Source organism: Camelus dromedarius, chromosome 5 (assembly GCF_036321535.1).
Source record: "Camelus dromedarius isolate mCamDro1 chromosome 5, mCamDro1.pat, whole genome shotgun sequence".
NCBI classification, from domain to species: Eukaryota; Metazoa; Chordata; class Mammalia; order Artiodactyla; family Camelidae; genus Camelus; species Camelus dromedarius.
The window spans coordinates 29328546-29400634 of NC_087440.1; the positions used below are offsets into that span (position 1 = coordinate 29328546).

At 35.3% G+C, this 72089-nt stretch overlaps 8 protein-coding genes across 8 annotated transcripts; 3 read left to right on the forward strand and 5 right to left on the reverse strand.

The window, feature by feature from the left end:
* Positions 1-664: 664 nt before the first annotated feature.
* On the forward strand, positions 665-1603 carry LOC105090005 (olfactory receptor 4K13). The gene has a single exon (XM_010981198.3). The coding sequence runs from the start codon at positions 665-667 to the stop codon at positions 1601-1603; it is 939 nt and encodes a 312-aa protein (XP_010979500.3).
* A 10744-nt stretch (positions 1604-12347) lies between these two features.
* LOC105090004 (olfactory receptor 4K14) lies at positions 12348-13280 on the forward strand. The gene has a single exon (XM_010981196.1). The coding sequence runs from the start codon at positions 12348-12350 to the stop codon at positions 13278-13280; it is 933 nt and encodes a 310-aa protein (XP_010979498.1).
* Positions 13281-19652: 6372 nt separating this feature from the next.
* LOC105089957 (olfactory receptor 4Q2) lies at positions 19653-20654 on the reverse strand. Its single transcript, XM_010981140.2, has one exon. The coding sequence runs from the start codon at positions 20652-20654 to the stop codon at positions 19713-19715; it is 942 nt and encodes a 313-aa protein (XP_010979442.1). The 3' UTR covers positions 19653-19712.
* Positions 20655-26924: 6270 nt separating this feature from the next.
* LOC105090003 (olfactory receptor 11H6-like) lies at positions 26925-29006 on the forward strand. The gene is made up of 2 exons (XM_010981195.1): positions 26925-26973; positions 28030-29006. The coding sequence occupies exons 1-2, from the start codon at positions 26925-26927 to the stop codon at positions 29004-29006; spliced, it is 1026 nt and encodes a 341-aa protein (XP_010979497.1).
* A 1139-nt stretch (positions 29007-30145) lies between these two features.
* Positions 30146-31134, reverse strand: LOC105090002 (olfactory receptor 4K15-like). The gene is given in 2 exon segments (XM_010981194.2): positions 30146-30189; positions 30192-31134. Coding segments are annotated over 2 exon segments (972 nt in total). The 5' UTR covers positions 31120-31134.
* Positions 31135-40666: 9532 nt separating this feature from the next.
* LOC105090000 (olfactory receptor 4K1-like) lies at positions 40667-42346 on the reverse strand. The gene is given in 3 exon segments (XM_031452773.2): positions 40667-41077; positions 41080-41643; positions 42337-42346. Coding segments are annotated over 3 exon segments (972 nt in total). The 3' UTR covers positions 40667-40679.
* An 8478-nt stretch (positions 42347-50824) lies between these two features.
* Positions 50825-51761, reverse strand: LOC105089956 (olfactory receptor 4K1). Its single transcript, XM_010981139.3, has one exon. It carries the CDS (start codon positions 51758-51760, stop codon positions 50825-50827), a length of 936 nt encoding a protein of 311 aa, XP_010979441.2. The 5' UTR covers position 51761.
* A 10691-nt stretch (positions 51762-62452) lies between these two features.
* On the reverse strand, positions 62453-63423 carry LOC105089955 (olfactory receptor 4K5-like). Its single transcript, XM_010981138.3, is given in 2 exon segments — positions 62453-63054; positions 63057-63423. Coding segments are annotated over 2 exon segments (969 nt in total).
* Positions 63424-72089: the final 8666 nt, after the last annotated feature.

Sequence of the window (72089 nt, forward strand, 5' to 3'; positions counted from 1 at the left end):
GCTTGAGGGATTGCTGCAAGAATGAATCAGGGAAGAGTGAGGGTACATTTCTCAGGACCTAAATCCTTACGTTTAATTAACTAATGTTTTCATTCATAGTTCTTTACTAGAATCTATTTCAAAATACGATTCTTGAGGATCCTAGATGTATTTTCTACATTTACAATTCCCAGATTAAAAGCAATATTATTCAGTGAATATAGAACCCACCATGATCACTATCTTATTCATGGAGATCTTTATAGCACAAAGATGTATTTGATATCATGTGATCCAACTTTTTAATTTTACTGAGGAGGAAATTTAATCCTCAAAAGGAGAGTTATTTGTCTTGGGGTGCACAATGACTAGCTCAGCTAGATGTTGTATTGAAGCCTTCTGATTCTAAGTTCACAATCTATACAGTTGTGGTTTCATGTACTGTTTTTATTTTTGTTTTTCAGAAGTACATATTCTAAATTCTACTGACTATTTGGTATACTTCTCTGGGCCATTTAGGAAATCACTGACCAATAAAAATCTCCCTGAAGTAGATGTCTGTAAGTTCAAGTACTTGGTCTGAGTAGCAAAACTGGACATCAATGTGAACCATCCTTTCTGTAAACACAATTTTCCTACTTCTTATTCTCACTCATTTTGATTATTATGGAATTAAGCTGACAGCATGGAAAAGGCAAACCATTCAATGGTATCTGAGTTCATTTTGCTGGGACTTTCCAAATCTCAGAATCTTCAGATTTTATTCTTCCTGGGATTCTCTGTGGTCTATGCAGGGATTGTTCTAGGAAACCTCCTCATCTTGGTCACTGTGACCTTTGACTCATGCCTTCACACACCAATGTATTTTCTGCTTATCAATCTTTCCTGTATTGATACAATCCTGGCTTCTTTTGCTACCCCTAAGATGATTGTAGATTTCCTCCGAGAACGGAAGACCATCTCCTGGTGGGGATGTTATTCTCAGATGTTCTTCATGCACCTCCTAGGTGGGAGTGAGATGATGCTGCTTGTAGCCATGGCAATAGACAGATACGTTGCCATATGCAAACCCCTCCATTACATGACCATCATGAGCCCTCGAGTGCTCATTGGGCTACTGTTATCCTCCTACGCAGTGGGATTTGTGCACTCATCTAGTCAAATGGCTTTCATGTTGAATTTGCCCTTCTGTGGTCCCAATGTAGTGGACAGCTTTTTCTGTGACCTTCCCCTTGTGATCAAACTTGCCTGCAAGGACACCTATATGCTGCAACTCCTGGTCATTGCTGACAGTGGCCTCTTGTCCCTGGTCTGCTTCCTCCTCTTGCTTGTCTCCTACACAGTAATCATATGCTCTGTTCAGCACTGCACTGCTAGTGGCTCCTCTAAGGCCTTCTCCATTCTCTCAGTGCACATCACAGTTGTGACTCTGTTCTTTGCCCCTTGTGTCTTTATCTATGTATGGCCCTTCAGCCGATACTCTGTAGATAAAATTCTTTCTGTGTTTTATACAATTTTCACACCTCTCTTAAATCCCATTATTTATACACTAAGGAATCAAGAGGTAAAAGCAGCCATTAAGAAGATAAGGACTCGACATATAAATTCAAAACATACTTTGTAGATGACACTTCTGAAGAGAGAATCTCTCATTTGGACATTGTTAACTTTAAATGTATTTCAACTTCTGTATAAGGAAACAGTAGGTATAACTGTTAAAAAGCAAACCCTTTTTTTGTCACCTATAATGATTAAAAGCATGGTGTCTACAGTCTGGCAGGCGTGCATTTAAATCTCACCTTCACCACTTCCTCTCATGCAAATTTGAACAAAATGAATGTTTAATCCTTACAAAATACATTATTATTGTTGCTATTATAGCTGTTGTTAGTAGTATTGATATTCTGCATTTACATGGTGTACACAGATGACATGTCACATAGTTGTTTAGCCAAGTGTCTGGCGAACCACTGTTCAGAGCTAGAGAACAGTATTTTGTAGGTAATCCCTACAAGTGTGTATTATTTTTTGTTTACTTGCTTGTCACAGTGATTCTAATCATTCTTCACATATTTTGTGAGCCTACGAAGTGCCAGAAGATATATTCAAGGCTTCATGAAACTTACAGTCTATGGATGGGGAGAGTGAACTAAATTTGCAATTGTGTTGTGGCATGAACAGCGCTACATTACATGGATGCACTAGGTGCTGGAGGAGTGCAGAGGAGTGGCATCTAAATCAGGGCAGGGGCAGGAAAGTATTCCAGGAGAGGGAAGCATTTAGGGTAAGCACTGGCAAGACAGAGAAGAAAGACATTCCAGACAAAGGGGGCAGTACAGGAGAATGCCTGGAAGCAGGAAGCATGACATATTGGAGGAAGGCATGTAAGTTTATTGAGCTGGGACAAGGGGGTTGATGGCAAGAGGTAGGGAAAATGCAGTCTGATCACACATTATTTTATTTTAATTTTGATGAGGTCATTTTCAATGTATTTTCTTGTTATTTCTGAAATGAAGAAAATCTACTCATATATACACATATATTTATGTATTTACTTGAAATTAGCTGCTAAACTAAACTCTAAATAACTCAGAATTTTAGTCAGTTTTGGGGGGATTTAGTGTATAACGTTTCATCTGTGTTAAGTCTATGTTTTCTTACTATTTTTCAGTATCTTATTTCATATTTTAGATCATGACATGTCTGGGACTTAATACAATTTCTGAATTCTTTTCCTAAAAGCTGAAGAACAAAATTAATATATGCCGTAAAATTTCTGAGATACCTCAACTCCAGCAAGGATAGTTGCTGATTTTAATATGTTTATACAATATGGTCAATAATTATACATTTTTATGCAAACGACATAGTATTTGGGATGATAAAAAGTACAGTTTGCATTTGGCTTATTTGATGTAGGTAAATTGACTAATTTCATTAGAGCTATTGTCAACATTTCCAATAGATAGAGGTTAAACTTTTAGATAGTATAAGAAATCTAAGAAAATGAATCTAGTTACAACTCATAGCAAAAACAGAAACAAGTTTACAAGGAGCTTATGCGCCACCTGGTGACTGCAGTCTCCTGTGTTCCTCTTTCTAGCTTTAAACAAGAAAGCAGAAATTAGGAAGAATTTACAAGGATTGGGTGAAGTTTTTCCAATCCCCTCAATAGACAGGCTATATGCAGTCCTAAGTCCTGGACCTTCCGAAGAGGCAGTCAGGCTGACTGCCCTCCCACTGTTACCAAAATAGCCACTTCCACAGACACATTTTAATATTATTTTGCGTTTCCCTTCCCCTAGTACCCATCAGCTAAACCCAGAATTCCAGTGGACATCACAACCCATTAAGTCATCAGTAGGAACTAGACTCTTCTGAAAAAGGCAAGGCAGACTAGTGACAAGAAATGATCTGGATGTCAAAATCATGGGTTATGATTTTTTAAAATTTATTACCTATGATAGATTTATAAAGCTAAGTCTTTAACTGCCCTAAGAGTATGGATAAGCCTTCCAAATTTCAGGAGGAAACTAAAATATATATAATACTTATTATCACCTTAGTTTGCAAGATTGTAACCCTTTGTTCAGAGTTATTCTCCCAAATGATTTTATTTTGAACATAATCAGTCAGATAGGTTGATTTGTCTCAAGAAAAATAGGAATTGTTTGTGGCTACTAAAAAAAGAGTAGTCAAAAGCAATTCTTTAGTCTGTATTCAAGACAGATTTTTTAAAAAATTAATAGAGTTGGATAAGAAATTATGTAAATAACTAGGCTATCTAGTGAAGTCTTTGAGTATCTCAATGTTATTAACTAGTTGCTGTTTTTATCCTCATTTTTATGTATGAGGAAATTGTGGCAGAAGTACTTTACAGTTTATGTAAGTTTCCACATCTAGCAAGTAGAAAAACTGAGATTCAAACTCGTCTGTTTTTAGAAACCATGCACCTCTGCACAATTCTTACGTTGCCTCTGAAGTAGTACCCAAATTTTGGAAACCAGATGTGTAAATAACCTCCTTTTCAAAATCCAGAAAGAGTTTAAAACATACCAGAGGGCTGGGAAGCTGAGTCCATGGACAAATAAAGCAAAGGCTAATTATTTTCTCCTATATACTCCAGAAAAAGAAGTGATATAGAACTTCAACTGTTAAGACTCACCTGCTCACAAGTATTGGGGTTTTGAAAAGGACCATATAATATAAATATGGTGAAATTTACAAATAGTGTTGATTGTAAAAAGCTAAACACTAAACAGTAAATAATTTATAAATTTACCCATAGAAAGTCTAAAGAGAGGAGTGGGTAAGGTAGTGTCCCTCAAAGATTCATGTCCCCCTGGAACCTCAGAATGTGACCTTAGAAATAGCGTATTTGTGAATACAATTAAGGTAAGAATCTAAATGAGATCATGCTGGACTAGGGAGCTCCCTAAGTTGAATGAGAGTGCCCAGAGGAGACAGAAAAGCACACACAGTTACACAGACAAAAGGCGTATGAAGACGCAGTTAGGCAGAGATTGGAGCTACGCTGCCGCAAGACAAGGAACACCTGCTAGATGTTTGGAGGAAGCCAGAAAGGATGCTTCCCCAGACCCTTCGGAGGGAGCATGGCCCTGCTGACATGTGTATTTCAGACTTCTGACTACACCGTGTGGGAGATAAAATTTCTGTTTTAAGTCCCGATGCTTGTGGCAGTTTGTTATGGTGGTCCTAGGAAACTAATTCAACCAACAAAAGTAGCTTCTTGTACGAGAAAAAAATTAAAGCTAAAAACAAAGTTGCAGTATCAAATTAACATAAAAATCGAATATTGAATGATGTGAATTGATGGCAAGAATCTAGAAATAGAGGACTCATGCAGTGTGAGGGAATTTTTGCACTATTTAATGAAATTAAATATATGCATACACTATTGCCAAGCAATCCCTCTCCCCCACACACAGGTGCTCAGTAAGTGGCAGCTGTCCCTATAAAGACTGATGATGGGAAATGAGACTGCTTGGACAGACCCACCACTGACCTCAACACTTCTCCCTTCCTCTGTGCCACAGTGGCCCTGCCCAGGTGCCAATGCCATCAGCCACCAGCCAGCCCCTGGGAGATTTTAATATGCCCCCTTGGAGACTGGTGAGGGGGTGCCCGTTCCAGAGCACTTCTTCCCAGGAAGGCTCATGGCTCAGCCTATAGGAGAGAGGCCAGTGTGGCATGTGGAGGAGACCCAGGACAGAGGGGAACAGAGAGGCTGGAACTCTGCTCCCATTCCTACCTCTACTTCCCCGGGAGGTTGTCCCTCATCATTCATAGTGACCCTTGGAAGCTGCCCTGTCCTCTGAGAGCTCAGTCTCTGCTCTTCTTCCCTGTACTCAGCTCCATTGTGCTCTCAACTCTGCCAGAGAGTTCCCCCAAGCAGTTACAACACTGATCATTGTCTGGGTGGGGACCCCATCTATGTCCCCAGCACCTAGACCAGCATCGGGCACACCGAAGATTAGAACCAGAGAGGCTAAGCAGCTTCCAAAGATCAACCAGAGCTGGTCTAGGACTCCCACTTTTGATCACAAAGCTGGATTCCCTGTTCTCAGAGCCTTCAAGTAGGGATCAGTGGGAAGACTGTGCTGCCATTGGAGGCAGCATCTGGGAGCAGCATTCCAGCCTTGAGATCCTAGGAGGAAGGATCCCTCCACTGCAACAGGAGCTCAGCACCCAACAAGGCAGCCCATTTCCCATCTCATTGTGGGACTTTGGGGTCCCTTTTAATTATTAAAAAAATGACTCTACTGAATATTTGTCCTCAAAGAAAACCTGGTACAGATATACAAAGTAGTAGAGCAAAAATGTCTTTAGAAATTACTCCAAACTAAAACATTACTCAATCATAATGCCTAGAAAAATCTGTTATACAGTAGGAATTAAATATTTGCTGAATAAACAAATTAATAAATAAAATAAAATTTCTCATTATGTGACAAATAGATGTGAATGTTACGTTTGCTCTTAGCAAAACCCATAAAAAGGATATTGAAACCGTATTGTGTCAAAAAGAGAACATTTATTAAATACTAATATTTGAGTGAATTTGTTAACATCACACTAGAGAAAGTTTCTCTAAAGTCTTATTCCTCCATTAATCTCACACTAACATAGTCTGTAGTTAATGTTAAATACTCAATACATAGTAGTTTAAAAAAAAGTTGAGCAAGTGATTCTATGCCCTCCATGATGTTTTTTTACCTAAACCGGACCTCTTGGGTTAGAAATAACACCTTCCTTTTTGTGTACCGATTGTCCATGTTACATGGCATCTACCATAAAAATTTAACTTTCATTGCATTTTTTTTTTTTGTCAAGTGCCACTAATCAAGTCATCCCTTGAGGCTCATTTTTCTTATTCCCACTAGATTATTGCACAATCTCTGACATTTAATACGTTCTCAAGGCAAACTCATTTTAATCAATTAATGATTTAATTATATGAGGAAGATTTAAAGATTTAAGGGGTATCAATTATGTCTTAACCATCTTCAGTTTTGATGTGGCAGTGAAATGGTCAATATATTTAAGAGGACAGTAGTGGCATGGGATTAGGAGGGAGAAAACAGTAGAAGAAAGTTGCTTATAGTAAAAATTATACTTTGGAAATCAGGATAATTGCAGGTTACTTATAGAAATCCCAATTTATATATTGATATCAGATGACCTTTTTTTTATTTGTTGGTCCCTGTACAATATAAGTTATTCTAAACATGCGTGGTTATCAAAGCTACTTCTTCTGTACATATCAAAATTGTTCCTTATTTGTAGTAATTTTAGTATTATTTTCTCTTACTGCCAGTAGCAGAGATTCCATTGAAATAAACGTCATTTCAAGGAACATGTAGTGCCTAGGTTATATTAGTCATTACGTTAGGTGATGGAGTAGGACGGATAAAATATAATCCCTGATTTTGAAAACATTAATGTTTAGGCATTTCTAGAGAAACACATGTTAATACTATAATTTAAAAGACATCATTAGAGATTTTCTTTTCTTTTAATCTGTGGAAATATGGGATCATATTTCTGATATGAGCAGCTGTGGCCGGCAGCAGTCAGATAACCCGAGTGTGCGTGGAATCCTAGGAATCGTATGCAAAGCAGCAGAGGTAGAAGAGGCCAAATGAGCATTAAGGAAAGCAGCCGTCGTTGCTGTATGAATAGATGCTAGTGCTCCTTAATAACCGAGAGCAGTGGCAGATTTAGCTAAAGAATTTATTTTACAGGCTGGAGTGGAGGATTTTTGAAGTCATGGAAACTCTAAAACAGTTTTGAGAAAAAAGTTCATAACAAGAGAAGCAGTAAAAGTGATCAAAGAGCATTATTAAGAATGTTTCATCGGGACGGTTGGCATAAAAAGAGTAGAAGGAAGCGTGGAAATATGCAGCCTATGGGAGTCAATGCGAGGCAACCTTATGGGGCTCCAGAAGGACTGTGGGCGAGTGTTTTAGTCTGATGTGCGTCAGACCCCTTCCCCAAGTAGTCTGGGCTATATAAACATTTTTATTCTACTTTTGATTTTGTGGGTTAATGTATGTGAAGAAATTCGCTACAGCTTCTACCAAACAGGCAGGGAACTACTAAAGCCCCCTTCAGGGTCAAAGGTGACATTGTTTGTGTCCCTCTGAGACTGCCTATGGTCTGTGCCTGTCCCAGCCCCAGCCGCCGTGCCACGGCAGCTTTGGGTGCAGGACTCCCCAAGGACTGCCCCCAACCCAGCCTGCTCCAGCTTCAGAAGAGGCTCACCCACGCTGTGGCTTGAAATCTGCTTTACTCAAAGTTCACCAGTTTAAATGTCAATCTCGTTCAAAAACACTCTCCATGTTGACACATAAAATTAATCATTATGTTTAATAAATCCTTCCCTACCTCCAAATCAAGTATTAAATTCCGTTGGTTGTCTCATGCTTCTCTGTAGCTCTTGGCTTTACATAATATATCTGCACCCACATAATGACTGCATTTCAGAGACAAATGACAGTGATGTATGTAGCCTACTTCTACAATCTTTCTTTAGCAATTACGATCTCTGTGTTTTAAACAAAGAAACAGAAACTTAGAAAAGTTTTGTTATTTCTTTTAGTGAACCACAATTAGCTAATGCCATTGTAGAACTTGAATCTTTTTACTGCACTCAGATGCTGTCTTGGCAGAAAAATTCCTTATAAATTTGATAGTGCTTTTATACCTAATATGAAATTCAGTGTCATATGGATAGTTGCAAATGTGATTATCATTTGTCAGAACATTCTAGGATATTGTAACTGGCATACAACCATTAGCAGAATAAGTTTGAATTAACTTCAAATGACTTGGAGAAGTAAATGGGATAATAATTATAAATGATCTGCAAAATAACCAGGTCATTATACATGACCATATGAATCTGATTTTGAGAAAGCAAATATTTTGATATATATAAATCTGATGCTCCTGGTAGGAGTAATAAGCCTTATCCAAAGTATTATGCTAGATCAAAGTTACATAAAAAATAATGTGCAAGCTTGGCACATTTTCAACATATTTTTAGAATGTAACCTGTTAATTTGATTATTTAAAAGAAAAGCACACTTTATACTCTACTAACTGAATAATAATACATTATGATTCTGCTTGAATTATTAAAATAATTGCAATTATGTTAATATAATTTGACAGATCTTTAAAATGTTTCTTCCATTGTCAGTAGGGCAAATGAACATGATTCATTACCAAAACTTTCCACTGGAAGATAGTTCATTCCCCAGCCTCTATTATAGTAATTGGCCAAGAATGACCCATCTTTAAGGGATTCTTAATTTGACGGCAGAGAAGATATAAATATTTATATCTTAAACCTGAGGGAGACTCAAATCTGCAGTTCTCTAGCTTCTTACGGTGATACTTTTCCTGAATTATTTTTTAAGAGGCAGGAAAAAGAGATGGTTAGATCCTCTCTGGAATAAAAATATGTATGTTTTCCAAAGTTTCATTCAAGTATAGTAGATATGAAATACAAATTGAGGGATTTGCAATGTCAGCGCTGAGCATTTTAACTTCAGGTTAGTAAAATTTCTTCGGTATGTTTAGTGAATATGTGTCTGAAAATACCAGTTGAATAGAGACTAATTTATTCTACTATCTTGCACATTAAATCATTGGAGTAAATTATATTAACTTGTCAGCTAAAAATAAATTTTTTCATTATTGTATTTGTTTTTAAATAACATTTGTAGGTATACAAAGTCAACCTTATTTTTTTCCTGAGTACAAATATAACGTTCATTTAATGATCTTTAAAAAGCCTTTGCAAATCATAAAAGTTTCTCTGAAATTAGAAACATATTTAAGTTTATTTTATTCTACTTCTTTTAGCATCCATTTTTAAAAGAGCTTATTGAGATATAATTTGCATACCACTTGCAAACCATTGAGTTAAGCATTCACTTTAAGTGTTCAATTCAGTGGTTTTTAGAATATGTACAGAGTTGTGCAGCCACCGCCAATATCTAATTTTGGAACATCTTTGATTCACTGACAAAAAAAAAGTTTATTTATTTTTGTTTCCTGAGTTTTCCATTTGATTGTTTCAGTTTTCCACCCTCTTAATCTTTATAAGACACTAAATTAAACAGTTACATTTTAGGTTTACGTGTGAAATTTTTAATGGCCATAAAAAGAAAGAATATCGATAAAAGTACAGTCATTAATATGTACACTAGGATGGATGTCTAGGTACTCTTGTGAAGAGTTCCTGAATTGTGATTTATACCTAGTCCGTCCACAAAGGCATTTAACTTCAGATTTATAATTCTAGTGTATTACCAGAAGTGTTGCAATTAAATCTTTTAGTACTCTGCATTTACAAAAGTTCAGGAGGAACAAAAAGAATTTTGAGTCCTTATTATCCTGACAAAAGTCTGTCGAGATGAGTGCTATTTGAATGGGTTAACACATACGTAATAACCATTAATTCCTCTAGATTTTAAAATTCTATTATTATATCCTATTCACATCATTAGAATATTTCAGATGTGAAATGTGTTAGTTTAGTTCTTTGTAAAAACCTTGCAAAACTATCATTTCACATTATATTCTTCACTTTTATAAAAGGTCAACACAATAAAAGCTTATACAAAGGACAGTTCTACATCTTTTGTAAAATTTTTCATGAAGAATTCTGTTCATTGCCTTTATAAAAAGGTTTATACAATGATTTTCTCTTAGTGAGGCGTGTAAGACACTAGCTTATTTCTCATTATACATTAATAATGGGCTCTGTACATCTCACCCTACTTCTCCTGGAGGCTCAGAGCTACACTTTTAAAGTCAAATGCTGAATACATCAGTCATTCATATATAATTGTGAAAACACTCCTCCTCCCCCCAATTATTCCAAAGGTTTTATTCTCTGGTCCTTGTTGAGAGGTCCTGAAAAATCTGTCACTGAAGGCTGTTCTAAAATCCTCTTGAAAGTAGTCAGCTTGTAACAATAAACTTGCAAGTGAATTAGATCTATGGCTTTTTAATCCCAAACCAAACTGATGGGAAAAAATGGCAAAAGCAGTAATAAATATTGTGGAATCAGGGGAATTATATAAATGCTAGGTTAATTGATTTATTTTCCTTTATATCAGTTGGTTTCTATACTGAATTAAGTGAGGATGGGAAATTGTGTTGGTGTTATATAAATATGGTCTGAATTATTGAGTGTGTAAATGAGCAAATGACTAAGGAAAGTAAGTTTACTAAAAATCAATGAGTTTTACACTTAAAATGGGTGAATTTTATGGCAGGTATATTATATCTTAAAAAAGATTATATCTTAATAATTATATCATAATAAAAAATTATTTCTTAATTTAAAAAAGGGCTAAAGAAAGATTCCAAGCAGGCTTAACCTGGGAGAAACCCCAACTCTATTGTTCTTTAGGAAGCAATATCTTGAGCTGAAATTAATTGGAGAGTAAGGTATGATTATTCTGAACCAGATCTTCCTTATCATTCAGTTAATCATAAGCATTCTAACAAATTATACTATAAGGATTTTTTTTCATTTTTTGAGAAAAAAAGTTTTTTCTTACTTTAAAATTATAAAAGTAAAAGTATATCCTCATTATAATTATAATACATAAAAAGCACAATTATAAAGAAGTACATTAATAATACACTACTCTCTGTCCCTGCTAACATGGTATCAGTCTACACTCTTTTCCCTCTCTTCTCCATATAAAGAATTTGTTGATTATATCCGTACATCCAGCCTTTTGAAATATTTTATAAGTGAACTCTGTCAGAGTTCTATTATCTCTAGATTTGATAATTATTCTTATCCATGATATGGATGAAGAGCAAGTTTGAGGAAAGGGTCCTGTGGCCTCAACTAGAGGCTGTTCTTGATGACACAGATTAATGCTTTACATTAACATTTTATGTAATTGTGTAATGATTTTGATCAAATTTTTCTCAAAGACATTGCCTGAAAATATGACAAATGTCATTCTATAACTCACATATAGCACAATAATATCACTCCCCCCAAATTACTAAACAATACATACAACTTGGGTTCACGATCTTGCAGCTGTCCTATATTTATACATCATCCCAGATAGGTTTTACACCCAGATCATGCTTTTTAGCCTAGAGGAATCTTTTCCCTTTTAACTTTGCCATCTAGGGATGAAATTTACTTCTTCTCTTGGCTTCAAGAGTGAGACATGTTGCTTCGTGTTTACATACATAGATATAGTCAACCGCAAAATACTTTTGCCAGATTTTGTTTTGTGTTTGTATGGGCAAATGGAAAGGGAGAAGAGAGACTTGATAATGTATATGCAGTTATCTTTATTTTACATGATGGAATTATTTTTACATTAGGATTTGATTTATTTGATTAGTTTTGATGCTTAAAACCAGTTACCCATTGGGCAAAAATATTGGCAGGTAGAGAGAAAATAATACCACTAAGAAAATCTTTATATTTTCAATTGTACTAAGGATTTTTGGTTCACATTCTGTACTTGACTAGTTCTATGTTTTTCCATGGGCAAAGTCTAGATAAGGCAGAAAAAAATGTTCCTACAACTGTCATCTATTCTGAAGTCCCCTAGAATATCTAACTGCCCTTAAGGAAATACAAAAGTCTGAAAAAGGGAAATACGCATGTTGGTATGGACTTGGTTTCAGCCTTACATGTGTTATGTTTTAGATTGTCTCTTACAACTTAAACATTATATTAAGATCACACTTAGCTGATCACTTTCATGTGCCTGGTAGATGACAGCCACTTTCACTTACATCTCTTTCCCTTCTATATAGATTCAGAACAAAATATGAAACCTGAGATAATGTACCTGCAGAATTATTCCTTGGTGTCAGAATTTGTGTTGCATGGACTCTGCACTTCAAAACATCTCCAAATTTTTTTCTTTATATTCTTCTCTGGGATCTTTGTGGCCACTGTGCTGGGTAATCTCATCATTGTGGTCACTGTAATTTCTGATCCCCACTTGCTCTCCTCCCCTATGTACTTCCTGCTGGGGAATCTCTCTTTCCTGGACATATGGTTTGCCTCATTTGCCACCCCCAAGATGATCAGGGACTTCCTTAGTGATCGAAAGCTCATCTCATTTGGAGGCTGTATGGCTCAGATCTTCTTCTTGCACTTTATTGGTGGTGCTGAGATGGTACTTCTGGTTTCCATGGCCTATGACAGATATGTGGCCATATGCAAACCTTTGCATTACATGACTATGATGAACCGGCAGACTTGCATCGGGCTGGTGTTGGTTTCCTGGGTAATTGGATTTGTACACTCCATCAGTCAAGTAGCCTTTACTGTAAATTTACCTTACTGCAGCCCCAATGAGGTGGACAGCTTCTTCTGTGACCTTCCTCTCGTGATCAAGCTTGCCTGCATGGACACCTACGTCTTGGGTATACTTATGATCTCAGACAGTGGGTTGCTTTCCATGAGCTGTTTTCTGCTCCTCCTGATCTCCTACACTGCTATCCTCATCACTGTCCGACAGCACGCTCCTGGTGGGGCGTCCAAAGCACTCTCAACTTGCTCTGCACACATCATGGTAGTCACACTCTTCTTTGGGCCCTGCATTTTCATTTATGTGTGGCCTTTTAGTCGGTTCTCTGTGGACAAGCTCCTCTCTGTGTTTTACACGATTTTTACTCCACTCCTGAACCCCCTTATCTACACATTGAGAAATAAGGAGATGAAAATATCTATGAAGAAACTGAGGAACCAACGTGTGACTTTTCACTGAATTCCAGCTTTCCTGAGAGCTATATGTTCTTAGTCATTCAGTCATATCATTTCTTTAATAGATTCTACTCAAAAACTTCATTCAGACATTGTATTGATAGAATTTGTATTGTATTACAGAGAAACAGTTATCGATTTCAACAAAACTTATACGTAATTTTATGTATAATGCTTATATATAATACATACACATATTTTAAAGTACAGTTACTCACACCTCATACTATGTATATTTACTCAACCCCACATGTACACACATAACACTTTGGAATGAACTCTACAATTTTTTTTCTTTTTTTAAAGCCAGATTTCTCTTAAGTTTATTTTGTCTAAACACTGATTTAAAATGAAATTTTATTTCCTAATCATAGTCCAACACAGCAAGGGCTGTCAGTTCATAAGTATTGAAGACATGAGACATTTGGCACAGGGAAGCTATCTTGAAGGTAAATAAAGCCCTGTGAGTCTTTGTCCTGGTTTTGAAATCCTGAGATTTAAAAAACAAACAAACAAAAAACCCAAAAAAGCACTGTGATTTCAAGATCCTATTGATTTAAAAAGTCTTGTGACTGTGTATTATATTTAAACTTTTTATTTAAAAAAATGAATGCTTATCAGTGATATTCAATTACAGAAGTTAATTTTAACATGGGAAAATCAGTATTTTATAGCTACATATTTTATGGTATGCACATAAGCTATGGAGTTACCATTGAATATGCATTGGATTATTAAATTAATAACTTTTCACTTGCAGTAGATTTTTAAATAAACACTGCATCTTACTGAGTTGATTCTGTCCCCTGAGGAGTCATCTATTAGGAGGTGTTTGTTGGGATACCATAGAGTCAGATCTCATGCCAAGTTTTGAAATTGATCCTAAAAGACAATCATAAGCAAGAGTTAAATTTGATATTAACTAAATTAATGGTTAGAGAATTCAAGCAATTTTCTTGTAAGTTGATTCTGAGATATCAAACCAAAGGAGAAGATTGGGTAATAACTGAGTTACTTGAGTAACTGAATAAAATTTCCAGTAATTTTGGATATTGTCTTCAATCAGGAGAAGCATGCTCCTGGGTACTTCTGACTTCTCTTATGACTACAATCCTATAGATGTGCATAAACACAGAGAGAACATAGAAGGAAAACAACTTCTGCTTTGAATAATTTTCCCTACAGTCACCTTGCTTGCTGTTGTGATAATACTGTGTTTTGATTTTTATAGATTTTGGACATAGTTTTTATGATTATACTCATATATATGAACATTAAAAGTGCTTAAAAATCAGTACCTGTCAGGATTAATTACCTTAGTTTTTATTGATGTAATGCTGATTTTTTTACTTTATGGATTTTGGACATAGCTATTTTTAATCATCAAATATATAACTAATACTATTTATGTATTTTTTCTATTAATAAATATTTGTCAAGTACCTTTTATATTTCAGATTCCATGCACTGAGCTAGGAGTGAAGATACAGTGTTTAAAGACACACATTCTCAGTTTAGTGGAATAAAGTCAATTATACAATTAAAATATACAGTGAAATGAGTGCCGTGCTAGGAAAAAACATGATATACTGAGAGCACATGAGAAGGAAACCCAATCCAGTTTTGATGTTTAGTAAAGACTTCCCTTATTATTTCAATTTTTCTCTTATTTCCTAAGATTCTGGTTTCTATTCTTTTACTAAATACACATACACACACATACACATGGTGCATTTATTTTAGCATACAGCCTGTCATACAGTAAGTGCCCAAATATATGCTAGATCCCATAAGATGTTTCTGACTTTTTAGAACTCTCCAATGACTCATGTCCCATCCACAGTCTCTGCTCAGCATTCCATGTTGCTCTGGCCAGATCCATGAAGATGAATATGGACCACTGTATTATCAGTCTAAGTGCAGACATCCCTGGGTTTAGATGTCTGAACGTAAGCATGGCTGCTTGATGTGTTAGTGAAACTAGAGTGAAAGGAATCACCAAGTCTGTCTTCTATGGGCTTTTGCAGGAAACTTGCCATTGTCAGTTCATAGGAAGTCATAGATTCCAAATAGAGGAACTTCCTGGAATTTTGAGGAAGAATTTATAAAACTCATTTTCCTACTTTGAAATAAGATTAACTACATAATACAGTGTTTCTAAAAGTGTTATTTGAAGGCTACCTCTGATAAAATCACCTGGGATGATTTTAAAAGTGCATATAATATGATTAAATCATGGCCTTACTGAATTTGAATTGTAGCTACCAATCCTAGAAATACGCTTTTTTACTATAAGCTACCTCAAGTAATTTTAGTTCACAATCACGAATGAGAACCACTGAATAATTCTTGACATTATCAATCCTCAGGAGTAGTTGCTATTAAGGAATGGTTGGAAGGATTTTCTTATGAGAGAAGTCTCAACTAATGGACTAGGAAATGTTCTCAGAAATATATCACTAGGATATATTAATCAAGAATTTATGACCTCAAAAAATGCATTGTTTTGATCAGAAGACCAAGTCACTGAGAACTTTCTGTGAAGTTGAAGACATCTTAAATATTCCTTCTTGTCTATAACTGCAATCATTAATATCCACTGCTTCCTCTTCTGACACTCTATATCAATTTTAGTATGAATATTAAAATAACATTTAAATCAAATTATTCTAAGTAATCTTATAATGTAAATCATTTCTAAATGTTAAATTCTCAAAGGAGACTCCCACATTCAAGGATTTCCATTTTAAGTAAAATTCCATTTCTATATATGGGGAAATTATTTTTTTCATTTCTATCTCTTCCTCCTTGATCTAAGATACACTTTGATAAAGAGAGGGTTATGGAGATTTCGGTAGAAAGAAAGATATCCCCAACCATTGGCTTTCCTGGCGTTGGCTTCTTCCATCAGGAGGGACTTGAGGATCTTGCCCAAGGAAGTGTCTCATGTCTGCTGCTCTAAGGGTCTATTCAACGAACACTTTACCCCTGGTTTCCAATATCTAGAATCTGACTTTCTGGGAATAAAATTCTTGTGTTATATAATATTGATATTACATCTGCTTTCAATGAAACATTAAATATGAAGGGTTCTCACTTCTCCCTGTATTAAGTCCAGACCATTTCCATTTATTGAAATCATGTCTATACTCTTCCTATCAAGGTATTTTGAAAATGAATTTGGAGATTGTAAAAGAATTATTTCTCTATGCATCTCTCTTTTCTTTGATACTCTGTCTTGTAAAGTTAGCTGCCTTGGTCTCACCAGATTCCCAACCTCACCTCCTCAACTGAGGATGTTTATCCAGCTCTCCCTGGATTTCCCTTCTTTGTGCTGCAGCCTGGAAACTCCCTCACAGCAAAAAGCTGGGAAGTTGTAGGACTCAGTTTTTTTTCCTGTCTCTCAGGGACCATCATTGTTCTTCACTGACTGATTTCCAGAGGTCTGAGAATTGTTATTTCATGTATTTTATATTTTTAAATTATTTCAGATAGAAAAGTAAATTCAGTTCTTGTTATTCCATCTTAAGCAGAAGCAGAAGGCACGGTCTGTGTAATTGATATAAAATTTCTTTTCCTAAAAATAAGACTTGACAGGAGATAAAATGAGTTTAAGATTATAGAAATGCTGATGACTGTGCTGGGTAAAAATGAGAGTTTCATTGTGACAAGTTTGAAAGGAGAGCAAGAAAACTCGAAGGTGAATTTACAATTTTGCTCAATTATAAACTGAAAGCATTGACTCTTAAATAGTAGAGAGTAGTTCTAATGCCAAATTCTGAGACATATCAGCAAAATAATTTCTATTCTGTCAAATGATATTTTGCAGGCATTAGGATAATAATATATTTTCTTCATTAATTTAGTAATATAATATTACACTGAAAAATTTTGTAAATTTGAACTATCTTTGGATTAGAAAGGCTAAGATAAATTCCACTTGATTAAAGAACACTTAAATAGAATATTGGCTCGAGCTTTTAAAAGTGTTACCTTTTTTTGTATAAGTTACAGTTAGTGAGATTGGTTTATAACTATACCATTCTTTTTTCCATTTGGCATTAAATTTATAGTAGCCCTATAAAATAAGTTTGGGAAGTTTCTTTTCTGAAACACTTCTACATAGGGAGAGAAATATATTTTCTAGAAAATTTAGCAAGATCACCCATAAAGCTTTAACAGCCTGGTACATTGTAGGAGGGATAGTATTGCTACCAAAATTCTATTTCTTTTGGCTAATTTTTATTTTAATTTGTCCAGAAGCTTATTTTAATACTATTCAAATAAATAATGTTTCATTTGTCATTTCTACAATTTACAGATAAACATTTTTATTGAAGAATTACATACATTCAAAGGACTGTACAAATAATAATTGCATAGCTCAACAAAATTTCACAAAATGGACACACCTGTATAACAGGCACCCAGACTGAGAAACATTGCCTGTACATCAGAAGCTCCCTCACTCCCCCTTACATTCTCTACCCACTAAGGGTAACTACAATCAGGGCTTTTAATGCATACATTATTTTTTTTCTTTCTTGAACTTATAGAAATGAGATTATACAGTATGTACTTGTGCCACAATGACATCTCTAAATGACAGTTTGTGTCATCTGTAAGTGACAATTTTGTCTCTTTGTTTCTAATTTTTATGGCTTTTAATTTTTTTCCTTGTCTGAGTGCAGAGATAGGACCTCTAGCAAAATATTATATATAAATGGTAATATTGGGAATTCTTGACTCATTTCCTATCTCATGGGAAAAGCTTTCAAAAATTCACATAAAGTATGATGTTTTCAGTAGATCTTTATTGATATCCTCTTTAAGATTAAGGAATTCCTGCTAGTCTTAGTTTTCTACGGAGTTTTATCTTGAGTAGGTGATGAATTTTATCCAATAAACTTTCTACAATTGTGAATTGAATAACAACTATTTTTATTTTTATTTAATCTTTTGTTTTTGATGCTATTCCATGCATCATAGTTTTAATAATTTCCTTTTAATGGCATTTTTAATTTTTGCATTGCCAGTGTATAGAAATACAATGGACTTTAAAAAATGTCTCATTTCTCATGTTCATTTATCTGAGGTAAATGTCCAGGAATGCTATTTCTAGGACACATGGTAATTATGTCTTTAGTTTTTTTTAAAAAAACTGTCAAATTATTTTGCAGAGTTGTTGTACCATTTTACATTTCCATCATAAGCTGTGAGAGATACAGTTTCTCTGCCTCCTCACCAGCATTTAGTACAATATAGTATTTGTCTTTCTCTGTCTAATTTCACTTAGCATAATGCCCTCAAGGTCCATCCATGTTATTACAAATAGCAAGATTTTTTATTTCTCATGAAAAGTAATATTCCATTGCATGTGTGTTTATATATATATATTTATATACATGCAATATATATATGTGTGTATATATGTATATATATCTTCTTTATCCTGTCATCTGTTGACAGACCTTTAGGCTGTTTCCATATAATTCAGACTGTTTATTTTCTGCTCTTGAGTTGTATAAATTCCTTATACAGTTTGGATACTAACCCCTTATCAGATTCATGATTTCCAAATATTCCCTCCCATTCTGTGGGTTTCCTTTTCATTTTGTTCTTTCTCTGGCTGTACAGAAGCTTTTTAGTTCGATGTAGTCCCACTTGTTAATTTTTGCTTTTGTTGCTTGTGCATTTGTTGACATATCCAAAAACTGATGCTAACATCAATGTCAAGGAACTTTTTCCTTATGTTTTCTTCTAGGATTCTTATGGATTCAGGTATTACATTTAAGTCTTTAATTCACTTTGAATTAATTTGTGTGAGTGGGTAAGACAGAGATCCAATATTATTCTTCTGCATGTGGTTGTCCAGTTTTCCCAACACCATTTATTGAAGAGACTCTATTTTTCCCCACTGAGTATTCTTGACATCCTTCTCAAGTATTACTTGACTCTAATTCATCTAATTGATATCCCTTTAAATATATTGTGAGAGTAAGAAACACATATAAATTCCTTACTCAAATTATTACAGACATCTAGATAGAATAAACCAAAGTTGAGAAGAAAATAAAACCTTTGGCAAAGTGGAGAAAAAAATTGGTGCAGATTTGGAAAGGGTAGTTTATACCACTAGGTGGTAGCAAATTACATTGACAAAATGGATAGACTAAAATTTGATCAAGTAAGTGGATAGAATGGAAGAACACAATTGATAGAAAACACATTTGCTTAAGAGGAGAAAAGGAAGCAGAAGACAGAACAATTTAGTGTGAACGGAGTTTTTCTGAGTTTAATGTAAAGCCATAAGTAGAGTATTATGGTTATGTTTGAAACAAAACCAAGCGGCTGAGCTACCATCTTCTAACCCATTCATGAAAAAGTAATTATTTTAACCTCAGATTCTCTGCGTGCAAAAACTCACTTCAACTTCTTACGTCTCCTGCTTTTTCCAAGTAAGTCCACTCTTATCCCACAGCTTTCTCATGGCTGACTTGACCTCCTTGTTCCGAAGTGTGTAGATAAGTGGATTCAGCATGGGGGTAATAACATTGTAGAGTACAGACACCATCTTGTCCACAGAAAAAGTGGAGAAGGGACGAGCATAGATGAAAATACAGGGTCCAAAAAAGAGGGTTACCACCATGAGGTGAGAGCCACAGGTGGAGAGTGCCTTTAGCCTTCCCTCCTTGGATCGAATCTTGACCAGGATTGTGGTGTAGGAAGAAACCAACACTACAAAGGAGCTGGTGGAGATCAACCCGCTGTTAGATACCATTAGCAATTCAATGACAAATGTGTCTGCACAGGCAAGTTTGATAACAGGAGGAACATCACAAAAGAAATTGTCCACCTGGTTTGGCCCACAAAAGGGCAGACGGATAGTGAGAATCGTCTGGACAGTAGAGTGCACAAATCCGCCCATCCAGGAAGCAGCTACCAACACACAGCATAATCCTCGACTCATGATGGTGGTATAGTGCAGGGGGCGACAAATTGCAACATAACGATCGTAGGCCATCACTGTGAGCAGGAACATCTCAGCTGCTCCTACAAAATGCAGGAAGAAGAGCTGCACAATGCATAGGTCATAGGGAATGAGCTTTTCGTTATCAAGAAAGTCAGCCAGAAGCTTAGGGGTAGTTACTGTTGAATAACATAGGTCCAAGAAAGAGAGGTTGCCAAGAAGGAAATACATGGGTGATGAATTCAGATAGTTGTCAGAGGCCACTGTGACCATGATAAGGACATTGCCTACCCAAGTGGACACATAGAAGAGAAGAAATAGTACAAATAGCCCTGCTTCAATAGATGGTGTCTGTGAGAAGCCTGCCAGGACAAATTCTCTCACTACTTCTGTTTGGTTTTCATCCATTTGATGAGACTCCACCTAAGTGAAGGAAATTAAACAAAAGGCATTAGTAACATTAAAAATAAATGAGATATTTCACTCAGAATGTAAGAATATTCTTACTTCAAAAGGGATCTTTTTCTCTAGGATACATCTTGATTGATTAGCCAAAAGAAATTATTTTCTCCTTAGATGATATGAATATATATTCTCCAACAACTCTAGTTTTGAGACAATGAAGTAACCAAGAGTTTCTGAATAATAAAATCACTCACTACTGAACCTTTAACTTCAACTTGATGCATCTCTCTTCCATCAGTCAGTATTTTCCTCCCCCTTTTTTACATTTAATCTCAAGACATACATTAAATTTCCCTGAGATACTATTTTTTTAATATAAAATCTTTAGGAAAAAATAACATTGAAGTTAGAATTTAAGATTCCAGTGAACAGGCATTACAGTCTGTAGAGGTTTTATTTGGGATAGGAAATCATCACACTGCATAGATGGTTAGGCTGCTGTAATAACCGTATGCCCTTCTCTATCAAGATAACTCTTCAGGCTCTACCCTGTGAAAATGGCCAGAGAAAGGATTACATTCCACTTTGGGCTTGTTGCTAGTTCATTACCTAAGTAATGATTCTTACCTAAGTTTGCTGAATGCTGTCCAGCTTATTATTGTTATAATACATTTCTGTCCAGCCTATTATGTCTATAATACGTTTCTCATCTTAAGTAACAGCTGTGGACATATGGGCACAGATTATGGTTTTACTGATCTAAATAGAACCATAATGGTTATTCAGACATTAGGCTGACTCTCTCTTTTGACTCCTGTCAAATTGGGTAAAGAGACATTATTTCTCTAAGATAACAGAATTAGCAATCCAGGGAGTGTGTTTGTATGTATGTGTGTATTTTATCCATTCATATGAGCAGTGGCTAAAAGATGCTACTGCATGCGATGAAATGAGTGAGAGTCCACTGAGGCCTGTGGGTGCTCATGACTGCTGCTACTGACACAAATTCTACAGTCTTAACCACACACACAGCAATATTTTGAAGATTTAAGGCATGATAATTTCAAGTTTAGATATTGGTGGATTTTCCTTACCTTATCATAGTTTGTACCCCTTTTAAATCTGTGAACTGAATATCTTCATTTAGGCTTATAACAAGAATAAAAATTTTGAAAAAGATAATTTTAAACCAAATAAAATTTAGTTTAAATAAGACAATAAAAATTTACATACCTCTGAATGAAGGAAATTATATAAATAGAAATATATTAATTATATTCTAACAATGGAAAATATCAAGGAATAATATGAAGAAAACCTTCAGATTTAAATATTATTCTGTTAAAATGATGTTTGTTAAAAGATACATTAACATGAGAAAATAGTAACAAGAGCATGAAGAAATGCTTTCAGTGTAATAGACTAAGTCTTCTGTCTATAAAGTGTAGATTCTCAGGTCTTGCAGTCACAGATATCTGGCACATCAACACTACAGAACCATCCTAGACACTATGAAAGCAAGAAGATAAATAAATTAGATGGAACCCCCTGGTTACACTAACCATCATTAGGAAATTTTGATGTTTAGGGATTTAGGGATTCAGATACTCACAGTCAAATTGCAAAGGGGATCATTAAAAATTTTTAATCATAACCTTTTGTGAAATTATGGAATACAAAAACGTGTGTTGGGGTAACAGTGGATGGGTTATACTGAGAGGTGAGTGTTCCCAGGACTGAGGTTGATGGGAAGAAATACGAAACATTATGGAAACTTTGGCTGCACGTGTCTTGCCAAAAACAGTACATGGTTGCATTGTTTTCTCCCTATAGAATGCCTTCTCTAGTCAGAATTTTCCACTTTAGATTTTATATTATTTTATTTTTCCAAATTATAGAAATATGTAAGGAAAGAATAAAAATCTTACCCTTTCTTTCATTGCCACCTCTACACCACTAGGGGAGGGGAGAAGAGAGAGAGGGGAATAGAGAGAGAAAGAGAAGAAAGAAGAGAGAAAGAGAGACAGAGATTCATCCATGGGTATACTTTCATGTACTGTATGCAGCTTTAATTCTTTTTTAACTAATACATAATACTTGTAAAACTTGGGTATACTAGAGTGAAATAAATATTCCATTGATGAACATATAGATCATCTATTATTTTATAGCTATTATTAATGGCACTACAATGAATAATTTTAAATTTTTGAATTTTGAATTTTGATCATAATTTTTTAGATATTTACTGAGTATTTGGAAAGAATAGAGGTCTGAGAGTGAGATTTCTGAGACAAATGTTGACAGATTTTTTTTCCTCCCATGAACAAAATACATGGCTGAATAGTATTCCATTGTATAAATTTACCATATCTTCTTTATCCAGTCATCTGTCAGTGGACATTTAGGCTGTTTCCATGTCTGGGCTATTGTAAATAGTGCTGCTATGAACATTGGGGTGCAGGTATCTTTTTGAAGTAGGATTCCTTACGGATATATGCCCAGGAATGGGATTACTGGGTCATATGGTAAGTCTTTTCCTAGTCTTTTGAGGAATCTCCATACTTTCTCCACAGTGGCTGCATCAAACAGCATTCCCACCAACATTGTAGGAGGGTTCCCTTTTCTCCACAGCCTCTCCAGTATTTGTCATTAGTGGACTTTTGAATGATGGCCATTCCGGCTGGTGTGAGGTGATACCTCATTGTAGTTTTGATTTGCATTTCTCTGATAATTAGTGATATTAAGCATTTTTTCATATGCCTATTGATACGCCATTTGCAGCAACATGCATGTCCCTGGAGAATGTCATTCTAAGTGAAGTAAGCCAGAAAGAGAAAGAAAAATACCTTATGAGATCGCTCATATGTGGAATCTAAAAACAAACAAACAAACAAAAAAGAACATAAATACAAAACAGAAACAGACTCATAGACATAGAATACAAACCTGTGGTTGCCGAGAGGGAGAGGAGTGGGAAGGGACAGACTGGGAGTTCGAAATTTGTAGATACTGACAGGCATGTATAGAATAGATAAACAAGATTATACTGTATAGCATGGGGAAATATATACAAGATTATACTGTATAGCATGGGGAGAGATCTGGTGGTAGCTCACAGCGAAAAAGAATGTGACAATGAATGTATGTTCATGTATAACTGAAAAATTGTGCTCTACGGTGGAAATTGACACAACATTGTAAACTGACTATAACTCAATTAAAAAGAAACAATATACATGGCATTATTTCACACTGTTTCTAACACTGAATAATATCAACCTTTACAGTTATTCAATTTTAATTTTGAATATGTGATAGGTAAAAATAATAGCTTGTTCTCTTAATTAGCATTTCCCTCATAGTAGTGTGAATAAACTTTTTTTAGGAATTCACTGGGTACATACTTTTTCTTCTGAAATGTCACGTTTGTTTTGTCACTTTGCTTTTTTTTTTTATTATGTCTTCATTATTAATATACTGTTCTCCAGGCTTCAAGAATATTATGCAGTGCAAATATTTGAAATATTTATTCCTAGCCTAAATTTATAATTGATTGAATTTTTACTTACATAAACTTCCAACCAGAGGGAAACCTAGCAAATTAACAGTACCTCAGGAGGCTTCCTTATGTCACCCTCTCGGTCAAAAACCCTCAAACTCTTTTATGACTTCTATCACCGTTGATTAATTTTGTCTGTTTAAACTTTATATAAGTGGAATTATGTAACATCTCTATATATGTTTGATTACTTTGATTTGACACTATGTCTGTGAAATTTATCTCAGTTATTAGGTTTACTAGTGTTTGTACATTTTTATTGCCAGTGAGCTGTATTACTGCTTCCATTGTATGAGCATACCATAATTTACATATTACACTGTTGCTGGACATGTGGTTGGTTTCTCAGTTTGGTCAGATACAAGTAAAACTGTTGTGAACATTGCTCTATGTGTTTCTGGATGAAGGTAATGCTCATTTCTGTTGGATGTGTATTAAGAGTTAAACATTTCAATCCAAGGACAAATGTATATTTAATTTGGTAAGAAACTGTCAAACACTTTTCAGTTACTATTATACTAATTTACATCTCATCAGCATTGTAAGAGACTTTTTAGTGCTCCACATCCTCTTCAACACTTGTTATCCATCTCTAAAAAAAAACAATTACCCATTACGCTGTGTGTGTAATGGTATCTATGGTTTAACTTGCATATTTTTGATAAATAATAATGCTGAACATTTTTTCATATGTTTATTGGCTATTTGGAACTCTCTTTCATGAAGTGCCCATTCCAGTTATTTGCTCAATTGTTAATTGGGTTATGTGCATTTTCTTTTTGACTTATACAAATTATTTGTGTAATGTATAAACAAATTCTTTGTTGGATATATGTACTACAATGGTCTAATCCTATCAGTGGCTTACTTTTTCACTTTCTTAATGGTGTCTAGGAGGCAGAAGCTCTTTTATTTAATGTTTCAAATTAAACTTAATTTTTTTATTGAAGTAATAGTTGATTTATAATGTATTAATTTCTGGTGTACAGTGTACTGGTTCATTTATACATATATATTCCTTTTCATATTCTTTTTCATTATAGGCCATTGCAAGGTATTGAATATATCCCCCTGTACTATCCAGGACCTTACCATTTATCTATTATACAGAGTAGTTTGTATCTGAAAATCCTGAACTCCCAATTTATCCTTCCCCACCCCCACATCCCCCTAGTAACCATAAGTTTATTTTCTATGTCTACAAGTCTGTTTCTGTTTTGTAGATAAGTTCACTTGTGTCATTTTTTTAAGACTCCACATATAAATAATATCATACAGTACTTGTCTTTCTCTGTCTGACTTACTTAGCTTAATATGATAATCTCTAAGTCCATCCATGTTGCTTCAAATGACACTATTTCATTCCTTTTTATGGCTGAGTAGTATTCCATTATGTATATATGTGCATATATAATGTATATATAATATGTATGTGTATGTATGTGTGTACACACACACACACACACATTTATATTTATATTTACCACAACTTCTTTATCCAGTAATCTGTTGGTGGACATTTAGGCTGCTTTCTTGTCTTGGCTATTGTAAATAGTGCTGCTGTGAACATTGGGGTGCATGTGTCTTTTTGAAATAGAGTTTCCTCTAAGTATATGCCCAGGAGTGGGATTGCTGGATCATGGGGTAAGTTTATTTTCAGTTTTTTAAGGAATCTCCAGTTTTCCATAATGACGGTACCAAACTACATTCCCATCATCTTAACCTGATCATATTCTATTATTTGGAAATATTCTACTCTATCTTGTGGATTAATATTATATTTAGAATCTTTGTAACTCTGGCTATCATACCTAAAGGCTCAACAATTAGGAAGTCACTATGTAAAATATTGTGTGTCCATATAATAATAATGCTATAGTATGGAACCTTTAAAATATGTTACCAAAGTGGCTAACTACATAGAAAATTTTTATAAATGCCTTTCCTATTTAAAAATATTTTACTCATAGCTAAAGAATGCATCTCTCAGTGTGGTGATGGTTGTGAGCTTGGGGTGGGGCACCCAAGGTGGAGCTAACACATGGAAAGGAGTCTTTCTGACAGTTAAGTACACAGGCTTCTACTTTCTATGCTAACCTTTATTCTAGAGACTTTTCTTCTCATGTGGAACCAAGTCTTGTTGCCAGAATTACAACTTTCCCTTTGTCGCTAGAGATAAATTCACTTTCAATCATAGCTAAAACAGCAAATTTTGCCTGCCAAAATAATTTTGTTTCTGTTTCCCTCATTATTCTAAACAAAAAAATCCTTGAGTTAGAATTTTAAAAGTGTAAGACTCTGAAACATATTCCAGCATGATGAATACAGAGCAAAATAGAAAACCAGATTTAATAGTACCACAGTCTTTTGAGTGCCCTCTCTAGAGAGCCACTCCCCAAAGATGGCCTTTATAGATACTAAAAGAGCACAATATTTAAATTGTTCATTTGATTCTATCTAGCCTATGAGACCATGATTCTCTTTGCCACCATCATATTGCATTTACGGTTTATATAAAAAGAAAGTTACAGAGGGAAAACCTGAGGAGTGTCCATGACTGATTTCTTGATCCTATAATATTCTTGCTCCTAAAAGACTCCTCAGCAGTTCATGTGAATTCCTGCAATAATGTTTGGAACACTATTATATTTGGTTTTTCTGAGATCCGAGAAAACTGTCCTATTTGGTTTTTCTGTACTCTGATGCAGAAAATGGCATTTAACCATACAGCATTCTCTGACACTCACCTTGTATTTTCAGGTAAGGTAAAGCTCACAGAATTCCAAGCTCTGCTATTTCTTCCTTCCACCCTCTCTAGTTTTATATTCTGTCACTTAATGTGTGAATTGTAACTGGATCACTTCTTCAGAATCAAAGCCAAGATTTTATGTGAGAATTCATAAAAAATGTTACTTCAAAAATTTGCTAAAACTCTTTAAGTGTCTTGCCTGTGGCTCCTTTTTATTTCCACACTACATGAGGGAGTTCGGATCCTAAAACAGGGAAAATTCCAGAAAATGAATGTGGATACACTTTCCTTCAATGAAACTTCAAGAAATATAGTGCCTACCTCCTGTTACTTTTTATTACTTTTAGCAAGTAGAAAACAAGGAAATCTATTTGTACTTGAGATTGTGTAATGTGAAGACAGGCTCTGTGAGCAAATCTGTATTTGACATATTTTCATAATTGATGCCATTGATGCCTATTTGACTTTAATGTATATTTTCAAGAGTGTATTTTTACTGAAGGGAGGAATTGAAATGTAGAATCTAATGAATTTGCATTTTAATACTGACTTATACTCTATTCTAAAAATATACAGAAATATTTTCCATAACCTATCACAATAAAACTAAAATAAATTAAGTTACATAAAGTATTTAAATCTATTGATATTGCCCTCAATTCAGCTTGCACATTTCTCACACAAATAGAACAAAGATTATTGAATATCATTATCTTTAATATCTTTGTAACTCATAAACACTGGGTTACCAAGGCTGTATTTTTTCAGTCTTTTTTATTCACTGTTTGACCTAAAATTGTAGGTCCTTATATATATTTGCTTATTGTCAATACCAACTAACTTTGCTTGTGAGCAGCAGACAATCAGGAGAGTTGTCTGTTCACGTTGTATTTATTACATCCTGAATAGGAATATGAATACTGCAAAATCATGGAAAAATCTCTGCATGAGTATTTTATTATTTACAGACAGGAAGAGTGATGTTACCCTAAGCAAGGCATCTTCCCTAATGAGTAATACTATGAAAAGCTATTTTTAATATGGAAATCTGCCATTTTTTTTTGCAGCTTTGAAAACAAATAAATATTCCCATGTAAAGAATTGCTCTACATCTGTGAGTAGATTCATCCTTTTAGGCTTCCCTTGTACCCGGGAAATTCAGATCCTCCTTTTTTCAGTCTTTTTTGGGTCATATATTCTGACAGTCATTGGAAATCTGTGCATTATCTGTGTTGTGAGGTGGGACCATTGGCTACAGACTCCAATGTACATCTTGCTGGCCAATTTTTCCTTCCTGGAAATCTGGTTTATCACCTCCACTGTCCCTAATATGCTAGCCAACCTTCTCTCTGACATCAGCACCATCTCCTTCTCAAGCTGCTTCCTCCAGTTCTACTTCTTCTTCTCCATGGGCACCACTGAGACCTTCTTGTCTGCCATGGCCTTTGACAGGTACCTTGCTATCTGCAGGCCCCTGCGCTACCCCACTGTCATGACAGTTCAGCGCTGCATCAGAGTGGGAGCCTGCTGTTGGACGTGTGGCTTCTTGTACTTCCCCTTGCCTATTTACCTAATCTCTCAGCTCCCATTCTGTTGTCTCAATAAGATTGATCACTTCTTATGTGACCCAGGACCCCTTATAAAGCTGTCCTGGGTGCCAGCTCCTGTTACTGAGATCATCTGTGCCACCTATAATTCAGTTCTCATCTTCTCCACCTTAATCTTCATTACCAGCTCCTACACCCTGGTAATCAGGGCTGTGCTTAGGGTCCCCTCAGCAGAAGGCCGGCATAAGGCTTTCTCTATGTGTGGCTCCCATCTGGCCGTGGTGTCCCTATTCTGTGTTTCTATTATGGTCTTATATGTGAGCCCAACAGCGGGCAATCCGGCAGGGATTCAGAAATATGTGACTTTGTTCTATTCTGTGTTAACTTCACTTTTCAACCCCTCGATCTATAGTCTACATAATAAGGAGATGAAGGAGGCTCTGAGAAAATTATTCAGGACTGTGAGATTTAGTCAGAGGCATGGAAAAAATCTTTGAAGAAATTGTGTTCACAACTGAAATAATGTATGGGAAATAAATAATTGAAAGGTTGATATTCAGTTGCATTAACTGAAGTACGAAAGTATCTTTTAGGGGAGGAAAAATATATTCAATGTAATAAAATATTTATAAAATTAACTATCTCTTCAACTTTTATTATTAGAGAAAAATTTATATTAATAGTATTTATTTTCAAATTCATATAAAAACAATCAAAGAAAAAGTGATCATCTTGCTGTCATTCAGATCGAATACTAGTTAATAGTTTGCTGCCAGTATCATACACATAAACACACCCATACACACAATTTGTCCTATACTTAAATTTATTAGTAGAATTTTTCAAAGGAATCAGTAGTTACATATGCTAAATTTACAAAACAATGTTTAAACGTTAATTCTTGTGTCAATATTAAAAACATAACAGGCTGTATTTATTTTCTAATGAAAGTTGACTTATCATGATATCATAATCACCAAGATTTAGTGAAAATATCCTTTGGTATTTAGATCCATTGATTTTTTTCCATTATATATTTATCCACTTTTAAGAATTATTCTTGGAAAAAGCTCTCTGTTTAGGATGAACCATACATTGCCTTTTCCTATATGCCATTTTTGCCTGCTATAGGTTCGAATGTGATGGCCAATGACTGGTCGGTACTGCAATGGCTGAAGTTGTTAGATTTGCTCTGCTTTATCTCAAGGACACTAGTATATCATATTCTCAAGCAGAATTTTCTTCATCCTACAAAGAAACCCTGTACCCAGTAACAATTACTCTCTTCTCTCAAGTCCTGGCAGCCACTTTCCATTGCTCTGTATTTGCCTATTCTGGACATCAGATTAATGGAATCATATGATATGTTGCCTTTTGGGACTGGCTCCTTTCATTTAGCAGAATGCTCATTTCTGTTGTAATCAGTACTTTATTCCTTTTTATAGCTATTTAGCATTCCTGTATAGAAGAAAATATGAAAATCAGTAAAATTCATTCAGTGGCTTTTTATCATCCTTACTCTTTAATTCAAGTTAATCGATCTTTTTCACTGATCAAAATGGTTTGCTTTAACATCACAGAGATTCCGTTTGTAAATTTCCTGAGACAAGGCTACGGTGGTAACAGCCCTGTAGATTTACGCCATTTGTAGAAAAAGAACATTTCTTATGACTGCAGAACGTGGTCAGACTTCAGATACCGACTCTTCAGTTTTGACATAGCTGCCTTCATTTCTTTTTTCCTTAGAGTGTAAATAACCGAGTTTAAAATGGGAGTAAAGATAGTGTAGAACACAGCAGGGACTTTGTCAACTGAATAACCACTAAAGGGCCACACATAGATGAAGATGCATGGTCCAAAGAAGAGTGTGACCACCGTGATGTGAGCGGTCAGCGTGGAGCAGGCCTTTGCCATGCTAGCAGAGGAGCGATTCCTAACTGTGATGAGTATCACAGCGTAGGAGACAACCAACAGGAGGAAGGAACTCATAGAAAGAAAGCCACTGTCCGCGACTATAAGTAGGCTGACAACATAAGTGTCTGTGCAGGCCAGCTAGGTCACTAGAGGGAGGTCACAGAAAAAACTATCCACTTGATTAGGGCCACAAAAAGGCAAATTAACAGTAAATGCCAAATGGCTAGTGGTATGGATGAAGCCCACACACCATGGAATAAGGACCAGAGTAATACACACACAGCGGCTCATGATTGTCATGTAGTGGAGAGGTTTGCATATAGCAACATAACGGTCATAAGCCATGGATACAAGAAGAACCATTTCACTGCCAGTGAAAAGATGAACAAAGAAAATCTGGGCCAGGCAGGCTTCAAAAGAAATAGTCTTGCGTTCAACCAGAAGGTCTGCAATCATTTTGGGGGTAGCAAAGGAGGCAACACATATGTCTATGAAAGAGAGGTTTGCAAGTAGAAAGTACATGGGGGTATGAAGGCGGGAATCTGAGGACACAGTGAGGATGATGAGAAAGTTGCCCAGCAGTATTGCTAGGTAGAGTAGTGAAAATATGAGAAACAAGAAAGGTTGGAGCTCCTGGGAATTGGAGAGTCCCAGCAACACAAATTCAGTCACCCGAGAATGATTTGTCTCATTCATTGACTTTGAAAAGACTTCTCTTTGGTTACCTGACTTGGAGAGAAACAGATATCATTCAGTGTACTGAGCATGTTTTTGATTTCCCAATTCCACTTCATACTTTAAGGATTCTAATTTCTATTTATATTTGTGTCTGAGTTTTTACACATCACCAGAAATTACATTGACAGCATAACACTGTTAAAGAAGGATGGAGGCAAGAGTCACACTGAGATGACAAAGGAGTCATTCAACCAGTTGGCATATCCAGTTACATAACTGTAAGGAACATAATCAACTAATTAAAAATGAAATTAAATATCTGAATTTTTTCTTTAGCATTACAGAAATCTAATCTAAGAATCCACTAAGATGAAATCTAAATCTAAATCATTTTATCTGCAGTAAATGACATAATGTTTGGAATGGCTAACACAAAGGAAGACAATTTCACATGCTTAATGTTGATCAAAATAGTTAGGCACAAATGGTTGTATGGTGTTTAAAACTATTTAAATAAAGTTCAAAAATAGGTGAAACTAATATAAAAGGTTTTAAAAAGCTCCAGTAGTGGTTGTCCTTGAAGGGCAACAGGGACAGGAAGAGGACAGGAAGGGGCTTCTGAAGTGCAGGTAATGTTCTGTTTCATGATGTGGTTGGTAGTTACATAGGATTGTTCACTTTGTTAAAACTTACCAAGCTGTGTACTTCTGTTCTGTACACTTTTGTGTGTATGTAATACACTCATAAAAATTAAAACAGGAAAAAGACAGCATTACATTGTATGGGACAGTTCATAAGAAGAATCATTGCCTTGAGTTATTAGACCTTACCCTCTTCTCTATTGAGTTACAAATTATATTGACTAAAATACAAAACCATAGCAAAACTTAGAGGTCCAGAGTTTATTGGAAGTCTTCCTAGAGCTGCGATTCAGCTCTTCATGGTGTTCCATTATACGAAGGAATCTAGTCCATTGGTTCCTTTCAGTTATTCCCTGAAGATATTAAGCTTCTTTGAACTCAACCATTGGTTTTAATAATGTAGCCATATTTTTGAATTATGATTGATATGTTATTTGATTTGGTGGGGCTTAAAAATTATAGCTGTATTGCACAAGAGTATTCATATTAAGGGATTTGTACCACACAAAAATGTTTTTTTCTTTTCAGGTCAATTGTTTTACACTATTTTATCAGAACTTTCTCCTTATGCTGTTTTTACTTTTATAAGTTATTGAGAACTTAGAAAAGTAGTGTGATAAAGGTAATGAAGCATCTGATGTTGAAGAATCTTTCTCTACATCCAAATCATATCTTAGGGAAGAGTATCTTTTATTTTACTGATTTCTACTCATCTGCAATTTTTTATTTTAATGTCTTCTTGGACTGTAATCAAAAATTGCTTAGCATCTCTTTGAATTTCACTGGAAGGTTTACACAAAAGGACAGAGTGTGTGATGAATAATTTTAACTCCCAGGAACCAAGTTCAGGGACTCATCCCCATATTTCATATCTGCAGTTCTCTAGGGAACCTACCAAAGAATTAATTCTCATTTTATCACAGATTGTATGAAAATATATGACTCCAGGAATTTTAGAAGAGGCTAATAAGTGGAGGTTGACATCATAGCAGGCTGCTGGTAAAATTATACACCAAAACAAGTTTATATTTGAGGAGCCACCACATTCTCTTTTGTGCCATTCTCCCCTCCTCATCATTTCTCAGGAGCCTTTTGTTAGCAGGTTAACTCCAGGAGCCCACCTTGGCCTATCCTCCTTGGAAGATACCCTGACTCTTAGAGCTCTTGACATAAATACTGTAATAAATCCCTAGATATAGGAAAGAAATGAATGTCTAACAAAACCAGCTAATAGGGCTTCATATGTGCCCTGTCAGAAAAAGGAAAGGCTTAGGCACAGGGATTGGGTCTCCCAGGAAGATCTTTTGATGCTAGAACAGAAAGAGGCAGCAGGAGGCATTTGTGAGTAAAGATTTTCTGGTATCTTTAGAATAAAATATATTATGTGAAACAATCATTGTAAGAATCATCCTCCCAATGAGTATTCTGAAAACGTGTGTTATTCCATTGTCACTGGCTTCTTCGGGTGCCCAGAAAAAGAAAGGATACTGCTTTCCACAGAGGAGAATACTGGTCAAATCAATTCAATCAAGAGCTGAGTTTCTTAGTGCAGAAGATCAAAGTGGGGGGTAACAGAAACTCTAAGTATACTCTCAATGTAAATCCTTTACTTCTAACATAAATGCATTCTTTTTTGGTTCCTTTACTCTGTAAGTATGTAAATGCCTGCTTTTCCCAAGGCACTGTGCTATGAACAAGTGATAGCGCATTTAGGTTTTATAACTTGCTTCCCTGAAGATCATTTATTAATGTCCATAATCCCTTGTTCATTTAGAAAAGTTGATGGATCCTCGTTTCCCTTCATTCCCTAGCATATTCCTTTTTAGATGAAATGGGCTGTCTTTTTACATCAGATGAAACTGCTGTACTATAGTGAAAACAAAGCTCTTAGAATATGAAAATTTATGCTAAAATCATGTGTCATTGGGCAGCTGTATGACACTGAGCAGGTCATCTAGCCTTTCAGGGTGCATTATCCTCAAATAGCAAATATTGAGGAAGACATTACTCTCAAAGAGACACAGAAAATGTCTCTTAAACAATTATGTAGGTGAGATATCTTTAATCAATTGTAATGACTAAATATATGTAAATGGTCTTAATAATATATTGTTTCAGATAATAATAAGTAGTTATTTGGGGATTATTTACTGGTCAAAGATGGTGTTATCTGATTCATACAAGAATGAGTCTCCAATTAGTAGAGTGTTCATGTAAAGACCAATTTTTCATTTCCCATAATATCTAAAACTAAATTAATGCATGCATATAGGACTGCACTAGGTGACCTTCAGTCCCCTCCTATTTAAAATTCTATCAGATAGATCTTTCCCCAATACTTCTATCTCAGAAATTATGACTGGTAAGTGAAGTGAAATAATTAAGAGTGTAGTTTACAGAGGCCACTGAACTCTCCCAGTTCAAAGATACATCTTTCACAAGCTTTCCAGCACGGCCACTGCCCTTACCTTCTCCCTTTACATCCAGATCAGGGATACAACATTCTCTGTGGAAACAAATACTTGTGTGTGGTCTTCAGAAGGATACTGACAAAATGCTTTCACTTACCCTAGATGAAGTGGAAAGTGTGGCGATCTCTACAGTCATTAATGCTTGGAATTTAGTTCTTACGCTTACCATCTCCTAAGAAAGCAACTTGGTTCTGAAGAGATGAATTGTAAGACGTTTACTTTTAAATTAGAAGGAAATAATCTCAGGGTGTCGGTAGCTAGGATGGGCTGTCTTCAAAGAGGTGAGGTAGGGCTAGATGCTGTGTCCTGAAGTAGATCTTAAGTAGCTGGGTGAGCACTTGGAGCAGTCAGGAATCTAAAAGAGGCAAAGAAGTAGGTAAAAAGGAAGAAATGATAAAACAAAATCTCCCGTTTCACAATGTTGCAAAGAATTTATCATAAGTGTAGCTGTCTTGCTTCTGTTTTCAATAGCAGCAAACTAGATGATCACAAATGACTTTCAAAGACCTCTAGAAAGTAAACAATTATATGTCACCAAGGATAACATGAAGGGAATTATTTCCTAGTCTCCATTGATGCTTAAATATAACATATTTACCCACATGTACTAGGAAAATGTTTTCTTTCAACTTAACCTGATCTGACAGGTCCAGAGTATGGGTACAATTCTTCAGGGATTTAAACACCTTTCTCAAGGAGAGGCCCTTAGAGAACTTAATCTACAACAACTTCATATAAGTTTTCTTTTAAAAATCGGGAAGAATGCTTTTTAGGAAGTTATCACCAGTGATAGTGATTGTTATATGACTTGGGGTCTGTAAAGACACTGAGATATGGAGAATATTGCATCATTTTATCAAAACCACGTTTTGGGAATATTTAGGCTTTTTCTTCCCTGTATCTTACTTTCCCTTGATTCAAAGTGTAGATAACTTTCCCCCAGCTTCTCAGAGATGTATGGTCATCAAATGCTTGAATCAAAGATTTTGTGCAATAATGATTTACCATACAGTAAATTTATCATGTGTGGCAAGATTCTGAAAGTTAGTAATCATATATGACATATCTTCTTTTTTCATCAGTAGGATATATATTCAGCAGGATATTTTGATTTTCATAAAGTATTTATATTAGTATTTTCTTATTATAAGTTAACAAGGACTATTCTAAATTATAAACTTTAAAATAGTCTGATCACTCAAATCAATAGATGATGTCTGAAGATATCAAGGATTAGCCTAAGTTACAGAAAATATATGTTTGAATTCTACTTCTAACTAAATAAATTTACAGTTTTAGGCAAATCACACATGTTTCACGGTGCATCATTTCTTTAAGAGAAAAAAGAACTCTCTCTCCTAATCTTAATATTATATAATTCTCTGGCTTTTGAAAGCATAACCCCAAAAAAGCACATTAAATCAATGATAAGAGTAATTACAAAATGTTGTATTGAAATAAAAGTATATTCAATCAAAAGAATAAATCCATCTTTGCTTTAGCAAAAAATATGGCCATTAACCACTCCTCAGATTTAGATATTTGGACAACAATAAAAGGCAAAATGGACACAGAATATTCAAAGATTGAAAGAGTGGAGTATGATTGGGTCTCTGTTCTCTGATCTGAGTGAATTAGGAGGCCGAGGAAAAACAGCACTCTTCCAGTCCCTAGCCTTGTAATATTTCCACCTACCAGGAAAAACAACATTCTTCAGGATCCACTGGATGGGGGTAAATATAGTGAACCCATGTCTTTCCAGACCTCAGTATTCACCACTTATACTTTGAAATACCATTGTTCTCAACACTATAAGAAAAGCCATCACAGTTGTTAGAAGCTAATTAGTGATTTGATGTCACTAGACTGTAGTGACCAAAAGACACAGAGGCGATTTGTGATAGCAGAAATTACCTTCGTTAGGGCTAATTGCATGAGAGTACTTGTTTGCTCACAAGAATTATAGTGCATCACCTTGAGGATTCACAGATAGACAAAGCAGCAGGACTAGTGGAAATGCTTTGCCCTGTTGGAGAAAATGTAGTGAATAATTTTGTTAGCTAGTCCTTTTTGCTTCAGGAGAGTTTTAGAACAGGGCCACTGGGGGTGTCAAAGATTGATGAGACATTTCTTGCTCCTGCTTACTACACAGCAGTGCAAACATCTTGATATTTTAATATCTCTAGAAGAGCCACATGCTTGGTTTCAAAGGCAAGGACTCTAGGATAGGGTTGAGAAAGCTCTTTTACAGTGGAACATTTCAGCCTACCGAATAGATTCTAGTGAAGAGATTTTAAGTAATTTTGCAAAAATTTTAACTTTTTAGTTCAGATTTTTAGGAAAAATGCTGTTGAGTGAAGCTCTGGTTCTTTCCTCTCCTGAGGAGAAAGGACACAGTATAAAAGGATTAAGAAGGAGATTTGTTACTATAACAGAATTTTGATGTTGGTATGGACATTAGAAATCAACTAGTCCAATATGCTGAATTTATAGATTGGTTGAATGAGCTGTTGAAGAATTAGTTGCTTGACTCAGATGATACTCATCTTCTAACCTCTTGTCTAATGCCCTTCCTGCTCTACCATGATCCTCTTGCACAGGTTGGAAATTTTTGAGTTTATGATTAGAGCTCAGCTGATTCTTCATCTCTTCCCAGGCGCATGCCTTTAGAGCACTCCTGAGCGTTTCTTTGACCAATATTTCCCAGTACCCTTGATAGCTGTTCTTTCTACTACCCTTTTCATGTAGATAATCTCTAAAAACTTGTCATTTGGAATTGATTTTCTCTTTAGGATCTCCTGCTGGATGATTTAATACACTCAAATGGGTTTACACTTTTATAAGAAAGAGCTCTAAGTGTATACCTCTGAGGTTCCAAAATATATCACAAGACATTAATATCTCCAAAATGAACACTTTCTCTAAATTTACCTTTACAGTAAATACTAACTCTGCTAGTGTCATCATTATCATCCTCAGAAACATCCCACTCAAATCATCAGTATGATAGATGATGGTTCCTTCTCTAATATGCCTATAGTTAAGCCCCAAATTTATTTTGATAGATGGGGTCACACTGTTTATACAGTTTTTTAATGCTTATGTTCTCTAAACATGAATCATGAACCTTTCCCCCTGGTTGTTACATATAATTTTGCAAACTTGATTTTTAATAGTTGCATTATCTTCTAATTTATACTTTTAATAAAATAATTATTCCCACATAGTAGAATTTTTAAAGTATTTTTTCCTAATTGAAGATATGTGTGACTTAAAATAATGTGTATAAAAATCATCTTAATACTTTTCAGTTGCTTTCTCAGGATAAGTTCTTGAAGGGAAAATTATTTTAGTCAAGAATTTGAACATTCATGAGTCTCTGGATTCACACAAAACTCCAGACTCTAGTACTATACAGTTTCATCACTATAAAATCTTCCCTTCATGGTTGACCACTCACCCCTCCATAGCCCCTAGCAACCACTAGTATAGTTACTGTGTCTACAAGTTTGCGTTTTCCAGAACATCTTGTATTCAGTGTATACAGTATGTATAGTGTGTAGACTTATCAGCTATCTTCTTTCCTTTAGCAATGTGCAGGTAAGATTCATGCACGTTGCTGCATGGATTAATAGCTCACTCTTTTTATTATGGTATAATGCTTCTTTATATGTATGTATTTTTCCATTTATCTACTGAAGGACATTTTAGTTGCTTCCTTTTTTTTTTTTGCTGATACTGAATAAATTTTCTGTAAACACTCATGTGCAGGTTTTTGTGTATGTATACCTTTTCAAATCATTTGGGAAATCTAATTTGATAGGAAGAAATGTTTGGCTCTATGTATTTTAAAGCTCATAAATTAGATATAAACAAATTAGTAGTATTATGTCTTCTTGATGGATTAAGCTTTTTAGTATTATAAAATGTCTCTCTTTACTCTTGGTAATATTTCTTGTTCTGAAGTCTTCAGAATATATGATACGATTTCTTCAGGTTCCTTAAACTTACTGTTTGCATTGTATGTCTTTTCTCCATTCTTTTACTTTTAAGCAGTCTGTGTCTTTGTATTTGAAGTGGATTCCTTGCAGACATCAAATAGCTGGGTCTTGCTTATGGTTCATACTGGCAATATCTGCCTTTTAGTGGAGTCCTTAGACCATTTACATGTAATGTAATTATTTAAATGGCTCTGTATCTACTATCTTGCTATTTTTTCTATTTATTTTATGTATATTTGCTCCTTTCCCCACTCTTTCTGCTTTCTATTGGATTTGTTTTTTACTTTCCTATTTAATTTCTGCTGTTAGTTTTATTTCATTGTTAATTGCTCTATAACTTTTATTTTCCACTTTATTAAAACATATTGTAACATCTTACCATATAAGTAGACCTCTTTATTATATCTGATGTTTCTCCAAAATATTTACTGCATGTTATACCATTTTTGAGACAATAATTACAATGAATCTTCTTAATCAAATTTACTTTGGCATGCTTTACATTTTTGTTAGATGTTGGACTTTAATCTTTTAAAAAACATTTTATTGAGGTATGATTGACATACAAAAGCTGTACATATTTAATTTATACAATCTGATAAGTCTGAAGACAATTATACACTTGTGAAATTGTCACAACAATCTATGTCATAAACATATCTATCACCTCCAAAAGTTTCTTCCCACCCTCTTCATTATTACTTTTTTACAATGAGAACACTCAACATAAGACCTACTCTCTTAGTAAAACTTTAAGTATGTGATACAGTATTATTAATGATAGCACTGTGCTGCACAGTAGCTCTCTAGGATTTATCTTGTATAACTGAAATTTTGGCTTTTTTATTCCTAAATTTCACTATTTTTCTAGCTTTACTAAAATATAACGTACATTTTTTAATTTAAGCTGTACAATGTTATAATTTTATATGTATACATATATGTATGTATACTAAAACGATTACCACAGTGGAGTTAATTAACATATCCATCATCTCATAAAGTTAGTATTTTTGTGTCTGTGACACAAACATTTAAGATCTACTCTCTAAGCAAATTTCAGGTGTAAAATGCAGTATTGTTAACTGTAGTCACCACAGTGCACATTAGAACTCCAGAACTTTTTCATCTTGCTGAAACTTTGTAAACTGACTATATCTCCCTGTTTCTCCCTCCCTCCAGCACCTGGCAATCATTATTCTGCTTTCTGCTTCTATGAGATCTTCTATGGTTTTGACTCTTAGATTCCTCATATAAGTGATACCACGTCGTTTTTGTCCTCCTTGTGGCACTGACTGCGCATGATTGCATGTTAAGTTTTTGGTACATTGACAAATGTGATAAGAGAACAGTAATTGTCTTAGATACTTACAGTCTATTCTAATTGATAAAGACAAAAACAAAATTACAGCTTCAGTTCAAAAACCACAAGTTTGAATTGAAAACTAACACATACAGAATAAACTCCTTGTGGCATGAATTCAGTGGTGCAGTGACGACAGTGATGATCTGTGATGGATAAGGGACTGAATCACTTGTTCTCACCTTCCTTCTCCTGTCTGTTCCCTGATTTGGTGGGATGCTTCTAAAGTTTCATGTGAAGTTTGAAAAAAATAAGTATGGGATGTATTTCCTAATTAGTGATATATATGCTTTCTGTGACTACTTTGAAATTTAAATTCTCAAATGAAATTAACTAAAAAAAATCACTGACTATTCAGATATCCTGCTGTAGTCATTCTCAGCTGATCGCAGACTTATTATCAGTGGTACAATAAACTCTGTGAAGTGCTATGACATTTCTCCCAGAAAGTGTAAGAGTATTCTTGTAATTTGAACTATGGACTTGGTGATCTTATTGATATGTTGTTTGTTCCAAAGTCAGAGCAGTAAAACTCAGTCCTGTCATTGATACTACAGTATTTGAGGTTTTAAAATTTTACTATAAATTAAAATATAATAAAAAACATTTTATGAACACTAATGCCTTATCTGTGAACATGGAATATCTACAACAATTTATGGGAATCAACTTACTAGACGACATAATTATGAGCTGTAACTTACAAAAGTAGAAGAATCTTCATTCAGCCTGTCATGCCAAAGCAGATTCTGTTTTTAATGCTGAATTGATTTCTGTGCCACCCCAATCAAGTTCGATTGTGTTTGCTAATCTGGAGGTGACTTTAAAAGGCCACAAGGTTTTTTAAAACAATGTCTATATAAGGGAAAAATACTTAGGAATTTTAATATATGTAGTTTCTGTTTCAGGGAAGATGAGGTGAGCCACAGAATATTGGGAATGATAACATGAGATTCTGTACTTCATTTACCAAATTTAGAGCCCCAGATTCAGGTCCTGTAATAGTAAAAGATTGATTGTGATAGAAACACAGTAATAACAATCAAACATGTGCATTACCAAGAACAAGAAGAAAGGACTTGTGTAACTTCCTCACAGTTGTCTAAAAGACTTGCTTGGAACCCACACGTCGGTTTCTCAGCCTCTTCATGGCCTCCTTTACATCTTTATTCCTCAGTGTGTAAATCATAGGGTTGAAGAGAGGAGTGAAGGCAGTAAAAAACACAGAGATAAATTTATCAATTGGGAAGCTTTCAAAGGGCCAAATATAGATAAAGATTAATGGGCCAAAGAACAGAACCACAACAGTGATATGGGCAGACAGGGTGGAAAGTGCCTTGGTTGTCCCATCAGAGGCTTGGGGATGGACAGTAGCAAGGATGATAGTATAAGACACTAGCAAAAGGAGGAAACAGATAAGCGAGAGCAGGCCACTGTTCACGAGCACCAGAATATCTAAAACATAGGTGTCTAAGCAGGCAAGCCTGATCAAAAAGGGAAGTCACAAAAGAAATTGTCCACTTTGTTGGGTCCACAGAAAGGAAGATCAACTGTGAATGCCAGGTGGCTGGCTGAGTGTAGGATGCCAATAGCCCAGGAGACCCCCACCAGAACAGAGCACACCCTTCGGCTCATGATGGTCATGTAATACAGAGGTTTGCATATAGCAATGTATCTATCATAGGCCATGGCCACAAGAAGCACCATCTCACTGCCCCCAAAAACATGCAAGAAAGAGATCTGTGACATGCATCCCTGGAAGGTGATGGTCTTGTGTTCACTAAGGAAGTCTGCAACCATCTTGGGAGTGGCAAATGTAGCCTGACACACATCAATGAAGGAGAGATTGCTAAGAAGAAAGTACATTGGGGAATGCAACCGAGAGTCTGTAATCACTGTGAGGATGATAAGGATATTTCCCAACACCGCAGCTCCATAAAGCACAGAGCAGATAAAGAAAAGGAAGAGTTGAAGTTCCCGAGAGCTGGACAGACCCAACAAAATGAATTCAGTAACTACTGACTTATTGTTCCGTTCATTAACTGAATCTGGGCTGCTGAAGTTATCTAGAGGGAATAAAAATAATTAAAATAAATAAAGATAAACCCTTCACCATTTTTAAATCAAATAGATGCTTCAGTTTCAATAACTATAAAAATAATATGGTAAGGCTATAAGACAATGATTAATTCATGTTATTATCAGGAATTGATAGTTTCCTGCAAAATTATATGAATTGTTCTTTACTTTTCCATTTTTGGATTGGCTAAATGGACAGATAGAGATAATAGATATATCAAACTAACAGATAAGTCAGTGTGGAAGGAAGTAAAAAGTTGATTTGACATTGTATTCTAACATACTTTTGTAGAAGTCTACAAGATTTCAACAACAGTTTGAAAGTCACATATACCATACTTATGCATTCAGATTACAAATTCAGAAAATGAACTTGATGCCTTTTACAGAATCTTGGAGGGAGAGGAAATTTAGATCAAATGTAAAGGGATGGAAATCAGTGCAGTTACTTTGGTAATGACATCAGAAAAATGAGCAAGATGTGGCCATGTTTTTGAGATAGCTGCAGAGAATAATAAGAGAAATTAATTTATAAAAGTTAAACTACTGTAAATGACAATTCACATTCCCTTTTCTGTATTTAAACAATTTGAGTTTTACAGCAGTGAGTTATATGCTTTAGTAGTCAAAGAATCTTCCTAGAACCTCAGAAGCATACATTCTCTTCAATCACTCTTTACTTTTCTCCATACGATTTCCCTTTTGCAACAGTAGAATTTAATACTATTTAATTTAGCCAACTACGTGCTTCTCAAAGATGGGACTGAATGCAATTTTAATTATCATGATAAGTTTATTAATTAAATTTATACTTGTACTACTTATCTTTGCTGATGATTTTATAACCTCTTCTTTCTCTAATGAGGTTAATGTCACAATAACAAAAGTGTTTTTCCAAAGTCAACTGAATAGTGTAATTGATGTAATTAATTCATTCAACAAATAATATGGATTGCCTGCTCTGCACTATTCAGAGACCACATCTTTGGAGACAAAGCCATGGGAAAAAGTAGGAAAATATGTCCCACCTTCATACAATTACATCTTAAGGGTGTGGTGGGGCCAGCAGAGGGAATTAAAATAAAATATACATTATGTCAGTTAGTGGTAAGTGATATGGAGAAAGTAAAGCAGAGCAAAGGAATATGGACTAGCCAGGTGATCAGAAAAAGCCTCACTAGTCAGGTTACACTTCAACAACTACCAAGGAAAATGAGGAGCAAGCCCTGAGGAAATCTTACTTCAGACAAAAGGAATAACAAGCATGTGCAATAATTTATTTATGTGAAATCAGCATTCTCTTGAAAAACATAAGTATACTTTTGGAAGATTTATTAGAAATTAAATGGATGGAAATTTTGCTTTTCACCTTATTATGGAATTGACACAGGCATAATTGGGTTTTCTGAACAGCATTCTGCCTTACAGGCTTAAATATGTCTACAGTTTTAGGAAGCTATAAATTCAGTCTTAAAATAGACACACACATTTAAAAATGAACCCCTTTTATTTTCTAGAAAGAAATACGGATATAAAATTGCTTTCCAAATTCTATGTATCTGTGTGTACATCTCTAACTATATACAGAGTTTGAAAAGCAATTTATATATTTTTATTTAAATGCATGGTGCTAATTTTGTCATTTAAAATAAAACTGAAATGGCTTTCAATCTTCCTGTGATTTCAAGGAAGTATCCTTTGAAATGAAGCTCACTGCCAGATCTCAGAAGCTGGCAAGACTTTTCTGCATATCTGTAGTTATTCAATGACAGCTAGTTGAGAAATATTATTTATTCAAGGCAAGTCTTTCACATATCGAGACTATTTTAAAACATAAAAATTAGTAATTACTTTTTTGTAATATTTCATAGAATATTATGCATTTTAAAACATCTTCCTATACTGTATCTATGTATATACAAGGCCCGAAGAAAGTTTGCAAAGTGATAAATGCATTAAACCAAAGTTTTCTGGTCTTAAACTATTACATTTTATCTACAGTTAGCCTTATTGAATTGACTTAGTTTAGTTCTACGAGTACAAACAGAATTTCTCTAAAGCCATTTTAGAAGTATTTTTTTCCTATTAAAAAATAATCATATTCCTATTTACAGCTGTATGATCAGCCAGTCTTCACAGAAAGGCAAAGAGTGAAGGATCCCATAATATAAAGGGCATACAGTTTGAGATCAGAAGATCTGGATTTCATTCCTGGATTCATTATTTACTCTTCATGATAATGTTTGTTCATTCATTTCAACTCATTGAGCACCTACTATGATTATGTGCCAAGCATTCTGTAGGTCTGGGGATAATGGTGATCAAAACAGATAGAGTTCATGTCCTCATGCAACTCGTCACAGTTCTCTGAACTTTTGATTCCTTATTTGTTATGCCATACATTTGAAAGAGTTATGTAAACCATAAAGTAATAAATAAATATCAGCTGTGTTGCGGGGAGGAAAATAGCTCAGCAGCAGATTGCATGCTTAGCATGCATGAAGTCTTGGTTCAATTCTCAGTACCTCCATTAAAAAAATAGCAAAAAAAAAAAATTTAACTGTGTTAGTCCACTATTATAATTAAAAATCACACAATAAATTTTTACCTCTATATAGATGATGCTAAGCTGAATGGAAGAATATTTACTTCCAAGCAGACTAACAATCCGTGAGATTTTAAAAGTCATAATAAAAGAGATTAAAATATAATAATAGAATGAAATAATGTTTCTGTAATAAACCTATAACTTACTGAAATAATGAAATGGAAATCTGACAAAAAGAAAGTACATACTGAAAAGAAGCCAGGTGATATTCTTTACTGTTCTCTCTGTATTCACCTGTAGTTACTTCCAGTCTTTAGACTTCTTTAGTTCTTACCTATAAAAGAAAGAAAGTAGGGTAAACCAGAGTTAGAATTATGTTCCCAGTGGTTATCACTGTTGAAGAGAGATGGGCAGTCTTTGACGTTTCCTTATGAAATCTACTCCAAATTTAGAATACACAGTTAAATAAGGCTTTGACTTGGACTTCAGGATGTCCTAAGGATAATCTTTCCTTTATCACTGACTTTAGAAAGCAAGTAATTGCAGGTCTTTACCTAAGATAGAGATAAACTGCACATGAATCAAGCTTTCCATTTAAAAAGAAATGTGAAATTCATGTGTAGTACTTTCTGGTACTCAGAAATTGATTTTTCTGACCCACAAGGTTCATCTAAAGCATTTCAATCAAATAGAAAAAGAGAAGTGAAGTTTACAAGGCAAGATGTCACATTGTAGAAGCTTCTCCTTTGGGTCAAACCCTAGGTTGCTCAACTCATATTCACAAACATAGTAACTGAAAGATTTTTGTGATGGTGATGGAAATGTGAGACATGGAAAGAGTCACTTAAAGACATGGAAGAGAAAGAAGATAGCTTGACAATGAAGATAACCATATTTATATGAGGAAATTGTCTTCTTGTCTCTGCATAGATAATTAATCAAAGTGGTTAAAGGCTTTTGGATATAAAGGACTTGATTTAGTTGCCTGCATTGATATGTGACTAATAATACATAAATATATATGTAACTGATTCAAGAGAGTGCAAAAGAATAGAAGCAAGGAAAGGTCTTCAATAAGAAAAACGATCAAATTACAGCATTTTATATTTGTAAAATGCCAGGAGGAAAGAGCTTCTGTTAATCATAACAGCCAGTAATTTCTTCATCAACTTCATACAAAGCACTGAGCTAAACACTTCATCTGTTATCTCACTTACTCTGACAATAATGCTACAAAGGAAATACTATTACTATCCCAACTTTACAATAGAAGAAATGAGTTAGTGTCAAAACAAGATTTTGCATAGTCAAAAAGACATTTAACCACTATTGGTTGCTTAATTAAGGACCTGATCCTAAGAACATACCTGAGGAGGTCTACCTGGTCATTAAAATGACAATTTTGTGCCCCATTCATTCTATTCTCTATCATCATCTCTGTTCTTTCAAAATGATATATCTATATGCTCACTTTCACCTGTGTGCTTTAATCCATCAAAGTGTTAGCGACAATGATCAGTTTGATATTTATTTCAGATTTCAGAATCTCATCTACAAACTCCAAGTTCTGATGCTCAAGAACCCAAGTCATTTTAATTCTATAATAACTTTAGCCTAGAATTCTTTAATTCTCTGAATGGTAACATCTATATTTAATTTTTTGCTTGATGTGATTAAATTCCACATACCAGTTTTAAGAGAAATCTCAGGGGAACAATAACGGGTTAAAGAAAAGAAATCTCCAAAACCCATTGCTTTTTGTAAAAAAGATTGTCACAAGAGCCCATAAAACAAATATATAAATACCATATTGCACATCCTCATATCTCACATAACCAATCATACTGATTGCAAAAACCAATTAAAAAACTTCCTTTGTGAAGTGAAGTCATATTGCTGTGGGAGTTATTAACACACTTTGGGTTGTTTTTCTCAAAAACAAAATGATAAAAATGTGTAAGTTGTTTTCCTATAATTGAAAATGAGACAGACATAATAAACAAAATTATGGTTACCAGGGGAGAAAGGAGGCGGAGGGATGAACTAGGAGTTTTGGATTAGCGGATACAAACTACTATATACAAAATAGATAAACAACAAGGTCCTATTGTATAGCACAGAGAACTCATAATAACATATAATGGAAAAGTATATGAAAAAGAATATACATATATATATATATATATATATATATATATATATATATATATATATATATATATATATATGTATATGTATATAGTTGTACACCAGAAATTAACAAAACATTGTAAATCAACTATACCTCAATTTTAAAAAGTGAAAAAAAAAGTGAGGTGTACATTACAAGAGGAAAATGTAGTGACCTAGAAACTTGCAACAGCTGCATTTACTCTCATTTAATAAGCTGTCTCCCTCCATGTGCCTTCTTTTCCCTTGTTTAAAGTAACCATTCCCATAAGCACTAGCCCATACGGTCAGAACCTGAAGGAAACGATGTCTAAAGAAAATGTAAATCTGGCAGTGGCCTAAGAAAATTAGAATCTTGTTTTCTCTAATCCTTTTCTTTTTCTTTTTTATGGAAATATTTACGATAAAGTTTTTCAAACTCCATACCATGTAATATGCTACCCTAAAAAATCCAATTTTTTAATTATCACTGCTCTGTACTTAACCAAACATTAGAATCAGAAAGAAAGTTTAGTTGGGCATAACTGGGTAAAACTGCTTAGATATACACAAAGCTTGCTCTTAAATGTTGTCGAAAGATGTCTTAGAGCAGTAGAGAAGGACTGAGAAGGTTTTCAGAGGACAGCAGGTGACAGCAAGAAAATGGTTAATGTTGAGATGGACAGTGCATGCTCAGGAAATTTAGTGAGCCCAATAAAGAAGCCCAGGCTTTTCTGGATTCTCCACTGATAGACCAAGTTCCTTCTTGATATCTTTCTCTTTAATATTGCACAGATATTTCAATATCCTTCTGTTCCCAAATGATTCCTCCTTTTCTCTGCCCTATCCTAGCTAATGGCATTTCTGTTGACCCAGTGGTTTTGGGCAGAAACTTAGCTCTTTCCTTTTCCTTACTTCTTTTCCAAATCCTGCTTTGCCTTCTTCCAAAGTATTTCCAATTTATCAAATTATAATCAAATCATTTATCAAATCATTTCTATTTCAACTCCCCTGCCTAAACCTCCATTATCTTTCTTCCTACATGTTTCAAGACTTTCTAATGGTCTCCACCTTGTGCCATTGACTTTTTTCCAGTCAATTCCTCCACAATAATCTTTAAAAATAAAATAAAATCATAATAAGTCATGTAAACCTTTAAAACAAAACAGGCAGTTATTTTACAAGGAAAATGGTTTTACTTGGGAATAACGAAGATACTGCAATTCAGGATATGCAAGCTATGGCAAAACCATAAGCAAATCTGGCAAACAAAGAAGAGGAATGTTACTTTATAGAGAAAAAGGAGGAAGTTGGGAGGGAATGCTTTGGACAAAAGTTAATTGGCAGAAGGAGAGTGTTCAGGGTGGCGATGGTTTCTCATTGGCTGAGTGGTGGTAGTTTCCTGTTGATTGAGGCTGTTGCTGGGCAAAGAGAAAATCTTCCTCTCTTCTGCTTGGGTAGTAAAGTAGTATCCTTTTTCCTGTTGGAGATGCAAGGTGCAGTCTCTTCCCATTTGGTGGCTGTGGACCACAACAAGTACTGCGTGAGCATTCTCCCTTCAGAACCTCCCAACACCATTTTAAATGTTTTCCTTTCATTAATTTTCATAAACAACTTTAAAATGGTGGATGTGTTCCATTGCTCTAGAAATAAAATCTAATCACCTTACTGACTCCTTGTCATTTTACATTTTACATGTTAACTTCCCACTTCATCTCTTCTCACTCTGTGCTCAGTCACAAAACTCCTGCTTTCATTTCCTGGACCACACCATCCCTTTCCACTTCAGGGAGTATCACTTTCTCTTTCCTCTATCTGAATACTTTTTTTCCTCATCATATGCTATATCCTTCTCATTTTTCAAATATCAGATGAAAATTCATTATAGAGAGCTGCTTTTTTCTGAGCTTTTTGTGTCTCCTTGTAGTCATTATTTTCATGTTTTTCATCTTATGACATTATTTGCTCCCAACACTCATTACAATTTTATTTATTTTTATTTTGTTTACATGTTAGTGTTTGTTTCTCCTTTTCTGCTCTCCACTCCAATACTGTAGGCTCCATGTATGCAAGAAATGAGTCTCCTGACATCAATTTTTTTTCAATCTCCATCACCTGGTATAGAACCTAGCAAATGGTAGGTGCTCAAATAATAGTACTGATTCAGTGACTAATTGAATATATAAAGTGGCTATAAGGTGGTTACTTTTTATTTTTAGGAAATGCAATAAGGCTTTGTCTTTTTGAGAATGTCATATAAAGGGGATCATACAAAATGTTTTTTCTTTATACTGGCTTTTTTTACCCAACATAATTATTTTGTGATTCATCCAAGTTGTTGAATGAATCAATAGTTGGTTCCTTTTTATTGCTGAGTACTATTCTACACCAACTCTGAATGTGGCCATGTGTCTTGTTTTTTCTGATAGAATAATACCACAAAAGTGTTCTGCATTAGAGCTGCCCTTTCTTGGCACTATTGAAATCTTGAGGCCACCATGTAACTAAGCCCAAGCTAGTTTGCTGGGGGATAAAAAGCAATAGTGTGCTGGTAAATAGTTAAGAACTGGTTCTGAGTGGAACTAGAGGGGCACAAGGAAGGCCGTGATTTGGAGTGCTCCCCAATGTCTGTGGTGTAAATATTCCTACCAAGGTTAATTTCAAGCCAACAACAGCTTAACAACCACCTTACAAAATCACTGATAATTTAACAAATAGCTCTCAAGGGTTGGTATTAGTCAGATCCTGCCAATCACAGATGAGAGGCCATGTAGAGAGAGCTGAGATGCTTTGGCCAGCAGTCAGTCCCTGCTGCCAACCTATTAACCAGCAGATATGTGAGTGAGGTCATTGTTGATCTTCTAATTTCCATACTCACCAGACAGTCCAGCAGAGATCAGACATGCTGGCCCAGACCAGAGGAATAGCCCACCTTGTTTGCTGCTCTCCCTCTCCTTCTCCTCCAGTTTTGCCTTCACCCCCTCCCCCTCCTATATTGAGGATCAGAGCAGTTAAATGACAATTTTTCAAGGGTACTATTAACACCTCTCCATTTTCACCAACAGGACAGAGTTAAAAGGAAGAAAAATACTACCAACAATATCATGAACACATTAATATTTATTACATATTTTAAAAGTTTTTGGCACTTTATAAAACTATGTAAAAGGTTCAAGTTTAAAAGAACCTTATTATGTTTGATATTGTACAAATGAAATTGACCAAAATTTGAAGTTCCAAGGATCCTTAGCCAATCAGTATCATGGTTCAAAAAGACAGTCTATATCTAAAACTCAGCTTGCACTGACTTATCATGCAGAGTTAATATCTAAGCACATAGCCACTAACTTATGTTTTACAATATACTTAAAATAATGAATCTGATGTGATGTCAATTGCAGGCTTTCTGTTTTCTGTTAAGCAATTATTTTTTTCTTTGTTAGAATACATTTAGTCTTTCTGTTATAAAGCCTTTTTCATAATACAAACCACAGGGAGAAGTACATAAGAAAACTTGTGGCTAGCAAATGAAATAATAGTTATTAGATTTTTTTAAATCTTTATTACCACAAGTACACAAATTTTACTTTCTTCTGTTTCACAAGAAATATGAAAGAATAGGTCTCAGATTTGGTCCTCAGTTGCAAAAAATTTTGTCCTTGCATTTGCATGTTTAGGTACATATGGAATTAACTTTTTCTGTGAATTTAAATATTCTACCATTGCCATATGTGCAGGCAATTTCAAAGATATTTGCAATTTTCTAAGTCTAATGTAGAGTTTATTATAACCAATTTGTCCTACTTAAAAACAAGTAGAATTGGAAAATAAATAAATATGCTTCTAATAGCACCAAAAAGCTAGAAAGTTTTGTAATAAATAGAAATGCATATCAAATAATCTGAAAAAATAGAAGAATTTTATTGGAACATAGGAGTAGATAGGAAAAATTATAAGTAGCCAAATTTTTCAATACGCAAGGAAAAGGTAAGCTAACAAGTGTACATCAATGAGTTGAAATCTATGTTGTAAAACAGTTTTTTTCCCCTTTATGTCAACTTACAGAATGTTATAAGTTGAGTGAAGATATCAGAAACTCAGTTTAGTTGTACATTTTGATTGCAGGACATAAAAATGACATATATTCAATTGAAGAGAATCACAAGTTTAGTAACATGAATAGAATTTTATGTAGATTAGAATTTCTAAATTCTTTATGAAATATTTAAAAAGGACTACAAATATTTTCAAGAGAACTTGCACTTTGGAATTAAACCAATGAAAACTTGGTTAAAATTATATTTGAATAGCAAACCAGGAACTGATTTTGTGCAGTTCCCTTGCACTTAGGACAAAAATCCCAATTCTGTGATACAATAACCCCTGTCATTAGCAAAAATGACTGGCAGGATGCTGTGATCCAGTAGAGGCTCTTCATTTCCATCCAGAGTTATGTTCCTTCATGGTGATCCCTAGTTTTTCCAGGCATTCATGTGACGGTTCCTCAACTTTCGCATGGCTGATTTAACGTCTTCATTCCTCAGAGAGTAGATGATGGGGTTCAGCAGGGGTGTACAAACAGTGTAGAACACAGAAAGGAACTTATCCACAGAAAGTCTGCTGAAAGGCCAGATATAGAAATAAATGCAAGGCCCAAAGAAAAGAATCACCACTGTAATGTGGGCAGTTAATGTAGAAAGTGCCTTGGATGACCCACTGGAGGACTGGTGGCGGACAGTGATCAAAATGATGGTGTAGGAAATCATTAAAGTCAGAAAGCAGCTCAGTGATATCAGGCCACTGTTAGTTAGAGTCATAATTTCCATTTCATAAGTATCCATGCAAGCCAGCTCTATCACCAGGGGCAGGTCACAAAAGAAGCTGTCTACCTCATTGGGGCCACAGAATGGCAGATTCACTGTGAAAGCCAGGTGGCTCACAGAATGAAGAATACCCACGGCCCAGGAAATACACACAAAAATGATACACAGTCTTCGATTCATAATTGTGCTATAGTGTAGGGGCTTACAGATGGCAATAAATCTGTCATATGCCATAGCTACAAGCAGTATCATCTCACTCCCAACAAAACTGTGAAGAAGGAATATCTGGGCCATGCAACCCTCAAAGGAGATAGTTTTGTGTTCAACAAAAAAGTCCAGAAGCATCTTGGGGGTGGCAAAGTTAGATTGGCAGATATCAATGAAAGAAAGGTTACTGAGCAGGAAGTACATGGGAGAGTTCAAGTGGGAGTCAATGGAAATAATAACAATAATCAATACGTTGCCCAGGACCGATGTCACATATACCATAGAGAATATAGAAAAAAAGAAAAGCTGAAGTGACCAAGAATTAGAAAGTCCCAGAAGCACAAACTCAGACACCACTGATTCATTTGTGTGAGCCATGTATCCGATCTACTGTTACCTAAGTAAAGGAAAATCAGGAAAATATCACAATGATTGATGATATATCTAGTATATATACAAAAGAAATGTGATATGCATTCAATTAAAAGTCAATTTGAGACTATATAGTCAATTGACAAATATTTAATGTCTGTGACTGCTGTGGAAAGTGGGAGAAGTGAGAAAAAAGAGAATTAAATATGGATCCTGTCATAGTTAGATAAAAGACACATACTAATAAATAAATAAACGTATAAAATCAGAAAAAGCAAATATAATTGATACCATAAATATTAGTAAAATGAAATAAATTATCTCAGAGTGGTAAGGTGACATGCCATGGAGTGGATATTATTTAAGTTAAAACTTTTAAAAAGTTTGGAATTTGCTAGCCAAAACTGAAGGAAAAGGCTAAAGAATGAGGAATAAGAGGACTAAAGATACAAAGGTAAAAATATGAAAGACATATTCAGGAGCTGTGAGTTGAGCATCCTGGCTGGAGGAGGGCATACTAAGGGGCAATAAAAATGAAGTTGGGAGTGGTAGATCAGGAGCATATTGTGGATTCAATCAGCCTTGAATGCAAGGCTAGTGGACTAAATTAATATTCTTGAAACTGAGAGTCACAGTGCTTGACAGTGTCTTAAGAAGCTTAGTAGAAGCAATTTGCCATATTGTGGAAAGAAGAGGACATGCTAAGACTCTGAAAGTTTCTGTGAAGGTCAATAATGATTCTTGCATCCTTTTAACAATAATTAACGAGCGTTCACCTTTAACAGTAGTTAACCAGAGTTCATAATTGATTCATAAAGACCAATTATGAATGAATCAACAGGGTGTCTCCAGTCTCTTCTGACTCTGCCTTTTGTCTCTTCCTAAACATGGCTGACACACCTGGATTTATCAAAATCTGCAATACCTTTCAAAAACTGTCCTTTTGGGAATATTTTATATGACTATACATGGTGCATTTTAAATACATAATATTTTCAAAAGAGGAAAGTTAAGTAATGTGTAAATTGCCTCTAGGATGTTTTCCGACATTTTGCTTTAACACTTTGGGTACCACATGGCCACTTGATCCCAGAAGAAAACCATATACAACCTCCAGTGGATCAGGAAACATTTCTGGCTTTGGCCCTGTGTACCTGACAATACACAATAAGGACTGATTTTTCATTAAACTGATTGAAGTTCTACACCCTGTATTCTTCTGTGAAAGAAATGACTAATATAATAAATCTTTAAAACCTTAAAGCAAAATTGTACAGGTAGCCATAAATTAATCAATTTTAAAATGTTTAAACTGTTACAAGCTTTAATATAAAACTTTAGCCTGGTTGTTGAAGCACTAAATCCTACTCTTTCCAGGGCGTCCATCTGTGCCTTTGTGTTATGATATCTAGTTTTAAGAATAATGCAGAAACTTAAGTTACTCAAGAATAGAAACAGATCAATAAGACATGAAAAGTGACCTCAATACGAACTTCCATCATGGAATTCTCATCTCCATGTGGAAGATTTGAGCCAGCGCTGACATGTCTGATCCTGCATTTACTTGGGGAGGGCAAAGAAGGAGCCAAAAAACATTGCAAAGGAAAAACATTCTGTTCCTAGAACTAGGGTCCTAAAGAGCTATAGTTATTAATTTTAAAAGTATAAAATTTGAGGCCATGAGGAACCTCTTACAACATTCAATCCCTTGTAAAGCCTTGTAAAGCCTGACAAATATCATGGTAATTTAGTGGGATAACATTAAAGAGGAGAGAGAGAGAAGAGAAGGAGGGAAAAGCATAATGGTTAGCAGCCTGTGAGATACAGTTAATGGCATTAACACAATTTTTAAAGATCATCTTATCTTTAAAAGGAAGATTTTCTGAAAATTTCCAAATTTTCTACAAAGTCCATCTTTCCAATAATGTTAAGGTTTTTCAGTCTTCATTTTGTAAAATATAGGAAACAACTAGAAAAATTTCTCCACTCTAATTTCCTATGATTTCTTAATCCAAGTAGACTGGATAAGGGTCAATGTTATAGCTCATTTTCTTTTTAATAATTAAGGTAAAGATGTAAAGATGAGTAACACTTGCCATTTACTAGCTGCATGACTGACTTTAGAAGGTAGAATTAGATTATTTCCAAGGCTATTTTCATCTCTAAAATTCTAAGTACAGAGGCAGTTATGTTATGGAAACATGTGGAGTTTATAAAAATCACTCAGAATTCCTTGCACTATGCCCAGAATAGCCAGAGCTTCTTTATTAATGAATCATTTATTTTTCAATTGCCAATGTACTTTAGACATAGAAATGTTTTCAGAATGGATAATACACCATAAGATAATTTCCCCATTCTTGGTGCAAGACCAAGTTTGACACATAGAAGTTGATGTTACATTAATACTTGTATCTAAAATGTGTCAGTAGATCTCCGAAATCATAAGCATGTTTAATTTTTTCTTTTCATTATTTTGTCTTATAATAGTTGATTATCTGTAAGCCCAGCAGCAAACAGCAATAAAGATACTCTTATTGATTATACTTTATGTAGCTACTCCTTCCTCATTCCAGGCAAATTTTAATAGCCAGTAAATATTTGTTTAACAAGTGGCTAAATATTTCTGAATAGAAAGCATAAATGGGATAGAAAAGGTACTGATAATGGTTATAACAAACTTCCTTTTGTTTATCAGATATTGATCTGATTATTGTTACCGCCACAGCTGCCCTAAGCCAATGCAGTGGGAGAGTCATATCCATAGAAAAATGGAGAACAAGAATATGCCTCTTCTAGATGGAGTTCCCAGTTTGACTAAGATAACAATAACCTCCCCTGTGACATCTTCCAGGTGCTGGGTTGCATCTAGAAGGCAGTGTACTATTTGTCTAGTCCAGACAGTCTGTTCAAATGCCTATATAATACTTACACCTTTAATAATTTCTCCCAGTCCTTCAGTTCATCCTTTATTCCTTCAAATTTGGTGTCCTACCATTTGTTTCTAAGCCTCCCACTTTCTGCTATGAGTCTTCACAGTGAAAATCTTTGCACTATACTCTTGACTTGATGCAGTTTAACTCGGTCCCTGAACTAAGCTGGCAGAAGCACACCCCTCAGGTCTTGCCCTGAAGTTGTGAAGGTTCTGCGTCTCTTGCTCTGGACCATACAATTTCAATGTTTAAGGTAAGGCAGTATAAAGCCTTCTGGCCTTATTCCAAGAAACTGATTTCATTGAAGTGAGAAACCACCCTTCGGAGATCTGAGGTAATCCTGCAGTGGGAGTAATTATGTTTACAAAATACTTTTTCCAGGAATGAAAATGAAAAGAAAGAAGTTTATTACCAACTAGTTGGCATGCATAAAAGCAAAAGATTATTTGATTATCACTGATTCCCAGTTGGCAAAGTAATTTTTTGATCCCTAACTGTCTGTCGATAAAACAATCATGCCATCTTACAAATGATCTTCTGGCCTCAGGGTGGTTTCTTCCAATCACAAGGAGGCCACTAGTTCACAGGGCAGCTTAGTCTATTAGAGTATTCAGCTGGTTCTACCATCTGTAGTTTAAGAGAACAAATCTATTCCCACTTAAACATGATGGCTCTTCAAATATTTGAACATGCTCTTACTTCTCCATGACAAATCCATTTCTCCCCCCAAATATATCAGCAATCTTTTTATCTATATTTTATATAATACTTTGTCTGGATTTCCAAAGGTTGTGATGTGGATGTAAGTTTAAAATGGTCATCTTTAAAGAAAGGAATTGAAATAGATTCTCTGTCATTTAGCACGTGTATGTGCAATGTGTGTGTGTGTGTGTGTGTGTGTGTGTGTGTGTGATCCCACTCTAGTAAAATGTTCACATAACTAAGAATGCATGAACAATGGCACATATTGCAGCATTGATTGAAAAAGATAATTACTGGAAAAAAACCTAATGATCTATAATTTTGAGAGTGAAGATTATAGTATTTTAGTGTGGTAGAACACATTCAATGATTAAAATTACTGAGTTATTTCTGTAGATGAGAATGTATAAGATTAAAAAACATGTCAAGGGAAAATAGGTAAAATTGTCATGTGCACATTTGTACATGCCATATATATATATATTATATATATGTACATATATATATAGTATGTATATGTGTGTATATACATATTGTCAACAGAAATAAGAAAGCACAATGTAATGCATAATGTAAAGGGTGTGAGTTAACTTTTATTCGGGGACCTTACTGAGGACTGCAGCCCAGGAGACAGCCTCTCAGATAGCTCCAAAGAGATGCTGCTGGTCAAGCATCAGGAGAAGTAACAGCAGTTATGAGACTAACCTTGATAAAAGGGAGTCTATGCTTTTGGTCTCAGATGAGCATTGATGTGAATACAAAAATCCATAGGCTTTGTGCACACTCACATAGGTCCATCCTCATTCTCCTCTGCCAGACTACTTTTCTCAGATTTTCTGATTTTGATCTTTCAAAACTCCCAACAAGCCATCAAAGCCATTTTTCACTGTCCAGGAATTTATATTCATTTTTACTTATGACCCACTCTCCATCCAAATTTGATAACTAAGTGAAATATTTATGGCTCTTGCTAATAATATATTTTTCCCTGACCAGTGTCTGTAAGGTCATGTAAGTGGGCTGTAAAGCAACAGTAGTCCATTTTCTGTCTTGCATCAAGACTTAGAATCAAGCCATCCATAGAAACCTTTCCATTAAGCCATAAAATTGAGAAATTGAACTGAAGTAAAGGTGTTGATGCAAAAGAGCTAGGTGACATGAGGTTCTGGCCTTCCTGTTTGTGGTGATTACTTGTGCTTCTATACCTGCTTCGTCTGGTCCCAGATGTACCACTTCCAGTGCATGATGGCTTACTGCTGTGGTGGCTAGAAATTGTGGCTTTTTAAATTTGATAATACTTTATTCATGATAAGCAGTGCTAGTCATACAGTCACTTGAAAATCCATGATCATGAACTCAGTCTCTGATGAGATCCTGTAGCATTAGAGGATTTGCTTTTCAACTAGTGAGGTAATTAGAGAGTATGGGACTTTTTCCCCCCAGAATCCTAGGAGTTAGCATTGTTCGTTATCTAATTGGCTTTACCAAAGAATCTCACAGTATCCTTTTTTTCCATCAATACCTCTGTTTCATTGATTTTCTTGGTTCATATAGCCTGAGCTTGCACTGAAAACTGGACTTAATACAGGGACTCAGTGAAAACTGGAAATCCTGTGAGTTACGTAAAATAAAGCCAGTTTTATGCCACCTCCGAAATTCCATGTACCTGCAACACTATCTATTTCTCAGTGATAAGGAATACAAAAGAAAATAACATATATTTTATATTTTGGAGGGATTTCGTAGCTTGCCCCAGAACATTGGACCCCTTCCAATCCGAATGATTTGGCAGGTTTCTGAAAGTTTATAGGGGTTATCTGTTACTTTCTTTAATGTCACTTTCTGCTCACAGGTCCAATCAACACACACCTTCAGTGTAAGTGGACCAGTATGATGTTCTGTAGATGATCATAACCATTAAGTTCCATAAGGACTACCAGAGAGCAGAAGAGTTAATATAGAAATGTACAAACTGTAAATGTTTCAGAGGGTTAAGGAGTCACTGATATTTCTTTTCAGTGTGAAAACTCTATCATATAATAAGAGTTGAGAGATTTCCTTCAACTTTTTGTTGGCATTTCAGTTCCTTTTTGGTGTCCTTCATGTATTTGGTCCCAGCTAATTCCAAGATATTGAAAATACAGCATATTATTTGGCAAGGATCTTCTCCAAGTAAAGGTATTTATGATGACATACAAGTTTTGTCAAAAAAGTAGATCACCTATGGAAAAAATATTGGATCTCGACTCTGCTGTCAGATTATATCCTTCCCTTTTGATCCTCTAAAAGGCCATCCTGAAGTGCCTTCACAATCACCAGATCTCTTTATTCTAGAGCTCTCTGTTACTCTGCATTCCTGGAAATTGTACCCTTCCCTTTTTGTCCTGTAGCTAACTTGAATCATATTATTGCCAGCTGTTTGGACACTTCAGTGGAACTAAAGCTTCTTCCATTTTAGCCTCAGCTAGCATCTTAAGGTATGCTTTCTACTGTGTTACATCACATCAGCTCCTTTAAATCTGAGCTATGCATTGAGTTTCTGTTCCTTGTCTGAAGTGCTGCTCCTCTGCTTAGCTTGTACGTACAGCAGAGGTGACTCGCATTCTGAGAGCTGAGGAAACAAACAAGTCTACCTGGGGTTTTGTAGCATTCCTTCTTGTTTTTTCAAATACTCAGGTTATCAGAACCACATTAAGAACATGCTCCTCATCTATAAGGACAAATTACTTTTCTCATGGAGTTTAGCTCAATCATGGAGAAATACATTAATCAAATGATGGTGTGCATTAGTGTGGTGATTTAAGTAGAGAACTGTATCATACACAGCCTTGTTAATCAGGTTAAAGAGGGTTTATTTCCCTTTTACCTAAAGAATATTAAATAGTAACTGAAAGACTTTAAAGTGATTGATGGCCTGATAAGAAGTAAGTAATCTGCTCAATGTCACACAAGAGCAATACAGACAGTGTTCAAATCCAAGTCTTTTTATAAGCTGCTTGAAAATTATTTTCACATTTACTAAAATTTTCACATCTTCATTCACCATTTTTATGCAGTTAAATGTATTTCTCTGTCAGTTTCTCAATGTGGCAGAAAAAGCCCAGAGAGATCTGTGGACCAGACAAATAAAAGATTTTTTCATATTATCCTATTATTTTTAAATACCTGCATGGAAAAAAAAGTATTACCAAATTAATAATTATTAATTATTTTTTATTTTATTTCTTAATTATATTAATAATTAATTATTAAGATTTATTTTATTTTAAACAAAATATAACATGAGGTTCTTTTGTGCAAAATGTCTCAATTCTAACTTAAATACGTCTATGAACTTTTGGCTTTATTTTTGTTTGTTTTTATCACTGAATGTATGACACACGGTTGTAATAACAACGGTGCTGCTTGCGGTTTGGTAAGGGTCTTAGCAGCGGGTAAAGAAGCAGACTGATCTTTTCCAATTGAAAGCTACTCATTGTGGATCTTATAGCAAAAAAACAGGCTGGTGATCAAAGTTTTTATACACACTTTAAGAATTAAATGTTACATACAGTGAATTTTCAGTTTCCCTCATTACAGAGCACTCTGCAAGGTTTCTTACCACATTTCAAAAAAAGGCATGAATGATTTGGAAAAAATAAACAAAAAACAAACTTTAGGTTAAGCTATGGAAACTATCACACTGTGAACAGAGAAAGAAGTTTAAAATAGTGAGTTGACAAATGATATCATCTACTTCACAAATGCTGCAATTTCTTCTATTTTGAAGTGTGTCATAGATGAGTCTCACTTCAGTATAAACAGATGACACTGCTGACAGCTTTTGGTCCAGGCAGATCCTGATTTTCCTCATTATGTGTATCATATATTATGCCTCTTAGGGACATTTCTGGGTTTTCAATATCTTCGAAATGCTTAAAAGTTTCTATATCTGTCAGAATCTAGTCAGGGAACAAAACCACACTGGTAATTTGAACAGAGTGTTTTTAATATAAAACCTTAGTAACTGGTAATGGGAATTAGATACTGAGGGGATAAAAGATAAAAGAATACCTGAGGGCTGAGAGAGAGGATCCAGGGAAGAAATAAACTTGGAAGGGGGATCACTTCCCCCAGGTGAGTTTCAGAACTCTTTGGAGAAGATATAATGTGGCCCCACAGATGAGGAGTCCTGGGGCCGAAGCTGGTCCACAGATGGAAGGCTGAAAATAGGGAGCAGGGAATTTAAGGCTCAGACTGGCAACAGAACTTGCTGGAGGGGGAGAGCCACTGGGTTGCCTGAACATAGGCCATTGGCAGCTGTACTGTAGGAAAAATAAGCTAAACCCACTGGAAGAAGGAGAGAAGTCCCTTTCTTCTGTTGTGTTCATCCAGCTTCTTGTCATGACAAAGAAAAAAGGTTTAAAGTTCAGTTCCAGTATGACAAAGCAGGCCAATGCAGATGAATTTGATGTCAAGAAATATGCAAAGGAAAATATGATACTTTTTATTAAATAGAGTCCTTGGAGTTTTCTTCAACCTATCTGCTCTTGTTAACTTGTTGATGAAAGGAAATGGCACACATTACTGTGACCATTGCTCTTTCTCTTGTCATACGTTGCTTTGAATTTCTTATTTCAGCTCTGAAATTGTATCTACTGCTAAGAAAATTGTCGACTCCATCAACATTTATATGTAGGATCTTGAATGTCCGGCTTATAAAGAGATAATATAAAGAATTAAAATAAAATGTGTTTTTCTGTGCTACAAGAAAACTTGCTGGCTTTCCCTTCTTTAGAAGTACTTAGTTGAGATATAGATAGCACTTTATCTTTTCTTGAAAGAGAACTTGCCAAGATACTCCCTCTTTCCATTTGCAAACAATGTAAGGGAAGCCATGTGAAAGATTCAAACAGTCTGGAAATATTTGGAGTCCTTTGACACAAACTCTTGTGTGAATTAGCTGTGAGAGTTCAGACTCCATTGCTTAATACTTATCATTTTATTTCAGGGAGTCCATTAAGATAAAAATGCAAGTAATTCAATATCATGGGTGGCATATAGATTTCAATGTCAGAGATATCATCTTACAAAGTCATCTTACTCAAACTGAAAATCAGCTGCCTTTACATTAAAATGTACAACTGACCAAGATTTAAATTACTTGCACAAGTTTTATTTAGATTATTTTAGCAAAATTTTATTAGTTTTATATATAAATCCTAAACATAAAAAGGGGATAATTTTTAAACTATGTATATATTACAGTTTTATAAATAAAATCATTTTTTAAAGTAATAAATACACTACACATGCAATCTTATGTTTATGCTATTTGAGGAGAAGAAGAGCAATGATATTAATCAAATTTTCAAAAGTATCTCTGAATCAAGGAGACACCCATAGATATTATGAGCACCTGAGTAGCTAATAACTAGTGCAGTTAACCAGGTTACATATTTTCTGAATTTTTTAGTACATTGATTCTCATTGTTTACTAGATTTAATGTAACCTTTTTATAAAACGTAGAAAGTAGTCTTAATCTCAAATTAGAGCAATTAATTTGCCTAGCACTGAAAAAAGGGTGACATTAATAAGCTTTTTAATGAATCCTACCTCCATAATGCTTTAGCACTGTAGACTGAATAGAAGAAAACCATTCAGTGCATAGCCCTTTATTCAAGAAGAACAATCATAGAGCCAGCCTTCATTCCATGGATAGAATATGGAGTGGCCTGCATGGTATAAAGTCAGGGGACATTGGTACAATCTCTTCTTCCTGTCCCTGTTCTAGATCCAATGTACCAACTCTCCTCTCTTGCTACTGATAGATTGTATTCTAAAATTAGAAAGAAATGAATATGTCCAAATTCCTGAAGACAGTAATTGATGGATTTAAATTTATACTAAAGTATAAATTACTGTTACTGGAAGGTAGATATTGAGAGTAGAAAAGAGCAAAAACGGTCAGGTCTCAGAATGCTATGAAGAGAGCAGAAATTGATTGGGGTTGGAAAAGAGGACATTTTCATGGTTTCGTCCATGTTTTACTTAATGATGATACCACTGGGGATGGATTTAGAAAAGATTAGCTGGGAATGGGAAGATAAGAAGGCAAACAACAAAGTGCAAAACTAGAGTTTTCATTTTTAGCATAAAAGTCTGTTTGCCTTTTATGAATTAAGAGATTTGGGAAAATAAGCTTAGAAACTCTAATCAACATTTATAACTCCCCTAATAGTCCCTAGAATCCAGGGTGGAGATTCAGCAGCAGAGGCCTGGTTGCCAACTGGGATGTGTGTTTAACATTGACCCTTATCACTAAAAACTTCATATTGGGTCCAGATGCAAAGAGTGCAGCACAGCTTCTCACACCACAGACTAAGACTGAATTGATCAACTTTAAAGATTCTTCTCTTTTCTACAGCTCATCATTTCATTTCAAAGGAAACTGAAATTATCTTAACTGATCAGAGAAAGCCCACTAAATACTTGAAAAGCAATCTTCCAATTACATATACTTCCATATTTTAAAGCACCACGAGTTATTGGAAAATAATATGAGATAGTCCCATAATAATTGATGTTGGAGGAGGAATCTCATTACCTAAGAATTTCCACTTAAGCCTGTGCACTTAAATTAGTGGAGTGGCTATCCCCTAGTTGGAAAAATGCAAACATTCAATTAAATAATATTCATCTATATTGAATTTTAGGCATGTAAATTGGGAAACTCATACAATCATAAAAAAATGTCTAAATGTATCCCCATGAAGGAATCCCCATTCTGTTTTTTCCATCACATTTATGTTTACCTGTAGCCAAAGCAGTCAATACATCTATACTCTTCACATAAAGTCTTTCCATATTTTATTTTCCGAACAGGTAATCATGATAAATTTTTTCATATTTTTGGATATTTAACTTTTGCTTAGGTGATATCTGGGAAAAGACTTGTTAATATCGATTAAATATTCTCTATATCATCTTCTCCATTACTTTCACCACAGTTAAGGTATGCCACACGAACATGTTGAAACTATTTACAGACTACTGATTTGAAGAATTTGAATGAATTTTATCTTAATAAAGGGAATTCCTCACTACCAGTGGCATTTCAGAAATTTTCTTGGGCCTCAGGTAGTTGGTCATAATTTTCCTCATGGCAGCCTTCATATCTCTGTTTCTCAGTGTGTAAATAATGGGGTTTAGGATAGGAGTGAAAATGGTGTAAAATATGGCAAGAACTTTATCCACAGGATAGGTGGTAAAGGGCCACATGTAGATGAATATGCAAGGTCCAAAGAATAACATTACTACGGTGATATGGGCAGCCAGTGTAGAAAACGCCTTGGCCATTGCAGCAGAAGACTTAAACCAGACGGTAACAAGAATAATGATGTAGGAGCTGACCAGGAGGGAGAAAGTGCTTAGGGAAAGGATTCCACTATTGACCACAATTAGTATTTCAATGATATAAGAGTCCAAGCAGGCAAGTTTAGTCACTCGAGGAAGGTCACAAAAAAAGCTGTCTACTTCATTGGGTCCACAAAAAGGTAGGTTCATGGTAAATGATAACTGGCTTAACATGTGCACCAAGCCCACAGCCCAGGAGATCATTACCAGGAGAGTGCATGTCCTTCAGCTCATGATGACGACGTAATGTAGGGGTTTGCATATGGCTAGTATCTGTCATAGGCCATGGAGACAAGTAGCACCATCTCCCCGCCAGTGAATAGGTGAATGAAGAAAATCTGGGCTATGCAGCCACTGAAGGATATGGTCTTGGGTTCACTCAGAAAATCAGCAATCATCTTCGGGGTAGCAAAGGAAGCCTGGCAGATGTCCACAAAGGAAAGGTTTCCCAAGAGGAAGTACATGGGGGAGTGCAGGCTGTTGTCAGAAGTCACCATGAGGATAATGAGAAGGTTTCCCAGCACAATGACCACATACAACACAGAGAAGAAAATGAAAAAGAAAAGCTGGAGTTCCTGAGAACTAGAGAGTCCCAGCAGTACAAACTCAGACACCACCGAAGAATTGACCTTATCCATGGATCCAGGCTGCAGGCTTGCTCTGAAACGATCCTGAAGGAGGGGAAATAGGAAGGGATCAGACTGAGGAACCAAGAACACTTTTAACAGAAAGGATTCTGAGATCTCAAATATCATGTGAATAAAAAAATTTGGAGACCAGAATAATATATCTGGAAAGTAGGAAGGAGCTTATGAGAATGTCTAAATAATATTTCTAGGCTGCAGAGGAGAAATTTAAAGATCAAACAGACTTAGTAATCATCTGACATTTAGACAGCTAGTAAGAGTTGCAAAATCTTAGTGTGGATTTGAAATCATACAATAAAAATAATATTAAACTCTTAGTACCAGCAAAGTTCTAGGCACTGTCCTAAGCATCTTATGGATACAATTGAGTCTTCCCATAATACTACATGGTAAACACACTTATTAAATTCATTTTTCAATAAGAAATCAGAATCACAGAGACGATAAGTAACTTCCCTAGAGTTACACACCTGGACAATAAGTGACCTAAATTTTGAACTCAAACCTTTCATTCTCAGGCTAGTGCTCTCTGATATTATTTTACATTGTTTAGAATTCAGTGATGTGAAACCCCTACCATTTTCACTCAACAGCAATTGGAAAGTCCCTCAACATATGCTCTTGATTCTGATCTTTCCACCTACTGTGAGACATTGGCTCTTCAGCTGAGCCGGGCATCTCAACTCTGGCACTACTGGCATTTGGGGTGAACTCTCTGTTGTGGAGGACCGTCCTGCGCACTGTAGGATGTTGGGTGGCATCCCTGGCCTTTCCCACTGGGTGCCAGTAGCACTTTCCCCCGGAGTTGTGACAATAAAAAATGTATCTAGGCATTGCCAAATGCTGAGTGGGGGTAAGAGGATGCAAAATCACTCTAGTTGTGAACCACTGAGTTGAGCCATCTTTAGCTTGCATTTTCAGTCTCTCTCTCTCAACATTTTCATGGACCGACAACATGCTCAATCGGACTCTTCCAGGAAATAAGCAAAAACAAACAAACAACAAAAAGAACTCTCCTAAATTCTTCTACTCTCTTTTGTTGTTTTTTACTTAATTTCTCCTCTTGTTTTCAATAAGAAATTTCTTAAAGGATATCCATGTTTCCTTCCAATTCTTTTTCCCCTGTTCAACCCTTAACACAGCTATGCCTTTTGCTTCCACAGTCAGCGAAACTTTTTTAAAACAAATGTCCTCAAAGTCTGGTCATAAAAGCTAATTTTGTTACACTCTTAAGTGAAAGAGTCTCTGTTTTTTCTCTCAGAATTTTTAATATTAGCTTTCTTCATCCACACACTGCGCCTTCCAGTGTGGATTTCCCTTAAGGAACTAGCCTTTGGGTCTCCAATTTGCCCCTTCCCGGCTGGGCATCTGGTACTCCTTTCTGTCTCTTACTCCGCATCCTTCTCAGCCTCTCTTTCTCTCTGCTCCTTGTTCCCCTTCTCCCTTGGGTACTCCATTCAACTCCACAGCATCAACAATCCCTGCTGTGTGATGACTTCTGATTTTGCAGCACCGTTTCTCACCACACTCCGGTTTCCCAACCAGGTTTCTGACAGTTTTATGGATGTGACTATTCACAGCCATCTCACACCTCAGCTCACACTTTTTCTCCTCAATTTAGTTCTTTCTCCCTTTAAAGATTTTCCATTGTGTAACTGTCACCATTATTCTTCCAGGTTGTAAACTTGACTTTTTTTCTAGACCTCACTCTCCCCACTTATAACATCTCATTGCTCCTTTAAAAATAAAAGGTCTTCAGCATGACAGGTGTATATGGTGGTCTGGTCTGGTTTTACCTATGCTATTCTCTAGCCAAAACAGACCCTTAAAACTTTTAATAAGCTGGTCCACTCTGCCTATTCATTTTCTCGTGTCCTTCACAGATAGATGATCTATTCCAATACAAATGTCATCACCAAAAGCCTTCACAGAGCTTATGCTGAAGTGTCTTTCCTAACGGTGTTGCAGCACTTGGCTTGCACTTACATTATGTGCTCCTCCAGGGTAAGCGTTGCGCACATACCATTTCCCTGCCACACGGAGAGACTCTTGAATTTGTGTGTGTGCTCCTTGTGGACTGCTCATAGGACTTAGTATAGGTACTTACATGGAATATATTCTCTATAAATGTACTTTAGTGCTAATTGAGATATATTCCATCTCAACATTTTACTCAACATTTCTACCTTCTAATTTTCCTGTGCACAGAGGCCTTCCCACTGAATGGCCTGCAAACCATAAAACACCTATATAAACTTCATCTCTACGTGGAACAAAAATATGTCATCTCATTAGTAACACAAGCTCATACTTGAGTCATTAAAACCAGCGCCCATAATCAAACCAGCAAATGCAAAGGGAATAAAATAACCCTGAATTACAGCATATTTATTTGTTGTATTAGAAATAAACCATAGTTTGTTTACCAAATTTTTTAAAAGTGATAAAAATAATGAGACTCTTAGAAAAGAAGAAACTTCCCGTCTTTTTCTGTAGAATTAAGTAAATCCTGTCTGATCCACTTCAAGTACAGGGTAAGTGAAATAAATCATTGGTGCAAAGATAATACAACTATAAACCTATAACCTGAGTTTGGTATTTAACATTTCCATGATTTTTTAAAATAGTTTTTCCTCATAGGCACATTTCCACAAAGAAACATAGCCTTGATTTACATGTTTATTTAATTCCTTTAGGTGAAAGGTAAGAGTGGCATCATGGTTTTTTACAAGTACAATCAGTGTTTGTCATAATCTCCCCAAGAACACTTCACCTTCTTACATAATTTCTCACAAATTCTCCCAAACCTGCTAGAACACCTGACCATTCTCATCGTGACTCACTTTCTTTTACTTCTAGTACATTTTTCTCCCATTCGTGGACCCTCTCCAAGGCATAGTGTAGTAATGTAATGCATAACTGGACACAATCTATTTTTAATGTATGTCTTAGTCAGATATACCTACCTGATATAAAGCATATCAGAGATGTAAATTGAATTTCATCAGTTTTTCTGTTGTGGGATTAATCTTTTCCACCTAGCGATACTAGAGATGCCTTTTTCTTTTGTCAGATTGGAGTAGTGCTTGGATTTATCTAAGTGACCTATTGATGCTTTGAAGATTTAGTAATAGAGAGCCGAGGTTTCTCTTCCAATGGGGATTATTAATACCTCCCACTACGTATCCCATTGGAACAACGTAAATAGCATCCCCCATTGTTGACAATTACAATGAGGACCATAGGGTCATAAGAGAAAAAGGGAGAGCCACTCAGCCCTGGGGCAGTATGTGGAGTGAAATACCTTATGTGACTTTTACATAATGGAACCTGCTACTCTAGGGAGAATATGGGGAAAAGTACATTCTTTTTCCTAAATGAGAATGCTTTGACTTGGAAATGAAAGGACACGCTGTCTCCTTGCTTCCTGACCATGTGGTAATATAGAGGAAAGGGGGACTAATAAGAACTTAGAGGATGTGGGTTCTTGTTCTCCACTGTATTAATAACTAAGATTATGTTACTGGATAAATTACTTAACTCTGAGCCTCAGTTTACCCTTCTGTAAAATTATTTTTAACATTTCTAGTACACTGAAAATAAAGAGAACTATTAAATGAACATTTTGTATACAACGTTCAATTTGGCCAAATGTTAATGTTTTGCCATATTTCCTTTATTTTTATTAGTAATAAAACACTGTGAAAGGCAGTAGAATATGCAACCCCACCCCACCCAAATGCCATTTTGGCATAAGGATCATTTTGATCTCAAGACAATTGAGAAGCAGACAGGAGAAAAGCTCTCTGCCCTCCATTTGCCTAAAAGCAGAAGGTAAATTTGTATGAGTGATGCCCCTCTCCTTTCTACCAGGAAGGACGGAAATTAATCAGAGGGGACAACTCTAGGTCCCTATCAGCTCAGGGATGTAAACCTAGGAATTTACATAACAAACATTGCTAACTAGCCTTTGTCTTCCAGTACTTCCCCCATTTATTCACCTCCCCACAGCTTGCTGCTCTGAAAACTCAAAGTCCCTTTCCTTTGTCTTGTCACGTCTCCAAAACCGTGTTGTTTTGTTAAGATGCTATATAAGCCCAAGTTCTAACCAGCCCTTTGAGTTACTCATCTCTGAGTGCTCCCAGGTGTAGGAGTGGTCACATGTTAACAAACTTCTGTTTGTTTTTCTCTTAGGCTGGTTAGTTTAATTTACAGGGCCCCAGCCAATAAACCTAAAATGGATAGAGGGGAAAAAAATTTCGTTACTCTTCTATAATTACTAGTTGAAGCATGTTATGTAATAGCACAAACCAATTTTCCACAGTTAACCCTTATTCTGAGTTTGGTATTTAACATTTACATGATTTTTAAAAACAGTTTTGCTACATAGAGATGTATCCACAAAGAAATATGCAGCCTAAATTCACATGCTTATATAATTCTTCTGTGATGCTATTTTTCACTCAGTAATTTGGGAATTATCAGTAGTGATACACATAGTTTTAGTTCATTTTTATGCTGTAGTTTTTCCACTGTATGAATACATACACATTGCTTATGTGTCCATTTTTCATGAAGCAATGGTTGTTTCCAATGCTTGCTTTACAAACAAATTAGAACATTTATGTGAATAAATATGCTAGAGGTTCTCTAGGATGTATTCCTAATCAAGTAATTAGTAAGTCATAAAGAATATGGGTCATCAACATTACTACATATTTCCAAATTATCCAAAAAAAAATCCAGTAAAAACTAGGTGTGTAACAAGTTTGCATCTAGTTTCAGTTATGTATTTATTGCTTCTCAGCTCTGAATGTACCCTTCATTACATGCTCTGTGATAAGTAATGGAATTCCTTTAAGTATTTCTCCTTTAATGTGGTGTTAACCCTTCTAGAGGAGGGAACCAGAGGCACACAGCCAGGGGAACAGGAGCTCCAGTGGTTGGGGTCTGGGCTCAGATCAATGTGTGGGTATTAGGACCTCCTAAGGAGCCTGCCCCAGACATGAACCAAAACACAGTCCCTGTGCTGCCTTGCAGTCACAGTCTAGTGATAACCTTTCCACAGTGCTCTCCACAGAGGAACCCTGGACCTTTACTCTGTAGGGTCCCTGCCCATGCCAGCACCTAGACTCCCATTACACGCAGACCCCACCAGTTGCTGATGACCCAGTCCCCCATCTGCAAATGGGTGGCCTATTGCTTGCCAGCAGTTTGAGACCAGCTCCAGTCCAGTTCATGAATATATTTACTAACCAGTGAGGTGAACCACACCTTCTCCTTCGAGTCTAAACTCCTTTCAGGATCGACCTTCCTTTGGTACTGACCGTCCTTTGGTACTTTCCCTCTGCCCTAAGGCACCATGTAGACTTCCCTTATGTCTCTGCTCTCATTAGTGTCTCTGAGCTGTTAGCTTCTTCGGTCATGTTTTTTTGCATCCCTATCCAGTCTGTCTTCTTCTCAGCAACTCGCAGAATGTTATAGTGTTTGTTTTATAGATATGTCCATTGTTACAACTGCATTTAGCAGGAGTAATATGAAAAATTATTTCTGCTCCTTTTCCCACAATAAGTCATCTGCTTTTCTTTTATAATAGTAATATTTTCTCCTTGTCATTTGCTATGTGTATTTAGTCATTTTGAACATATTTGCTTCATAATACTTATCCAAAGATTTATTGCTGATTTGAGGGGGAAACCGGGGGTTAGTCTGTTTCTTCTGTCTGCTGACTCTTGTTCTCTGTGGATGGGCTGCTTGTGTGTTTTAGAATTTGATTGTGAACTCAAATTCAGCAGGACTTCATGTGTCTAAATCTCACGTGGCCTCTTTTAAGGACATGAGCCATCAGAGAGGTTTTTGTCTTTCCTTTTGTGAATGCCCCCAAAACTTCATTGATGCCTTGAGTTCCCAATACCAATGTCAATTTTTTAGGTTAATACTCTTCTGATTATGCTGAATATAAATTCAAAGTCTAAACTTATATGTGGGCAACCCACGATTATAATTTCCAAGAGGAAGCATTTTTTTCTCTCCATAAGCAAGGAATGAGGACAAATATTTCGGTCTGTTCCTTGTGCTTCTTGGTACCCTCTTCTGGTCCACACTTTCACTGAGGGTCCCAGATCCAAGAGATCCAGTTCCACCTCACACTCTTGTACAGACAAAACTCTCCTCTAATGGTCTAGCCCTGCACATCCTTTTCTTGACCTGCAATCACTTCCCATCAACTGTCCCCGCTCCAAAGCTTCCACTATTTTAGATACCATGATGTCATTTGTTTGTTCTAAAGAATGCATCCAGAGTTCATAAATATTTTTATAGGAAGTGTTTCAGATTACCTAAATTTCAGTATTTTTAGTAATAGAGGTATAATCTGAATTTTCTAATTCACAAAACATTTTGTGAGGATCAAATGTGGTGATATATAAAGATACAATTTACAAATGGCATGTGATCATTGAACATAGTTTTTGCTTTATTATCACCATTGTTCTCTGATACAGTCCTCTATTAGGTTTTTATTTTTTAGTTCTATGTTTCATGGAGGAATCAACAGAAACTTGCCGAATGGATAAAGTTATGAGGAAGAAAATGAGTCCAAAATTGTTTAAAATATAACTGGATATTAAATCCTAATCCATACTACTACTTTGTCTACATACTAAGTTTCAATAACATAACTTGCCTTTGGGGTATGGCTTTTCTGTCACACATTGGAAGTCAGAAGTTATTTCTTCTACTTTCTGATTATGAATTATGTTCAGTTAACTTGTATGACTCTCAATCTCAGTCTTCCAATTGGTGAAAAGAGGATTTAGATGAGTAAGAATTAAATACTATATTTAAGTATGAAAATGTAGCCTTCTTTTGAAAAGTCAAAATAATGGTTTTATACTTTCAGAGAGCCTTGAAAAATGTATTCTCAATTTTGTTTTATTGGTCGGTGTGGATTAGAGGGCATGACTTGAAGGCAGCAAGAGAACGCATGGAGCAAAACTATAATTTAGCAATGTTGGCAAAAATACTCTGCTTATATGTGGAGAAATCTCCATTTCTGTATGCTCTCATTGAGCCACTAAGTTTGAGTGTCAATTCTGAACTTCAGTTTAGCACACTGATACAAGTAAACATTACTTGTGGGCTCAGATCTTAGTATTTGTGACGGCATTAATGTAAATATGAGTCTATTTGGTTTCTAAGTTCAGATAATGAATTCTGCAACATAACCTATTTATTCTTTGGTCCCTAAGCTTGGATAGTTTGTAGTGAGAGTTCAGGGTGCAAGAAATACTGGTCCTATATACCAAAAAAAAAAAATGATCTCAATATATTTAGTTTGTTCATTCAGAAAGAAATAGTTTGAATAGCAAGGAATGTCATTGTTTGTGATTATGTACGTATACAGAGAAAGGAGAGAGAGAGAGAGAATGAGATCTTTCGCCTAAAAATGGTGAGAACTGTGCCAAGTTTTCCTCATCTGTAAAATTTATGACAATACCTACCTCTTATTTGTGGTACCAGTTAAAATGATGACTGGAAAATGACTATAAGTTAGTTACTATTCTAAAACTATAAAATATGATTTAAATATAATACATTATCTTAGTATTTTATACATTTTCATATTTACCAAGTTGATTAGTAGAAGCATGAATTTAGTAGACACATTTTATAGGAAAAGGAGACTTTTCTATTGAAGTATAGTTGATATACAATATTGTATTTGTTTCAGGTGTACAGCATTGTGATTCAGAATTTTTACAGATTATACTCCATTAGAAGTTATTACAAGCTATTGGCTATAATCCCGTGTGTTATACAATATATCCTTGTTGTTTACCTGTTTTATACAAAGTAGTTTGTACCTCTTAATCCCATATCCCTAACATGCCTCTTTCCCATCCCCTCTCCTCTGGTAACTGCTAGTTTGTTTTCTATATCTGTTAGTCCATTTTTGTTTTGCTATATACCTTTGTTTGTATTACTTTTTTAGATTGTACATATAAGTGATATCATACCATATTTGTCTTTCTCTGTCTGACTTATTTCACTAAACATAATATTCTCTAGGTCCATCTACGTTGCTGTGAATGGCAGAATATCATTCTTTTTATGGCTGAGTAATAGTCCATGTACATATATACCAGATCTTTTTTATCTGTTCAGCTGTTGATGGACACTTGAGTTGCTTCTATATCATGGCTATTGTAAATAGTGCTATTATAAACTTTGGGGTGCATATATCTTTCCAAATTGGTGCTTTCACTTTTGCTGGATATATAACTAGGAGTGTAGATCATATGATAGTTCTATTTTTAGTTTTTAAGGAACTTCCATACTGCTTTCTATAATGGCTGCACAAGTTTATATTCCCAACAGTGCACAAGGTTTCCTTTAGGAAGAGAAGACTTTTATTATTGTTGTTGGCCCAAAATGTGCCTCAATGGCATATTGATTATTTTGAATTAAAGTTACTTAAGAAATAACCAATGCAAGAGGGACATCTGACCCTTCCAGTCTCCCTGAAAGCAGGAAATAAATCTCTCATATGAAAGGTGCACTCCTTGCATCTGGAGATGGAAGGACACCTTTATCTCCAAGGAGAGAATTTAGGCCAAAAAACCTGTATAAACAAACCCTGTTACTTCTTTAATTTA

Excerpts from the sequence above, each read along its gene's own strand:
- LOC105090005 (XM_010981198.3), top strand. The coding sequence starts at position 665 with ATGGAAAAGGCAAACCATTCAATGGTATCTGAGTTCATTTTGCTGGGA.
- LOC105089956 (XM_010981139.3), bottom strand. The coding sequence starts at position 51,760 with ATGGCTCACACAAATGAATCAGTGGTGTCTGAGTTTGTGCTTCTGGGA.
- LOC105090004 (XM_010981196.1), top strand. The coding sequence starts at position 12,348 with ATGTACCTGCAGAATTATTCCTTGGTGTCAGAATTTGTGTTGCATGGA.
- LOC105090003 (XM_010981195.1), top strand. The coding sequence starts at position 26,925 with ATGGCATTTAACCATACAGCATTCTCTGACACTCACCTTGTATTTTCA. Across the intron at positions 26,974-28,029 it reads CACTCACCTTGTATTTTCAG|CTTTGAAAACAAATAAATAT; the intron begins GTAAGGTAAAGC and ends TTTTTTTTGCAG.
- LOC105089957 (XM_010981140.2), bottom strand. The coding sequence starts at position 20,654 with ATGGATGAAAACCAAACAGAAGTAGTGAGAGAATTTGTCCTGGCAGGC.